We start from the raw sequence: 71,405 nt of genomic DNA on the forward strand, positions 1-71,405 counted from the left end.
TATGGGATGTTTCAGGATCACCTGAGCCATCCCTAACTATAAGCTTTATCAGAAAGGAAAGTTTTAAGCCTGATCTTAAGAGTGGAAAGGGTGTCTGCTTCCTCTGACATTTACTGGCAGCTGGTTCCACAGAGAGGGGCCTGATAACCGAAGGTTCTGCCTCCCAAACTGGCAGCTGGTTCCACAGAGAGGGGCCTGATAACTGAAGGCTCTGCCTCCCAAACTGGCAGCTGGTTCCACAGAGAGGGCCTGATAACTGAAGGCTCTGCCTCCCAAACTGGCAGCTGGTTCCACAGAGAGGGGCCTGATAACTGAAGGCTCTGCCTCCCAAACTGGCAGCTGGTTCCACAGAGAGGGCCTGATAACTGAAGGCTCTGCCTCCCAAACTGGCAGCTGGTTCCACAGAGAGGGGCCTGATAACTGAAGGCTCTGCCTCCCAAACTGGCAGCTGGTTCCACAGAGAGGGGCCTGATAACTGAAGGCTCTGCCTCCCAAACTGGCAGCTGGTTCCTCAGAGAGGGGCCTGATAACTGAAGGCTCTGCCTCCCAAACTGGCAGCTGGTTCCTCAGAGAGGGGCCTGATAACTGAAGGCTCTGCCTCCCAAACTGGCAGCTGGTTCCACAGAGAGGGGCCTGATAACTGAAGGCTCTGCCTCCCAAACTGGCAGCTGGTTCCACAGAGAGGGGCCTGATAACCGAAGGCTCTGCCTTCTTTAAGATATGATGGCGAAGATGAAGTTATTCTCCTATTTTGAGGCATTCTTTCTTAGTTTTTCTTAAAGTTGTCTGGTGTGTGGGAGGCATTATTCGAAGTCGGTTCCCTTTCAGCATAAAGATAATCTCTCCATAAAAGACAGTTTCAAAAGGTTTAAGTGTAAGTTGATCAGAAAACAGTCCTGATGTAACTGTACTCCTGATAAAGTCTGAATCGTGATGATGCCCTGCGACGTTCCTGCAGTGATGGGATCACCTCCTCCTAATCTGGAGGCGAGACATCTTATTTCACCCCACTGACACGGAGCAAAGATTTACTTCTACACTTAATGACAGGGACCAAAGTCCCAACATGAATGCTAACGCTAATGCTAACCCCTGGAGCTACTGTTGTTTCTCATGTTCAGGAAAAGCTCTGTACAGATGTTCAGCCAGATACACAGCTGCGTGCTGCTGACTCAGAGGCTGACGTCATGAGATCAGGAGGCCGATGAACGTACGATAAGCCCAATGACAACTTGTGTCAAGATTTCCACAGAGAAAAAAGACTAAAAACAGAACAAAAATGCTGGGAAACGGCTACGAATAGTGGCCCATTATTCTACCTCTGAGGATGCACTTTAGACTCCTGAATTAAATAAAAAAAATACCTAATTTATTAATTATTTATATAATAATAATAATAATATATAATAAATCATTATTATTATTTATTATTAAATAAGAAAATACCTTATTTGTGCCTATAAAGAAAGAATTATTTAATTTCAATTAGTTTTTGTGTAACACCTGATCCGTGTTATTTAAAAGAAGAGGTGAAGTATGGAAATGAGTCACATAAACAGCAAAAAAATGTATTGTTCCAGGACAAAACTCCAGTTTGGGAAGGCTGAAGATCTCGTAAACCTTTATGGAAAATCCTCAGCTGCTGTGACAACAGCTGGACAAAGAAAAAAGCAGCCATTTCTTTAAAAAATGTCCCATAAAACCGCTGGTGATGCCTCGTGTGTCTGCCCAGGTTTAAGCACGGCTTTGTATAAGACCCAGGTTTGTTTTCAGATGTTAATCTGATATATCTATGTTTGTACACGGAGAAAACAAATCTTTGACATCTTAAGATAACTTTAAAACCCAAAAAGTTGGAAAGGTCACTTCAGAAAAGAGATCTAAAGGAGTTCTAGCTTGACTTATTAAAGTTCATAATTACATATGTGTGCGCCGCCATACTTTTCATGAAAGCTTCATGTGCTTATGTATTCTAAAACTATTCAAGTTTCCACTCATGAACCCCAGAGAATATCCAGGGGTTTTTGTCCAGCAGCCTGTTCACATATAACAAGTTCGCTGGAGATTCTTTGTGGTTTTCATGACTGGAAATACACCAGAGTGATGCCTGGTAATGCACACAAGAAGCAGGATGATGCGAAAAGCTACGAAGGGAATCAAAGTCCAGTCAAATAACCTCTTTTTTTTTTTCCTATTAAAGTTTTTAACGAGGTTAAACGACAGAGTTCAAACTGTACATGGCAGCCATGATGGGAACAGGCTGAATTCTCTAAACATGAATGGGTCATTTTATCCTCTAGCATAGGATATCTTTATGATAAAGGAAATAAAGTCATGCCATAAAGTCTCGCTGCTGCATCATATTCACAGCCAAGCCTTATTATTTCCACACGTATTTACTGAATGGGGTTGGGGTTGATAAGTGTCGCCTTTTTCATCTACTTTTTTTATTCTTTTAGTCATATTTTCACTCAGTTGTGCGTGTTTATGCTGCTTTATACTCCTCCTCAACATGGCAAAGTATGAAAAGGGCTTTTTGTACCTCATTTTTAGAACAGTTAACAGACCAATCCTACACATGAATGTAAGTGCAAACATTCATAAAACATTTTTGTGCCCAGTGTTTTGTTTAAAGTACACCACGGATGGTGGATGAGGCTCCATACTTGCTCCTAATGTTTTCTACGTCAGCAGCTATACTACACGTATACATATTAGGGCTGGGCGAGTTAACTCGTTATTATCGCGTTTACGCATCGGTTATTTAAGGCCGATAAATATTTTATCACACATTAACGCAGTTTTTTTTTTTTTTTGAAAATTTAAAAAAACTAAATTTTTGGAGGGCTTTTGTGCCTTTAATGGATAGGAAAGTTCAGAGAGACAGGAAAAGAAAGTAATCGGCAGATCCACCAAACATGGAGAAGGGTACGGAACTTTTACTCGGCCATTTTCATTTTAAAGTTCTTCCAGACGGCGGAGTCGACAGAACCAAAGTCATCTGTAAACACTGCCAAGTTGAATTGTCTTCTCAGCGTAGTAGTTCCAGTCTAAAATATCACTTAAAGGCAAAACACACAACTGATAGCAGCAAGTCATTCAAGGAAACAGACAGTGGAGCGAGGCTTCTACATAAAAACTACAGAAAGATGCTGATGTTAAAAGTGTGTTTGCACAACAAATGTTATGGCACTTTCATTCATATGGCAGCACATTTAAAATAAAACTAAATGCTAAAAGCTATACACTACTTTTTAATTCAATTTTGGAGTCTGCGTACAAATGCGATTAATCGTGATTAATCAGGGAAATCATGTGATTAATTAGATTAAACATTTTAATCGTTGCCCAGCCCTAAGAAATATCTGTAATATTGATGGAGAATGAGACCAGCTGAGCACACACTCGCTATCTTTTAACTTGTGTATTTATGTACACTGGAAAAAATGCCCCTCCAAAAATAAGTAAGAAAACAACAAATAAAAGACGTTTTTGCTTGAAATAAGCAAAAAAATCTGCCAATGGAACTAGTGAAAATCGGCTTGTCAAGATTTCTTGAAATAAGATGTGATATTTAGGACTTTTGAGTTAAAAGTGATCTTGAAATTAGCTTAAAAACCTCTTCAAATGTCAAAAAAGCTTGTTTCATATGATATGTGACTCAAAACAATTTGTTTTCAAGACTTTTTCATTTAACAAGATATTCCAGATGTATTGTCTTCCAACAAGTCCCTATATCTGGCTGAAATGGCACTTGTTAGGCAGTTGTGTCTTATATTAAGTGTAATGAGATATTTTAACTAGAAATGAAACAAAAATACTTGGTAAGACTTTGATTTTTTCCAGTGTAGTGGTTCATTTTGAGATTTTTTTTTAGCTTGTTATGGCACATGCATCCCCTTCATTGAATGTTTAATGCTGCAGAGTATGTGTGAAAATGGCTTCAAAACAGACCTGATAAATAGCTCAATATACTCTTTAGATAAAGATATAACCTGTTTACAGATTAATTGCATCAATTTAAACACCTGGATCAGACAGTAGCTGCAGATAATGAGTAAAATGTCTCTGTTTTTGGGTCACAGATTGGTGAAATACAGCTGAAAGCCCCATTTACTCTGTCGATATTAAGCAGCGACTCTCAGGGAGGTTGTTTCAGCAGTGACCTAACTGCTGTGAAGTAAAGGAAAAGTGGGGTAAAGCCATGACAAACACTGGGTGTAGTGTTTCCGAAGCAGCCTCGTCCTCCTCACGAAGATCAGATACGTGAAGTAGGTCCCTATAAATAAATTCCCGCGTCCAGGAGGAAGCAGATCTGCGGTCGTCACCGTTTAACCCCTCGTAATTCACAGAGCCTTGTTTTCATTACAAAGAGGCTGCAGGTCATTCCTGACGCCCGGAGGAAAGTGTTCATGACTGGCCGAGGTTCACGTTCGACACATGGGCCTTACATAACTGAGCTCCCACCCACTCACGGCTCCCTCATCACACAAAAGCATCTGAATAAAGAATCTACTTCATCCTGATCCGGGACAGGCAGAAACGTGACTGCTGACTTTCTGAGCGGCTACAATGAGTCATTACACAGACCTCCATTGTTTGAGGCACTTTTCTTTAGGCCAAAGTCATATTTCAAGGCAACAAATAAGCTTGTTGCACATGTGGCCATGATATTTAAGGTCTTTGAAGACCAGTTCAAGCAAAATATTTGAGCCACACTGTGGTTCAGACTACAAGTTTAAGGGCATATGGGTTAAAAACTGGCATCAGACAGGACAACTGGTCATCTATCCGGTGTTGGTTTATTTTAGCCCATTTTCTGGATGTTTCTTCTTTTTACCATCTCAGAAACATCAGCAGAATTAAAGGTTTCCTCTCCCAAACAGACCAGGAGAAACTCATCCATGCATTCATCTCCAGCAGACTCCATCACTGTAATGCTCTTTTAACTGGACTTCCCACAAAGAGCATTAAACATCTGCAGCTCATCCAGAACGCTGCTGCTGGAGTTTTAACCCGGACTAAGAGATCTGAACACATCACAGCAGCTTTAAAATCTTTACTCTGGCTTCCAGTCAGTCACAGAATAGATTTTAAAAGCCTGCTGATGGTTTACAATCTGTGATCTGTTCAGAGAATATAAAGCCAGCAGAGCTCTTAGATCCAAGGACTCAGGTCAGCTGGTCCAGTCCAGAGTCCAGACTAAACATGGAGAAGCAGCATTTAGCTGTTATGCTGCAAACAAGTGGAACAAACTGCCAGTGGAGATTAAACTTTCACCCAATGGAGACATTTTTAAATCCAGGTTAAAAACATTTCTGTTCTCATGTGTCTATGCATGAAATCTGCACGATATCTTTCAACTTATCTGGACTGTTGCTTGTTTTTAAATTCATTTATATTATTTTATTTGTTTCTCTTTATATTCTTTTATGTATTTTTAATGCTTCTTCCACTCCCTGCTGCAATGCTTTTATTTTATGTGAAGCACTTTGAATTGTTTTGTACATGAAATGTGCTACAAATAAATTTGATTTGATTCTGTAGAATCAGGATCGGATTTTTTCCAGTTTCGCCTCACAGTGTGAGATTCTTAGCTGGACATGCATCTGATCAAGAAATACTCCAGAGTGGCAGCAGGGTCATTGACATGTTGCAAAAAGAGAATTTAGCCAGTTGAAAGCAGCTAAAAGGTAAAAAATGACATGAATGCTGTGGAGTATGATCTGCTGTGTCCCCTGTTGGCCCATTCAGTTCAGTTCAGTGATCTCTGCATGAAGTCCAGAGGGAACATCTGCGCTCCACATGCTGCCCCTCCCCAACATGTCCTCAAAACTTTAAGGACCACAACTTTCCCCACATCTGAGATGAGAGCCGAGAAAAGAGACGAAGTAACGATGAACAAAGATGAGCCGTTTTCTGTCGAGTCGGCTCTGGATAATGGAGACCATGAAGGATACAGCATGAGATGGTGTCTCAGGTCTGCTCTCACACTGGGATTACTTCATGGGCCTTTAGTTCCACAGTAAAACCAGAAAGATGTGGCTCCTTGAATGTTGGCTCGATTAATCCAGGCTGGCCTACAGCTGCACGTGTGAATACATTTTTTTAGCATTTGGATGCTGATCCGTGCTAAAATAAGCAACATAAACGGAGATATTTCCATCGGGTTTTAGTTTGGTCCTCTCCGGCAGTCACACGGTGGAGGAAGCGCTTCAGATGATTCAACAGCCAGAGAGGGAAACCGCAGTTTGACAGCAGGAAACAACTTCCTGAGACAGTCTGCAGATCCAGCCAGTCCAGAGAGAGAGACAGAAAACTTTAAGAAGCTGCTCCTCGGCCGGCGTGGAGGCCGGATCTCACATTCCACGCCAAACACTGAGGGCTCTCAGTAGGTAACTAAACAGCCTGAAAGCCCGCTGATGATGCTGGCCAAGCACAACAGACCGAAGAACAGCCGCCTTTTTATCAAGAGCTCATCTGTAGTTTACTCCTGCAGCTCTGAAAGTGAGCAATCCTCTTAGAGCGTTAGACTCTGAGCTGAGCTCTGACTTTGGGAATAAGCGACGCAAAGTTTTCTAAAGTCTTTACAAAGAAATTATTTTCAGAATCTTCACTGACCAACTTTACTGTGTTTAGAAAATCTGAAGAATCTGATGCAGCGACTCGCTCAAAGGAGGAAGATGCTCCGATCAGCAGGTTAGCTGCTGACAGGTGAGGGTGTCAGGACTGGGTGTAACAGGAGCTTCCACCAAAGGTTCAGATTATTTCTCACCACTTTGTTCCAAACTCTGTCAGAGAATCATCTACAAGTTCCAAAAAAACGTTTCAATATGTGAGATTGCAAAGAATTTTTTGATCTTTCAAGATTCAGGGAGTCTGGGCAAACCTCAGTGTGGAAAGGCCGAGGACAGAAAGCCCTGCTGGATGAGCTGGGAGCCGTCAGGCAGCACTGCAGGAGGAACCGTCATCACGCCACCATGATCCATACGGCCACCATGATCCATACGGCCACCATGATCCATACGGCCACCATGATCCTTACAGCCACCATGATCCATAGGGCCACCATGATCCATACGGCCACCATGATCCATGCAGCCACCATGATCCTTACAGCCACCAGGCCACCATGATCCATAGGGCCACCATGATCCATACGGCCACCATGATCCATGCAGCCACCATGATCCTTACAGCCACCAGGCCACCATGATCCATAGGGCCACCATGATCCATACGGCCACCATGATCCATGCAGCCACCATGATCCTTACAGCCACCATGATCCATAGGGCCACCATGATCCATACGGCCACCATGATCCATACGGCCACCATGATCCATACGGCCACCATGATCCATACGGCCACCATGATCCATACGGCCACCATGATCCATGCAGCCACCATGATCCTTACAGCCACCATGATCCATAGGGCCACCATGATCCATGCAGCCACCATGATCCATACAGCCACCATGATCCTTACAGCCACCATGATCCATAGGGCCACCATGATCCATACAGCCACCATGATCCATGCAGCCACCATGATCCATACGGCCACCATGATCCATACGGCCACCATGATCCATGCAGCCACCATGATCCTTACAGCCACCATGATCCATGCAGCCACCATGATCCTTACAGCCACCATGATCCATGCAGCCACCATGATCCATACGGCCACCATGATCCATGCAGCCACCATGATCCTTACAGCCACCATGATCCATAGGGCCACCATGATCCATACAGCCACCATGATCCATGCAGCCACCATGATCCATACGGCCACCATGATCCATACGGCCACCATGATCCATGCAGCCACCATGATCCTTACAGCCACCATGATCCATACGGCCACCATGATCCATACAGCCACCATGATCCTTACAGCCACCATGATCCATAGGGCCACCATGATCCATACAGCCACCATGATCCATGCAGCCACCATGATCCATACGGCCACCATGATCCATACGGCCACCATGATCCATGCAGCCACCATGATCCTTACAGCCACCATGATCCATGCAGCCACCATGATCCTTACAGCCACCATGATCCATGCAGCCACCATGATCCATACGGCCACCATGATCCATGCAGCCACCATGATCCATGCAGCCACCATGATCCATACAGCCACCATGATCCATGCAGCCACCATGATCCTTACAGCCACCATGATCCTTACAGCCACCATGATCCATGCAGCCACCATGATCCATACGGCCACCATGATCCATACAGCCACCATGATCCATAGGGCCACCATGATCCATGCAGCCACCATGATCCATACGGCCACCATGATCCTTACAGCCACCATGATCCTTACAGCCACCATGATCCTTACAGCCACCATGATCCATGCAGCCACCATGATCCATACGGCCACCATGATCCATACAGCCACCATGATCCATAGGGCCACCATGATCCATGCAGCCACCATGATCCATACGGCCACCATGATCCTTACAGCCACCATGATCCTTACAGCCACCATGATCCTTACAGCCACCATGATCCATGCAGCCACCATGATCCATACGGCCACCATGATCCATACAGCCACCATGATCCATAGGGCCACCATGATCCATGCAGCCACCATGATCCATACGGCCACCATGATCCATACGGCCACCATGATCCATGCAGCCACCATGATCCTTACAGCCACCATGATCCATGCAGCCACCATGATCCATACGGCCACCATGATCCATGCAGCCACCATGATCCATGCAGCCACCATGATCCATGCAGCCACCATGATCCATACGGCCACCATGATCCTTACAGCCACCATGATCCATGCAGCCACCATGATCCATACGGCCACCATGATCCATGCAGCCACCATGATCCTTACAGCCACCATGATCCATGCAGCCACCATGATCCATGCAGCCACCATGATCCATACGGCCACCATGATCCATACGGCCACCATGATCCTTACAGCCACCATGATCCATACGGCCACCATGATCCATACGGCCACCATGATCCTTACAGCCACCATGATCCATACGGCCACCATGATCCATACGGCCACCATGATCCTTACAGCCACCATGATCTATACGGCCACCATGATCCATACGGCCACCATGATCCATGCAGCCACCATGATCCATACGGCCACCATGATCCATACGGCCACCATGATCCTTACAGCCACCATGATCCATGCAGCCACCATGATCTATACGGCCACCATGATCCATACGGCCACCATGATCCTTACAGCCACCATGATCCATGCAGCCACCATGATCCATACGGCCACCATGATCCATACGGCCACCATGATCCTTACAGCCACCATGATCCATGCAGCCACCATGATCCATACAGCCACCATGATCCATACAGCCACCATGATCCTTACAGCCACCATGATCCATGCAGCCACCATGATCCATACAGCCACCATGATCCTTACAGCCACCATGATCCATGCAGCCACCATGATCCATACGGCCACCATGATCCATACGGCCACCATGATCCATGCAGCCACCATGATCCATGCAGCCACCATGATCCATACAGCCACCATGATCCTTACAGCCACCATGATCCATGCAGCCACCATGATCCATACGGCCACCATGATCCATACAGCCACCATGATCCATACAGCCACCATGATCCATGCAGCCACCATGATCCATGCAGCCACCATGATCCATACGGCCACCATGATCCATGCAGCCACCATGATCCATACGGCCACCATGATCCATACGGCCACCATGATCCATACAGCCATGATCCATACAGTCACCATGATCCATGCAGCCACCATGATCCATACAGCCACCATGATCCATGCAGCCACCATGATCCATACGGCCACCATGATCCATACGGCCACCATGATCCATACGGCCACCATGATCCATACAGCCATGATCCATACAGCCATGATCCATACGGCCACCATGATCCATGCGGCCACCATGATCCATACAGCCACCATGATCCATACAGCCACATGGGCTCAGGAGGAGCTGGGAGAACCATTTCCACTCAACACGGTCCAATGTGAGCTGAAGCTGCACAACACCAGGAGGAAGCCATATATCAGCTCTGTGCAGGAACACGGCCCAGTTCTCTGGACACCAGCTCAGCTCAGATGGACAGAAAGACAGTGCTTCTGGAGTTTTCTTTGAGTTTTCTTTAAGTTTTCTAGAATTTGCTGAGGAACCCTTTTTTTTATAAAAAATTAGATGTTTGAGGTTCGACTGGAACATTTCAACCAACTCTAAAGTCCTTAGATGGTTTCATATGCAATCTTAAAAAGGTAAAACAGCCAAGTATTGAATTAAAAACAGTTAAAGATGGAGGTATGAGTAAGTTACAAGGAGTGTATCTTCGTTTAAAACAAACTCTTCCTCAAAAACAAACTGAATTTCTCTTTGAAACCATCTCCATTGAAGCAAAGCAGTGTCTCAAACACGTGAATGAGGTGACCATTTTACCGTCCACAAAACAACCGCGGGGTTTGGGTTCAATCGTGCTGGTCACACAGCTTTATTTACAGCTGGTAACAGTAAAACAGCCAGACGAATATATCCCAAAAGCACAGCAGCTAAAACCCTGTGGACGACCAGATGTTCCACATGTGCACATTATGCACATGCTCCTGACAGCACGAACCCTCGGATGCTCCTTACCGGTGAAACATAAACAACATTTCTGTTCAAAGCAGCACTGACGGAGTTCTGCTTCTGCTCACCTTAGATTTCAGTTTGCCGTTAGCGTCAAACTGAAATCTAAAGCAGATAAACATGCATGTGCTGTCTGAGGTTATCTGTCTGGAACATGCCGCTCCGCAGACTTTGGGACTTTGTAGTCTTGGCTTGGCTACACTGGAAAAAAATCAAAGTCTTACCAAGTATATTTGTCTCATTTCTAGTCAAAATATCTCATTACACTTAATATAAGACACAACTGCCTAACAAGTACTATTTCAGCCAGATATAGGGACTTGTTTGAAGACAATACATCTGGAATATCTTATTAAATGAAAAAGTCTTTAAAACAAATTGTTTTGAGTCACATTTCATATGAAACAAGCTTTTTTTGACATTTGAAGAGGTTTTTAAGCTAATTTCAAGATCACTTTTTATCTCAAAAGTCCCAAATATCACATTTTATTTCAAGAAATCTTGACAAGCCGATTTTCACTAGTTCCATTGGCAGAGTTTTTTGCTTATTTCAAGCAAAAACGTCTTTTATTTGTTGTTTTTCTTACTTATTTTTGGAGGGGCATTTTTTCCAGTGTAAAAAGTCGTTTCTGTGTTCGTCCTGTAAGAAAACAATGGAGCATTGTTGCGCCGGATATATACCTCAGATAGTCAAAATAAGGAGAAAAGATCTTTTTGTAGTTTGGTGAGGGAAAATATTTGAGTCTGAGGCCAGATAAGAACCTCGTGTTGCCTTGTTTTTATCTGCGGTTCTTGTCTGGAGCACCGAGACTCGGACACGTTGGTGACTCTAATGAGGGGCCGTGTTTTGTCTTGGGAAAGCAGACTCATGCCCTTTCTGTGAGGATTTGATTAGAGACTTCATTATTCACGGCGGAGGCCCAGCGGTTGGCATTTCCATTAGTGCAAACAAAAGCCTGGCTTCATAGCACCTGTCTGTGGAAGCATGGTGGATGTTTTCAGCTGTCAACACGCCTCTTTAGCAGCGCCTCTGTGATGAACAAACAGTCGTGTTTGCTCAGCTTGACGCAGCAACATGTCGGCCCTCTGCGAGCATCAGGAGGAAGCGAGGAGTCCAGCTGAGTTTATTTTCACAGGAATTCCTCCTCAGATGGATCTTCATCTCGAACCAAAATGCAGAAATACTTTGCAGATTGATTCCAGAGTGTTTGAACTGGGTAAAGTTTCCCTCGTTCAGCGAGGCTCCGGAAAGATTTTCAACAGGATAAAGACTCCGCAGGCCTCAAAGAGTCTTTAAGTTTCAGACTTGTGGTGTTTCTCAAAACATGATCACTGGTTATGAGGTTTGCACTCATAAAAGTTATCCTTAAAAAGGGCTGAGTCATGAAAATCTGCACATTTTCTGTACTTACGATGATATGATAAATGTCTGATAGAATATAAGCAAAGTGAAAATACTCTGACATCATTTTTCATCTTGGGTTTTAATGAGCTGCTATGAGTTTATGTCACCTGATATTTATAGATTCTCTGACCAGTTCTGATGAACCAGAACAATAAAACACATTTCCAGATTAACCACGACAGCATTGGTTGATTTGAACAAAAAGAAACTTTAAATTTATCCAGACTTCAATCCGTTCGATCCATTTTATTAAAATTAATTTAAAAACAAGCAACAGTCCAGATAAGTTCAAAGATATCGTGCAGATTTCATGCATAGACACATGAACCTTTTTAATGACTCGTTACACAGTTAGAATCCCTCGCTGATTAATTGTTTGGATGATACATGACGGGAAAACAGTTGGAAAACAGAACCAAACTGATGTCGTGCAGTGTTTTCTATGATCCAAAAACCTTCAAAAAGTCAATTTACTAGAAAAAAATAGCATAAAAACTCACATTTTTAGAAGCTGCGACCATCATTTAGGATGTTTGTTTGTGGTAAATTGTTTTCTTTCATCTTTATTTAGAGCGAAATCACCAGAAATCTCAGAGACAGTCCAAGAGAACATGGACCGGTCACTGGGTTTCATTTATTCTCTTTTCATCGTGTTATAGGTGTGATGTTTTAAAAAGATCTCTGAAAGCTTTGAATCTTATTTGATGAGAGCTACAGAAAGTCTCTCAGCTTTAAAGTAGGGGAATATTCTGAATAACTTCCACATCCCTGCGTTGTTTTAATCGTTTCTCCAGAATTTATACCCGTGTTCCAGTTTTAAACTCATGGAAATAGATGATATAAAACTTGTTTCCCATGGAAGCAGAGCGCAGCCTTTTCTGCATTTCTTACGCTTTTATCTCCAGATCATGAGTCGATCATTGTTATCTTTGAGATAACGACGCTTGTTTCTGAGTGAGGCTGATTTATCTAGTTTTTCCCTGATTAATCAGCCTTTTGTTTTCTCAGGATCTGACACGTTCGTCATGTTTCTCACCAGGTGAATACGGTGAGTTTAAAACATCTGTGCTTCCTGTGTGAACACCTGATTTCATCATGGATCATCGCTGCCATGACACTTTGAGAGGATCAGTTCTTTTAAAGGGATAGTTCACCTCTTTTGACATGAAGCTGTGTAACATCCCATATTAGCAACCTCATTTCTGAACATCTTCTTACCCCCTGCTGCGTCCTGTGAGCAGAGTTCCAGCCTCGTTTTGGTGTTGATGAAGGTAGTCCGGCTAGTTGGCTGGGGTTTAAAAAATAAAGTGTTTTGCTTCTCAGAACAATATGCGTTCAACAGAGTAATACATTTGCATCACAAAATGGTTCTCCAGGAAAAAGTCAGACCTCACAATCTCTTGGCCCTATTTTCTCTCCCTTCGTATCACTGCCTGCTGCCGACAGCCGCGCCTGTTACGGTGTTTACTGCTCGGTCTGCACTTCGGTCTGCACAGCAGGCAGTGATACGAAGCTGGCTACATGATTTTTGAGTTTGTTCACGGTTCAGCTGGACCGTACGTGAAAGGGGGAGGTGCTATCTGCGTCATGGCAACAGCAGGAATGTCATTTCACTCAAAGATGCAGCTGTGGTTAAAAGCTGCTTATCGGTCGAGAAAGGGTTCCACGCACCAACGGGGAGTCAGGAAACCGTCTTTCTGATCGGATCCAACGTCAAACACAAAGATTAATCCAGTTTAGGGTCGCGGGGGGGGGGCTGGAGCCTACCATGAAGCTAATTAAATGAGATTATTAGCTAAAGTTCACACTGTTGTTTATTTAGTCACAAGTATTTGATGAGGATGTCCCGGCTTTAGATCACAAAGAGTTGAAAAATAAACTCATTTTGTTGTTTCTTCACTCAAATTCGTCCTTTTTTGTTTTTGTTTGTCGGCAACAAGATGAAGCTAAAAGTGCCCAAAGTTTGAGCCCAGCTAAAGGAGAGCCTGCTGTGTTTCTGCTAAACACTGTGAGCTTTACAGAGAGGGCTCCTCTGCTTCAGGGAATAACTGAAAATGTCAGTAAATTATGTTTTTAAAGACTCATTCAAGCATCCCAGTGTCAGCATGTCCCAGCTGAACACGTGACGTGAATAAGAGCACATTTAGTCTTCTGCAGCATCTTTATGTTGCTCTTTCTGGTTATTACGGGAGCTGCTGTAAATGTGGAGCTGTGAGGGGAAACAGTGACTTCATGGTCCTGAACGAATCACAGAGGAAACGGTTGGAGGTGTGGGGGGGGGGTGAAAGTGGAGTTTAAATCTGTCTGGAAGAAAGGTGAAAGGAGCTTCAGATGTGCTGCTGATGCAGTTAGAATCTCTGAGTTGGATTTTTTTCCTGCTGCACAACATCAAACATCTGGAACGAGATGAATAAAAAGTGTTTACCCCTTAGTTTGAACTAAACCATGTTCTTTAAAAGCAGAAAAACAGAAGAAAAACCCCCACTTTAGGCATTTCTCTGCCGGCTGCCCAGTTGGCACAGAAAGCACGAGGGGAGAAAATATTTGGGATTTCCAGGGCGCAGTTTTCCATGAGCACGGCGGCATGTGGGAGCCAGATCTGTTTGTGTGTTTACTGCCGGCCGTTTATCTTTTAGGGAAGAAAACAAAAGCGAATTCTTCTCTCAGAGATGCTCTCTGAAGTTTTCTCTCCTGCTTTCAGGGAGCAGAACAGCATCTGGAGGAAATAAACATCCGCAGCTCAGTTGTTTTGGACGCCTGATTATGGAATATAAAGACTTATAAAGGCTGAGCGGGGCTCCTGAGGACGGGCAGAAAGCATGTCCCCATTACTCCAAACATCCTTTAACCTGAAAGAGTCCAGCAGTTTCCTTTTTTATGTAGCCTAAACTCTGCATCCTGATAGGATCGAGTCAGCCCTCACTGATGCTGCAGCTCACAGTCGGTCGGTCAGCTGCTTTCACGGATGAAACATTTGGTCCGAAAAAAGGAAAAAAATCTTCAGAGTCGGAGAACAGAAGACGTATTGTTCAGAATCTGGTTTGCTAATGACCGTGTAAAGGAAGTTCTGTGGTTGGTATGACTTTGTCTGTCAGGATAACTCAGAAAATAAAGGACGGACTGGCAGAAAGATTCTACTGGAGACAAGAATTAAAGGTGATTAGCTGGATTTGGATCCAGGATCTTCTGTGGAGAGTGATGCATCAGCTTGTAGTTTTCCGTGTTCTTTGAGCAGCTTTTAGTAACTTTAGTTTAACTTAACGTGTCGGATTTAAAGAGGCCGCTGCGCTCTGCGGCTCTTCTGGTGCTGATGTTGATCCGGATACAGATCCGAACCCGACACTTTCTAACGGAGCCTTTTCACGGTTTCTTTCAGGTTCAATCGTTTTTTTTATTTATTTATTTAATTTCTCATCAGCACATGTTGACAAAAAATATTTCCATGTCTCCATTTCAAGTTAGTTTCACCCATTCATGTTCGGGTCTCTAATGACTAATAAAAGTGTGAAGAATGTTCCGTTTTAGAGTTTCAGCATCCATCCTGATGCAGCCCTCATTTCTGTAGATTTACCCACCAGCAGCCAGATGTTCTTGGTGGTCTTAACCAACAGTTCTCCAGCTTCTCTGAAGGTCTTTCAAAGTGTTTCTTTGAGCATTTTCTGCTTTTTCAGTCCAGTTCCTGAACCTATTTTCAGAGAAAAGTGTTTTTTCTTTGTTTGTTCAGCCACTTAACTTATCATTTGAAGCAGGAAAAAGGCTCCTAACTCAAGGGATGAACCAGTGTTGTGTCCAACTCAGCAAAGAAGCCATTTTAAACTGGATCTTTAGGCACTTTGTTCCCAGCAGCCTGTCACAGAGACACATCATTTGTTCCCATTTCTTTAGCTGCATCTGTGAAAAACAGCTTCATAGTTTCAACTTTTTTGTACATTTACGTTAAAAACTGCTTTCAGTTACCAAAAGAGTCAAATTAATATAAGAAATTCAGTTTAAAAAAAATCCTAATCCCAAAATAATGAATGTTATCACGTCTAAAAGTAGAAAAGTAGGAAAAAAACTGACAATAATAAGAATTATATGTTATTCAACATCAAGAAAAAGTAAATAAGATTCAATTTAAAGCTTAAAAAAGGAATATAAGATATAATCTATTGACTAATTATGTAAGAACTAATAAAAATTAAATGATTAAACTGTTTTATGCCACCAGAAATGAATAATCTAGAAGCTCTTTGTGGGTTTTAGACTGGAATTAAGATTTGTTCCCATTTCTTTAGCTGCATGTGTGAAAAACAGCAAAGATAACACAGTGTGACAGACAGAAAACAGGATTTCTGCAGCAACAAGGTGATTCCCAAAGAGCTGTTAGCTGAAAACTTGGCATATCTCAGCATGGTGTGCAGTGTGTCCTTAAAACATTTGAGGAAACTGGACAAGTGGAGGACAGAAGAAGAAGTGTCAGGCCTAAAGAACTATCTCCAGCAGATGAACAGGATCTGAAAGTGATGTCCTTAAGAAAGAGGAAAAAATCCAGCAAAGACCTGACACAGGAGCTGAGAGATGCATCTGGACCTTCAGCTGATCCATCTGCTGTTGGCCCAAGCCTCATCAGAAATGGGCTCCATGGAAGGGTGGCTGTCAGGAAGCCGTTCAAGAAGCTGTTACCATGGAAACATCTGCAGATATTCACTTTAAAGCTGCTCAGAACTGAACTAACTCTGGTTTTACGTTCATGTTTGCATGTTTCAGGTAATTTCTGCACCTGTAATGAAGAAGTCACCAGATAACAGGGTAAAGGCTCGTTTCAGAGACACATTTTTCCACACGAAACAAGCCGAGTTTCTCTTTCTGTTTTTATTTAATAAGCTGGTTCATAAATTATCGCACATAAAAGATTCTTTTCAGTAGTTACAAAGTGGATCGCGACTTCAGTTAGCGCCTGGAAAAAATAAAACAAGAAAGAAGACTTAGAAGATTGCCCGACGAGTGGAAGTCCGGAGGCTGACCTCGACAAATCCAAAGTTCCTGGTGGCGCGGAGAAAAAACGAAGCCGGCGGACGGCGGGGGACGTCCAATCAAATCACGCTATCCGTCATCAGACTTAGCAGCAGACAAAAAACCGTGACATGCGTTCCGTATTTCAAAGCACATGCCGAGTTCTTCATCTCCAGTGTAAAACGAAACGAGGGGGTGGATTTAAAACGGGAGAAAACACGCCACAAGCTACATGTTATGCTCACAAAAACCAACTCAGGTGTGGAAGGGGCGTCTTCTTCTTGGCTCGACTGTCCCTCCTCGCCTCCGGAGCGATGGATCCCAGCGGCGGTCCGGAGGCGGCGGGCGAGCGGCCGCTGCGGGAGCGTTTTCCATGATTCACTCGGCAACAAGTCGATCAATCATTCGTTTACATCTCTTTAACATCGGCTACTCTCCTACGATCCTCCCCCCCGACAGTCCCGCTGCTGACTAACAAGCTTCCGTGGTGGATGTTTTTCAGGATGAGGACAGTCTGAAGGGAGGGGGCGGTGCACTACTTCTCACTCCCAGTCTTTCCTCGCTCTGCTTTCAGGAATGTGTCGGCCGGCCTCCCTCTCGGCACGGCGGGAGCCTACTTGGACGCTTGCTGCTGAACGTGCTGCAGGAACTCCACGTAGGACGAAGCCGACTCGGACCGGTCCTCCACCAGGTACTGGAACAAGGTGGCCTTCGCCGAGGCATCGTCCCTGCGGGAGGAAACAGAGCAAAAGGTAGTCAGGCTAACTATTAACAACATTCCTAACGTGAGTTCATTAGCTTTGAAGAGAAAATAACATCAAATGCCCACAGAAACTCTGCCTGTTGGGGAGTGTTTTACGAAAACAAGACGGAAGGACGGCTCCCTTTAAAGAGTTTCTGAGCTGAATTCTTTAAAGCTGATGTTTGTCTGCAGGAAGAAAAGAGTTCAGTCAGTCTTTGTGTCAAAGCACAGCAGCAGGCGTGGGCCTCCATCAGCTCCAGCTCCACCGTTACCACGACTACCGGGGTAAACACAACACCCCCGCCAAAAGATGGATGGTGAAGGAGATCAATCTCAGGTCCATAAAATGATTTAAAACGACACAAACAGCCGAGTCTGAGATAACACTGAAACAGGTTCTTCTTCATTTTCCAGCTCAAACATTCAAAGATTTCCTCGTCTCACCGGCAGCCATCCTTTTAACTATATATTATAGTATTTCTTCCTGTTTTAACCATAAAGTTTGGTATATTTTCAAATATTTCTCTGCTTTAGCTAAATGAGGAAATGTCTCACTGAACAGATGAACCGTCGTCTTCTTCACTTCCAATCAGAGGCGGACCTGGCTAGATTTATGGCCTGGGCGTTGCAAACACAAACCAGAGCAGGTTGCCTTTGGGTGAAATTAGCTGCATGACATGATGCCTCAATTCTAATTCTAGTTCAGCAAAACTAAAAATCAAACACAGTCATGGCTAATAGCAACATGTTAGCAAGAGGCTAACAGATAGCCTATAGCCTACGTCACTGATAGAAATCTGCATCCCTTTATCTTCTGCCCGTTTCTCCTCTTCTTCTCTTCTTCTCTTTCTAAACTGGGCACCTGATGACTTCTTTGGTCTTTCACCATGATGATGATCCATGATGACTCCACATTATTACCTTTGCTTTTCCCATTAACGCCGTCCGTTCAGCCGTCAATCAGCCGGAGTCACGTGACGTAAACACATTCACGTAGACAGATTTAATTTTTTTTTTACATTTTTCAACATAACCCAGTTAATTACATGAAGGTATATGGGTCTATGTTGATTTTAGGAATGAAATACAGTTTATTTGGATTGGAAGCAGTTTGTGTTGTGTGGCCTGGGATCAGTCTACCCCCCCCCTTGCCTCTTCTGACCCACAACCTGTATGACTCAGCAGCAACTTGACACGCCTCAGCGCCCACTCCGCTAACTTGACATGGAAATGTCTAGAAAACTGGCGAGTTTTGTTTTTTTTTGCGCCCTGGGTGGTCGCCCACATTGCCCATAGCAAAAACCGGCCCTGCTTCCAATCAGAAAGAGCAGATCTGACCCCGTTAACGTGGATCAGCCGTTCATGGCTCCCACAACGCTGCATTTTAAAACATTTAAGAAGCTATTTTTGGCTTTCGGATCGATCCTCTTTCGGCCTCGTCGTCTTCTTACTTCACCACACAAACATCCATTCAGACACCAGCTGACAACTCTGTGGAGTAAACATGTTGTTGAGCAACGATGCCACAGACAGGAGGAGAGGAGGCTCCAACAATGCGTCTCCACCGCTGTCACCTCACTGGGTTTACTCTGGAAATAGCTTTCTGCCAACCTCGGGCTGGGCTCCTCAACGTGAAACCGTCCACACCCGCCTTCTGTTCACAGCACAAACTAACTCAACTGAAAAAAAGATGGCCGATCCTCCGACTCGGTTTCAAGTCCCAACACCTGAAAAACCAAACCTGTTCTCATCAGACAAGTTCCACAAAGCAGATCATGTGGCTGGAAGGTTATGGATGGATCAGAAGTAAATCTAAGACCAAACTAACAAATTAAACTGTGTAATCCTGGTTCTGGCTGCAGGTTTTTCATCTGACTCCTCATGACTAATAAGCTCCAGCTGCTAACACGAATGTAATCATTAGAGGAAGGCGCCGCAACAAACGGCCCCCGAGGACAGAAAAGGAGTGTTTCTCCTAATGATAACCGAGTAAAAGTGAGAAATCCTGCCGTCTCTGGGACAAACCAAGGCCTTCTTTTTAGAAAATAATACAATAAAAACATAAAAAACTTTATACGGATCGAACAGAAAGGAGGGATGACCCCAGATAGAAGTTAATCTTAATTCTTTTGTCAGGAAATGTCGATTTCTTAGTTATTCTTCGGTTTTATAAAGCCTGGATCAGTCCTCCCCTGTGACCTCATCGCTGTGTGCGGTTCATGTTAAATTTACTCTGATTCCACACAGGTACACACACAGCAGCAGCCTCTGAACACTACAGCACAACTCCAGTTCCTCACTCGTCCTCCATCTTGTGCAAACTCTCGAGTGGCTCCTCTGTGTTAGGAAGCAGCTGCAGTTTCTCCCCCTGAGGGGGGTGAGCTTCAGTATATTTCCCTGTATAATAACACTGCTGACAGCAGGGTGCAGCGATGCACTGATGTCACGATACGATACGATACGATACACGATATTCAGCCAACAATTCGATTCGATACACTTACATCATTTTCTGAAAAAAAGGGACAGTGTGATCTGACATGAATCGTCGCTGATTGGACCGGTGGTCCGACCTTTGAACCGGAAGAACAACACCGCCAGACAAACAGAAACAAAGGTGAGAGCTGTGCACTTTATAACATTTTTATGAACTAATTTATCAGTTTTGTAGAATGTGACCCCCTGGCATTGTATTGTGTTCTGTATTGTACTCTGTTTTCACTCATTTTAAAGTCTGACTTTTCGATAAAGTGAGCTTTAAAAATAAATAAATAAAAGAAATAATAATAATAATAAAATAATAATAATAAATAATAATAATAATACATTTTTAAAAAAATGGAGAAAAAAATTTGAAAAAAATAAAATAATAATAAAAATGATAATAATAATAATAAAAAAAATTGAAAAAAATTGAAAATAAATAAATAAAATAAATAAAATAAAAAAATCGATACTTTATCGGGAAACAAAATATCGATATATATCGTAGTATTGATAAAATTAAAATTGCTCAGCCCTACTGGACGGCTGGTTAACGAGCAGCGCCGACTTTGTGCAGGTCGACGTGTACGATGACAGCGGGGGGATTATGCTGACCAACTTTAACAAATACAGAGCGGCTATATTTGGGCTCTTATACACCAAACCGAGGTAACAATTAGTTCAGTTTTCAATCATTCGACGTGGTTCAAGCTCATTATTGGCTCCTTTAATGTGTTGATACTGAAGAGCCTGCATTTCACCTGTGAATTGCTTTGTACCGGCATGCTTTTATCCAGCATTTCTGCTTCATGCAGCAAAAAATTCAGCAAAAAATCATATTTACTTACAACGGTTCATTTACTGCACTGAACAGCCAATCAGAGCGATCCGTCTCTCTACCTGACGGCGAATTAAAATAACGAACGGGCTTGATTCTTCTTGGCTAAGATAAACTGAAGCTGCAGAGAGTCAGAGCTGCTGCTGGGGTCGATGCTTGAAGAAGAGGAGATGGAAGCAGCTTATTTTCTACAGTTTGTACCGCTGCTCAGAGAGGAAGTGAAACAGGTTCTGATGGAAGAAGTGAGGATACATTTCACCCCCGTCTCTGACTTTGAGACTTTGGTACATCTGGCTGTGTGTGAATGGTAATCTCGCATGTTCCCGACTGTTGGCTAAGAGGCAGATGTGAGGCCAGATGTGAGGCCAGATGTGAGGCCAGATGTGAGGCCCAGCTGTGCTTACTTGACGACGTGAACGGTGGAGCTGAACGCTCGGTTGTCCTGCAGCCAGTCGAGGAACGCTCGCACCCTCTCAGACAGAGTGGTCTCCAGCTCAGGAACGTGACTCTGGGGTTCACAGAAGAAGAAGCAAAACATCAGCACCACTGTCCTGACTGCGTGGACGCACACCGTCACCCAGGCTGCGCTGCTACAGGAACACAACACGCAGCAGAAACAAGTGCTGACAGCTGCTGTTTGCTCTGGGTGGAGCTCCTACGCCTACAGTGTGGCAATGACAGAATTTTCTAGGTGAACAGATACACCAGCAGAACGTTTTGCTGCATGAGTCGTTTTTCTATAAGTCAAAGAGAGAAGCCGCTCTGCTGAATTATGAGGCAGAAGTGAGTCATTTGTCAGAGGAATGAAGCACGATGGGTTGCAGCATCTGGGTGACGGTGTGCTTGGTGGATGTGGAGCATCGTGTTTGTCTTTCTGACCATGTTGGGGGGGATCGAGGCGTAGCTCGGGCAGCCCAGAACGTCTCGGATGAACATTTCGTTGCAGCATTTGCCGATCCACAGATAAAACACCTGGAGGGGCGAAAAGAAGAAGCAACACATCAACAAATCCAAAGAGATGAGCAAAAATCAAAGACTCAGAAACTTTATAGTTCAGCCGCTGCTTAACAGGAGGAAGTGAACACAGAAATCAGTTATTTATGCTTTTTCATCCACAGTTTTTGCTTTTTTCTTCTCGTTAAATGCTTTGATTTTTTCAGGCTTCACCTTTAATCTGACAGAACTTTATTTCCTTCATTTAATAATTTTTATTTCACTGCTTTAATGACGGTGTGCATGTTTATTTCAACAAAGCTGCTGAGAGGACCCCACCAGGGGAGCTAAACTAAGCTAAGCTAAGCTAAGCTAAGCTGTGAGGTAGCTATGCTTAGAGGCGGGTTGTAGCTTGGCCTGGATGGTGGTCTGTAGATATCGTTCTTAATACTTAATCTTCTTTATTGTTTATACTTTGTTTTTCCTGGTCGAATAATTCGCTTTCTGCAGCCTTTCCGAGGCAGAATTGGGCACAATCTGTTTTGTTTTCACATATTTAGAGTACCTTCTCTGTATTTTTGGAGGAAAATCCTTTTAAATTTAGTTTAGTTATGAGCTTAATGAAAACGCTGCAGTTGTTGTCGTCCCGGTCATTCTGACACATTATTCGGTTAATCAATACATGTCGTAATTATAGGCCAAAATAACAACATTTGTTATCAGATGTGTGTTAAACTTTCTGAGGAAAAGGTCCACGTGGAGCGAGTGAGAAAGAAATAAGGGTAAATGCTCACGCTGCCGCAGTCCATGAGGAAGGCTCCGTCTCTGCTCAGCCTCTCAGCAGACAGGTGGAGCAGGTGGGGCTGAGGAACTATGTTGTCGTTCAGATGGAGCGCCCCCTGCAGGTCACACACGAGTAGTGAGGTGTTACTTTGACGAACAACGTCAACAGAGACGGCCACAAGACAATCATACTGACAAATCCAGCATGAGAACAACCACATTCACACCAACAGGCTCTGAATCTGAAGCTCAATGCTGAAGACATCAGGGCTGAGCTTTGGCTCAGGTTCTGCGCGTCCCACCTGGTCCGACATGTTGTCCAGCCTGTACAGGTCGGGATGAACCATCCGCATCAGCTGCTGCAGCGGCTGCGTCTTAAACTCACACATGGCGAAGACGCGCTCGTCCAGCCGCGTGCTGGTGCCGGTCCGCAGCGCTTTCTGGAAACAAATGGAAAGGTTTTCAGTAGGGCTGGGCGACTCAACTCGTTATTATCGCGTATACTCGCATTAACACAGGTTTTCTTTTCCATTTTATTGTATCGTAAAAGTCTGTTGCTCACAGGCTTTTACTTTATTTAATGTCGTGACTGTGGCTCAGGATTTTGTGGTAGTTTTTTTTATTTTTCATAGCGAACAGGATAACATTAATGCCCTTAAATTAAAGCTCATAATGCAGTGGCAATGAGCTTTAATTTTGTATTTGATAACATTGTTTAAGTTGAGATTTACACAAAATATTTGATTTAACTGTTGACTACAAGGTCAAGGTCACGTTTATTTATATAGCACCTTATAACAACCTGGGTTGACCAAAGTGCTTTACATAAATAAATAACAATAAAAATAAAAAATACAAATATATATAATTATATGTATATAATATATATATATAATATATAAAACTAGATAAAAATGCTGATGTTAAAAGTGTGTTTGCACAACAAATGTTATGGCACTTTCATTCATATGGCAGCACATTTAAAATCAAACTAAATGCTAAAAGCTATACACTACTTTTGGATTCATTTTTGGATTTTTTAATTAATTAATCTAATTAATTGTGTGATTAATTAGATTAAACATTTTAATCGTTGCCCAGCCCTAGTTTTCGTTCATCTGACAGTCTGAGTCACAAACCACATGAAAAACTTTAGCGCACAGCTGCTTAAAACCAACGTCCTCTTTCACAAACACACACACCCTCTGAGACGAATACCTCTGCTGGGATTGGTCAGGCGGCCATTGTGTTCATCCTGAGTTCAGAAGTTTAAATGCTGTTTTTACTCCTGCTGACTAATGCTTCAAACGTTGCAGAACTTCATTACCTTCTAAGATGTAAGCTCAGTTTGTTTTTCCACTTGTGTTATTCGGATGAGTAAATGTGGGCACACCCTCCGTGTGTGTGTGTGTGTGTGTGTGCAAATCCTGGGTGGATAAATATTCACATGACTGAACACAGCCTTTACAACTGAATGTACAAGTATTTGTTATTTTTGTTATACAGCAGAGAGTCACAGCTTCCTCTCTCACTCGATGCTTCAGCTGTGGGAGAAAAATTCACATTTCCAGACTGTAATGCGTCTGTTTTGCATTACATGGCATACGTGTGCGAAATATGGGCTGTGTTCCAAACCGCATACTTCTCCTACTACTCCTACTAACTTTTTGAGTGAGTATGCCAGTTTGAGTAAGCGAGAAGTTCCCGGATGCATACTAGATTCACAGAAATGTTGGGTATGCATCATGAGGTTACTACTCATACTCAAACTACCCAAGATGCAACGTAACGTGACGTCGCCGATCGTCATTTCCTGTCAAAACGGCAGTTTCAAGCTAGCTACAACGAGGGTAGGTTCACTTCCTGTTTTCAAAACAAAAGCACCAATTGTATGGTAATGGCTTTCCCTATGATAAAAGGCAACGGGTAATTTATTTTGTGAAAATAACCGGAAGTGCGTTGCTCACTGCGGCTAGCTTTAGTAGCGCCAAATTCGTGGGAACAAAATTGTAAACAGCCGGTATTTTGTCAGGTTTTCAACACGTTGGGGATCTAAACGACTACTTTCTCTCCTGAAAATGTTTCAAATGTTGCTAAAGTTTACAGAGTTTATAGCTTAAGCGAAATCAGCTTCAGGCCGGCTGATTTCGGCTAGGGCAGGAGCGAGATGCATTGTGGGTAAACGCTCTGCATACTGTCTGATCGATGAGTATGTAGTATGTAGTATGCAGTCTCGAACACAGCCCTGGATTTGTGTGGCTTCCTTTAAGGCGAGCAGCCACACCTGTTTGAGCAGAGCGAGGATGTAGAGGGGGAAGAGGCGCATGGCTGCAGGGACGACGAGTCCGGACTGCTGCAGGTTGGACACGTTGCTCTTGTACGCGCTGACAAAGTCCACCACGGCGTTGACCAGGGCGTCCCGGGCATCCGACAGGCTGGATGAAATCGACCGGTCGATGGCTGGAATACAAAAAGAACACAATGAAGCAGAAAAGCAGAGAAGTAAAACCATAAAACAATTCAAAGTGCTTCACATAAAATAAAAGCATTGCAGCAGGGAGTGGAAGAAGCATTAAAAATACATAAAAGAATATAAAGAGAAGCAAATAAAATCATTTAAATGAATTGAAAAACAAGCAACAGTCCAGATAAGTTGAAAGATATCGTGCAGATTTCATGCATAGACACATGAGAACAGAAATGTTTTTAACCTGGATTTAAAAATGTCTCCATTTGGTGAAAGTTTAATCTCCACTGGCAGTTTGTTCCACTTGTTTGCAGCATAACAGCTAAATGCTGCTTCTCCATGTTTAGTCTGGACTCTGGACTGGACCAGCTGACCTGAGTCCTTGGATCTCAGAGCTCTGCTGGCTTTATATTCTCTGAACACATCACAGATGTATTCTGGGCCTAATTTAACCAAAGTTTAAATGTAGGGAATGTAAAGCAAAAAGAAGCTCGGCTTCCTAAGCGAACCACAGCCGGCGTGTTTTTAAATGAGCAGATGTTGGATGGTTTCTACAGCCAACTCACCCATGTTGGCCAGCAGACATGTGATAGCTTGGACGTCGGCTCCGGCGTACAGATCGCTCAGCTGACTGACGACCGGCAGACACAGCGTGTGGACTCTGATACGCCTCTTTCCTACGGGTTGGGAAACAAACATGATTTGCTGATAATTCATTCCCAAAGAGGCGAAATGAACACAGTGTTTGGCTCATGCACTCCGGAAGAATCGACCCAAACAACCCATCTCCTGCAGCTGGTTGGAGGAGCTGTGCGTAAAATGCCCCTCCAAAAATAAGTAAAAAAAACAACAAATACGAGACGTTTTTGCTTGAAATAAGCAATAAAATCTGCCAATGGAACTAGTGAAAATCGGCTTGTCAAGATTTCTTGAAATAAAATGTGATATTTAGGACTTTTGAGTTAAAAGTGATCTTGAAATTAGCTTAAAAACCTCTTCAAATGTAAAAAAAAAGCTTGTTTCATATGATATCTGACTCAAAACAATTTGTTTTCAAGACTTTTTCATTTAACAAGATATTCCAGATGTATTGTCTTCAAACAACTCCCTATATCTGGCTGAAATGGTGCTTGTTAGGCAGTTGTGTCTTATATTAAGTGTAATGAGATATTTTGACTAGAAATGAGACAAATATACTTGGTAAGACTTAGATTTTTTTCAGTGCTTCCATACTTTGCTGGCACACTGCAAAAAAGCCAGCTTTCAAAAGCAAAAAAAAAAAGGAACAAAAATTAGGTGTATTTTGCTTAAAAATAGCAAAATTATCTGCCAATGGAACAAGAAGATGTGGCTTGTCAAGACATTTCAAAACAAGTAAAAATATCTAAGTTCAATTAACCCACAAATACCTTAGAATTAGTGTATTTTAACCAATAACAAGTGCATTTTTTCTTGATTCAAACTAAACACACGTGGCCTATTTTCTCAATATATTGAAAAATATTCTTGAATTAAGTACTTTTTCAAGATATTCCAGATGTATTGTCTTCAAACAAGTCCCTATATCTGCCTGAAATAGAACTTGTTAGGCAGTTGTGTCTGATATTAAGTGTAATGAGATATTTTGACTAGAAATGAGACAAATATACTTGGTAAGACTTTGATTTTTTTCCAGTGTATATACCTAGAAACTACCAACCAGGCCAGAAATCTGGTTGTAGTGATGGACTCAGACCTAAATTTGGAAAAACACATTAAAGCAGTAACAAAGTCAGCCTACTATCACCTTAAAATATATCGAGGTTAAAAGATCTGATGTATCAGCAGGACCTGGAAAAACTAGTCCATGCACTCAGAGCTCTGCTTTGAAGCCGAGGAGATGGTTTCGCCTGCGTTTACCTTTACTGGACGTGTAGAGCAGAGCAGCCTGGAAACAGGCCAGAGACGAGTCCGCCAGAGAGTCTTCGATCGACATCTGGACCGCGAAGGCGGAGTCCGGGTTCACATTGGCGAGGGACAGCAGGTCGGTGGAGCGCACGAAGAAGTTCCCGTGGAACGTGTGGATGGATAAACCTGAAAGCAGGAACACGGTTAGTGTTGGCACACCGCAGGCGTCCGAACGGACCGAGGGACGTCTGACCCGCTCACCTTTGGTGCATCGTATTCTCATGACGGCCTCGAAGCCGATCTTTCTGGTGAGGTAGCGCTCGAGATCCTTCTGGAACTTCTCCAGCTGGGCCGGGTTGTGGGTGCAATGAAAGGAGGGGTAGTAAAAGACGCTGCCCGCTGAATACTTGGACATGCAAGCTGAGGAAGAGGCAGAAGAGGCAGAAGAGGATGCTGCTGTTATCCTTAGTAAGTCAAAGATGGGAGGAAAGGGTCCAACACGCCAAAGCAAGACCAAACTGAGCATTTTTTCTGATTCCTGACACACTTTCAAGCAAAAACAGCAAATAAAAGACACACAAAACAGAAAAATACCACCTTATAACAAAGAAGGAAGCAACCAAACATATTCAAACAGGATCAGTCATGTACCGCTTTCTGTTGTTCTGACGGCACCTGAACATGTCACATAACTCACTCTGAGATAGGAGCTGTCTTTAAAATAGATAAAAAACCAGCACTGCGATCAGAACGCTGGCTGGGTGTGTCCGAATGAAGCCGCCAGGAGCGTAAAAGCAGCTAAATGCTGCTACTTAACACAGTTAAAGCCATTAATGTCACGTATCCGGTCTCTGAAAAGGGTTCGAGACATTGGGCCTCATGCAACAACCGTTCGTACGCACAGATTTGTTCTTAAATCGTCCGTACGAGTGATTTAAGAGAATTTGCGCATTCACCAATCTTTTCGTATTTTACGTTTTCTTTCAGGTACGAACAGAATTTACGAGCGATCCAGACCTGTCATTGGAGTTTCCTAAAATAGTCCGCTGTTGTTCGAATCAAGTTTGCTTGACTAAGGGATTGTATATTTAATTACTTTGAAGCAAAAATAAATAAATATACATTATACCCCATAATGATGCTGAAATTATTCTGTTTGACTTAAATTATGCACTAATTGAAGGTTAATTTGACTCTGTATATAACAAGGTTAATGGGAAGTGTAACCAGCGGCTGACTACTTTTGGATGCCTTAGTGCGACAGGCTCTTGGGAGAGAGCGTGTGTTCCGAGACAGTGTAGACAGACGAATCGCTGAGATCGTTATTAAGATTCCCAAGGACTGTGCTGCTGCACATATGCAGCTTGCTGGAGCCACAACTCCAGAGAGAAACACGCCGATCAAACCTAATTCCACCATACGCCCAGGTCCTCACCACCCTTGGATTTTTGGCCACTGGAACCTTTCAGAGGGAGATTGGAGACAGATCGGGGGTGTCCCAGTCCTCTGTGAGTCGTGCGCTCCCCTTGGTCATCAAAGCTCTCATTAGTTTATCACCCATCATGGTACATCAGATTTCCATACATCGCTGTCCAACAAATACAAATTAAGAGGGACTTTCATGCCGTGGCTGGGCTGCCAAACATAATCAGAGCAATGCATACGCTGCTGTGGAGCTGTGGATGTCTGGATACAGCGTTTATTTTCATATCAAACCATTTCTTCTACAGGTGACATGGAATTAACAGCACTCGTAATAACTTCCCATTTCTTGGCTTTAGCAGGTCCCGTAATTCCACTGCTGACACTGCTAAAAATGACAGATTTTCCTGAAAGCAGAACTTCATTCTCAGAGCCCCTAAAGTTGTTCTTTTTGTTCCTTGATGCCATTCTCATGACTCAACACAACACTTCCTGGCACAGCAGAGAGAAAGCACAGCTCCTAAAATAGTATCATTTTGGGCGTGGAGTATGCAAATTTACTATCCTCATGCCCTTAAATACGCACGAGTGTGATTCATCATTTACGCAGGTCGTTTACGATCTTTATCCGAAGTTAAGAGCGTTTGTTGAATCTGACGTGGCGTGTTTGTACGAAAAAAATGAGAGAAATTTAGAATAAAAATAGGAAAATGTTCTTGCTTGAGGCCCATTGAGAGGACAGGAGAAAGGAATGGAAAACGTGCCAAAATCCCAAATATTTCTCCAGAATTTACGATGCAGGTGGTCTGATATCTGAGCCGCTTCATGTGGGACAGAATAATAAAGCGAATTCATCACATGAGATTTGTGTTAGAGACACCGTGTGAAATATGGTTCGATGGATGAAATGAGGACAAAATGATGTTTTATTCTGGGGAAGAAAAAGCAGCCCGAAACCTTTTCTCACGCTGATCACAGACGAGATAAAGCAGCAGCGAAACAGAGAGGGTCAGAAGAGCTGGAAGGACAGCAGCAGGTTGTGTTCTTACCCAGCGAGGAGAGGTCGGTGTACTGGGAGCTGAGCAGGAAAAGATCCACTCCAATCTGCTGCCCCGAGCAGTCCAGAGCGAGCTTCTTATAGAAGTCTGTGGCAGGACCGAGGTGCTGCACTCCCTGTGAACACAACACATTCTCAGGATGACATTTTCTTTTAATTTGAATGCTTCTAAGCCTCTGAACTCTCCTGAAAGCACAATCTTTTTTTTAAAAAGAAGCCACATCTGTTCTCACTTTGCTTTATTGGCGATTTCCGGAAACCGTGACTTCTTGGCAGTTTATTCGGATTAGAAAATGAGACGATGGATATCAATAAATCAGAGTTCTGGGATGAGACGAGCACAGATCTTAAACCGTCGAGGTGTTCGGTCTCTGAGCTGAAATCTGAGATACATGTGTGGTGTCGGGGGGGGGTAATAAAAGCATCTGTGGCAGGGATGTAAATATATAACAGCAGTGAAAATGCCAGCGAGTATAAATCCACACATTAGTGGTTCTCTGGCTGTAATTCCTCCGTCCTGTGGCTTGGTTTAACCCTCATAAATGACAGGAAGAGATGACAAAGCCATCATTTAGAAGCCCTATTCCGTCTGATAAATGTGGGCATTAAAATCATGGAGGATGACGGCTTAATCCTTAGTGCCGCCAACAAAGAATAACAGACTCAAACTGTACAACGGGTGAACCTTAGAGCTGGAGCGCTGGTTGGGGTCTTCTCTGGACTGCAGCTTCCCGGCGCCCAGCGTCGGCAGCTGGGTCTGGAACACCGTGATGCGGCCCCCGGTGGGGGACATGAGCTTGAAGGCGGCCTGTAAGGCAGGGCCGAGGGCGCTGTGGGTCTCCGTGCTCTGGCTGAACATGGCCGGCAGCGACGTCAGCAGGTCCTTCACCAGCTGAGGGAGCGGAGCAGAAAGATGCAGTTTTAAAAAAGAAAACTGGAAGCTCTGATGTGCTGAAAAGAGACGAAGGAAGACCGACCTCTTTGCTCTCCTTCAGGTTAACCATCAGACTGTCGTGAGACGGGATGAACACATCTGCAGAGAACCAAAACGTGACATTAAAACAAACTATTTCGCCCGTAATGACGCCTGAAAATGTCCTCATTCTTCCTTTTCACCTTCTTTACTGTGCGGAAAACATTGTTGTTATTATTGAGGACATGAAAATAACCAAAGTCGCACTGAGAGGACCTGTGGGACGGAATCGTAAAGGTTCAGTGGGGTCACATGGCACTGAAAGGATCGGATTATTGGCTAAATTACAATCAGAATGAGCTGAGCAAGGGTAATTCTCCTTGGATATCTGGCGGTGAATGAATGGGATCAGAGGCACAAAGCGTGTCATACCCCGGTATGATAGGTGGCACTGTACCCATTCCAGCTGTTGCTAATAGAGCCACTTCCTGTTGACCTCTTCACCACCAACAACAACAACAAACTCAGGCATTGGAGAAAGATGGAGAACGCAGAGCCAGATGAAGCTACGTCCCTCTACATTTGCTCTGTGATGAGCTGCTTGTTGCACAAACTCGATGCCCAACGGAGCATTCTCCATCGCGTTGTTTCTTTCTTTCTGACGGCGACAACAACAGGAATATCGTCTCCTTTGACTTCCGGGTCACGACCCCGGGAAAACATCTGGAGCATGCGCAGAACGCAAAGTCTGATTCACCACGTGCTTCAGCGTCTACAAGCAGGTTTAGAGTGACTTTCAACCCAGTTATCTCGGGGTCTGAATCCCATCCGATCCAGTTCTTAGTCAGATTAAGGTGTCTACATGCACTTAATAACTCAGTCTGATTGTAAATTAGCCAATAATCCGATCCTTTCAGCGCCATGTGACCCCAGTGATTGAGGCTCTTCTCCTTAGCATCTAGAGAACTCCACAGGCTCTGATCATTGCTGCAACTCAAGTTCACTTCTGGATAATTTCTCTCAGATCGGAGGCCCAGAACCCCACAGGAAAGGGAGTCCTCTCCTTTTCCCGGTCGTGCTACAGACAGACGTACCGTCGATGTCCGACACCACCAGCATCTGCGGCTGGGACAGCCCCTCCTGCAGGTTGTAGAAGTGGACGGTGCTGTCAAAGGTGAGGAAACCCACTCTTATCCGGGTATCCCCGGGTATCCTGGCACACAAAACACAAGAGAATTAATGACATCTGCCTAATTTTCTTCCTCATGGAGCCGATATATTCAGCACTCACTTGTCCAGGTTCTCGAGAAGTGATTCGCAGAAGTGCTTCAGGTATCCCGCTTCCACGGCGTTGTGAGACACATCCAGCACGAACAGATAGACCGCCGGCTGTGGAGGTCGCAGCTGGGCCCGGAGGAGACAGACGCATGGTCAGACGCGACTAAAACTTCTACACTGGGATCCGAGGAGTAACACAAGACCTCCCTCTAGTGGAGAAATAATGACACTGCAGGTAAAACGGATGTTTTTACCATGTAGTCTGAGGAGGCGATGAACTCCACCGTGGAGTTCTGGACCTCTGGCCTCTTGTGGGGTTCGCCGTACGACCTCGTCACGGGGTTGTACATAAACTCATCTGGAACTGAACGAGACAAAAAAATGAAGGAGCAACGAAATCTGCATCAAAACACGCAATTAAACATCCGGGAAAAAAGAAAAAGGCAACAACGGAGCGGCCTCGTACCATCGTTGACCCGGTAACAGAGGTTGCACTTCCACCGGCGTTGGTCCAGGAAGGTGACGAACGGGTTGATGTAGGTTCGGCAGGAGCGACAGCGCACGATGGTGTTGGACGTGATCACTGGCAACTGCTGCAGAGAGATGGAGAAACTTTAACTTCTATGCTTCTTCTCCCTGTTTTCTCCCTATGATGACCTTTACCAAACATTCTTCTGCTCGTGCTTCAGCGGCCGACTGAAGAGGACTTTGTTTCCCGTTCTCTGGGAATGTGGGTGAGGGAATACTTGCAGTCCTTGACCCAATTTTCTGCTTTTCTTTCCCCTTTTTTGGACTTTGTTCTGAAGAGCCTCGGCTGGTTCAACAGGGTCAAGTAGGAGTGTTTCTCTGTGTTTCTTTTCTCCCTTTCTTTCCTTTTCTCCGTGGAGCACAAATGGTTTCCATTTGAGCTCCTAAGAACCATCAGCGAGAAGAAAGGAGCATTTTCAGCATCTAAGTCTGCTCGATCTCATAACTCGGCTTGGACGTCTGGTATTTGCTCCCCTCTTTTTGACCAGCTTAAAGGGACAGTTCGCCTCTTTTGACATGAAGCTGTGTAACATCCCATATCAGCAACATCATTTCTGAACATTTTCTTACCCCCTGCTGCGTCCTGTGAGCAGAGTTCCAGCCTCGTTTTGGTGTTGATGAAGGTAGTCCGGCTAGTTGTCTGGGGTTTAAAAAATAAAGCGTCTTGCTTCTCAAAACAATATGCGTTCAACAGAGTAATACATTTGCATCACAGAATGGTTCTCCAGGAAAAAGTCAGACCTCACAATCGCTTGGCCCTATTTTCTCTCCCTTCGTATCACTGCCTGCTGTGCAAATGTATTACTCTTTTGAACGCATATTGTTTTGAGAAGCAAAACGCTTTATGTTTTAAACCCCAGCCAACTAGCCGGACTACCTTCATCAACACCAAAACGAGGCTGGAACTCTGCTCACAGGACGCAGCAGGGGGTAAGAAGATGTTCATAAATGATGTTGCTAACATGGGATGTCATACAGCTTCATGTTAAAAGAGGCGAACTATCCCTTTAAGTGTCACATAAATATTAGCCTGCCGGTAACTGAGAATTATGCATTTCTGTCAAAATGTCAGAGACTCTGTTAGAGTCAAGCGGTGATGAGATATTCTGTCTTTTTCACTTAAAGACGTCTATAAAAAGGGAAATGAAGCTAAAAAGAAGCATGTATTTCAGGATCTGTGAGGGTCTGGTTCATCTCTATAAGCCCACCCTCCATGATGCGGGCGGCTCTTCACTCTGCAGCAGCAGCAGATTTCCTGGCCGGGAGTTGTTACTTTGGTGGCCAAAACAGACAGAACGGGTCCTGCGTGGCCAAAAAAGGGGCACCAGAAGCTAAAATGTGCTCCCAGATTGAGGTTGGAGTCACATGATGTTGTTTGTTCTGTGGCGGCTGAATGCAGAATGTGGACAGTGAAGATGCACTGGAAAAAATGCCCCTCCAAAAATAAGTAAGAAAAACAACAAATAAAAGACGTTTTTGCTTGAAATAAGCAAAAAATCTGCCAATGGAACTAGTGAAAATCGGCTTGTCAAGATTTCTTGAAATAAGATGTGATATTTAGGACTTTTAAGTGATCTTGAAATTAGCTTAAAAACCTCTTCAAATGTAAAAAAAAAAGCTTGTTTAATATGATGTGTGACTCAAAACAATTTGTTTTCAAGACCTTTTCATTTAACAAGATATTCCAGATGTATTGTCTTCAAAACAAGTCCCTATATCTGGCTGAAATAGTACTTGTTAGGCAGTTGTGTCTTATATTAAGTGTAATGAGATATTTTGACTAGAAATGAGACAAATATACTTGGTAAGACTTTGATTTTTTTCCAGTGAACATCTTCTCTTAAGAAGATTTTTTAAAGGTACAGTTGGATATCTAATCCCAAACAGCACAATGTTCATGTTTCTGAAAGCTTTTCAATTTAAATCACTCTGGTGCTAATGGATCATCCAGGCCGAACAAACGCTGCAGGAAACACCGTCCTTTTCCTTTCTGTAATGAGTTGTTAAGGGTACACTGAGGCACCGTATGAGGCTTTTAGGAAGCACACTGAATTACAACACATCCTGAATGAAACATCATGTTTATGACTCATATCTGATCACGAGCTGCAGACCTAACGTGAGTCGTTGGAAACAAAAAAACAGAGATGAAACTGGCAGAAAGGGAAACGTTAAAACGACACGTAGCCTACACTGGAAAAAAAATGCCCCTCCAAAAATAAGTAAAAAAACAACAAATACGAGACGTTTTTGCTTGAAATAAGCAAAAAAAATCTGCCAATGGAACTAGTGAAAATCGACTTTTCAAGATTTCTTGAAATAAAATGTGATATTTAGGACTTTTGAGTTAAAAGTGATCTTGAAATTAGCTTAAAAACCTCTTCAAATGTACAAAAAAAAGCTTGTTTCATATGAAATCCGACTCAAAACAATTTGTTTTCAAGATATTCCAGATGTATTGTCTTCCAACAAGTCCCTATATCTGGCTGAAATAGTACTTGTTAGGCAGTTGTGTCTTATATTAAGTGTAATGAGATATTTTGACTAGAAATGAGACAAATATACTTGGTAAGACTTTGATTTTTTCCAGTGTAGCCGTTCTTTTTAAATAAGCAGGTGGGTATCCAGAGATCACAAAGTGAGACTGCAGAGGAGAATGAAAGGTTGTTAGAAGCTCCGAACAAATCGTTACACCTGCAGAGTTGTGCAGTGTGCTGTGAAGCCTGCCTCCACTGCAGTGCACAACAGCACAAAAAAAACAAAAAAGGAAGCTGCAGACGCTGTCTGAAAGTGGTTGAAAGATTTGTTTCCTTACAGAAACACCCAACGTTTCTGGAGTCAAACGATTTTCTGTCAGGCCACCTTCTGAGTTTTATACCCGTTTGGCCGGTGATGACTCCCAGCTTTGGTTTTTATGCGTCATCACTGCCGGCCTGCTCTCCGTCAGCTCATACCTTCTGACACCGCCTCACCCATCGCCTCTAAAAATACGCCCATCTATCTTTCCTGCACCTCATCATCAACATTCTGCTCCTCCAGCTGTCACCGCGGCGACGATCCGTCTGCATCACCTGCTCCGAGGTGTCACCAGAGGACAAAGACAGACAAGCCTTCGGTGGAATCACTGATTCTATTGATTCTACTCCGCTGGGTGATGTAAAATAAGAACTCTATGATTAATCTCATTTGTACGCAGAATCCAAAAATGAATCCAAAAGTAGCGTATAACTTTTAGCATTTAGTTTTATTTTAAATGTGCTGCCATATGAATGAAAGTGCCATAACATTTGTTGTGCAAACACACTTTTAACATCAGCATCTTTCTGTAGTTTTTATGTAGAAGCCTCGCTCCACTGTCTGTTTCCTTGAATGACTTGCTGCTATCAGTTGTGTGTTTTGCCTTTAAGTGATATTTTAGACTGGAACTACTACGCTGAGAAGACAATTCAACTTGGCAGTGTTTACAGATGACTTTGGTTCTGTCGACTCCGCCGTCTGGAAGAAGTTGTTTTAATACAATACATCTGGAATATCTTGTTAAATGAAAAAGTCTTGAAAACAAATTGTTTTGAGTCACATTTCATATGAAACAAGCTTTTTTTTCATTTGAAGAGGTTTTTAAGCTAATTTCAAGATCACTTTTAACTCAAAAGTCCTAAATATCACATTTTATTTCAAGAAATCTTGACAAGCCGATTTTCACTAGTTCCATTGGCAGATTTTTTTGCTTAATTCAAGCAAAAACGTCTTGTATTTGTTGTTTTTCTTACTTATTTTTGGAGGGGCATTTTTTCCAGTGCAGACGGCCCTGTGCTGCGTATTGTTCCCCCTCTCTCTGCCCCCTGCTTCCTGTCTCTCTGAACTTTCCTATCCATTAAAGGCCCAAAAAAGTTTAAAAAATAGTTTTTTTAAAATTAATTAATTAATTTTTCAAAAAAAAAATAGATAAATAAAACCTGCGTTAATGTGCAATAAAATATTTATTGGCCTTAAATAATTAATGAGTTTACGCGATAATAACAAGTTAACTCGCCCAGCACTGAATAAATCATTTGTACATTTCTTTACTGAATCTTTTGTATTTTAGATCACAGCCAAGCTCAAACTGCACACTTACACACTTTATTGATCACTAAGTAGTGACAGCTTCCACTCAAAAAGACTCGATTTCAGTCAATAATGCCGAATATGGGAAACCCAGACAGTAAAATCTGAGAGACAAGGTTTGTGTGTGCATGTTTCACTGTGCCGAGTCCCCAGATCATACCTGAAGGTCTCTGAAGGGGTGCAGGAGGAGGCCCAGAGGGAGGCGGGCCTTGTTGAGTAAAGCCTGGGTCTGTGGTATGCTGGTCAGGGTGCACCTGAACGTCCTGAGAGGCAGAAAAAACAGAGGACAGACACCAAGTTAGAAAACACACACTGGAAAAAATGCCCCTCCAAAAATAAGTAAAAAAAACAACAAATAAAAGACGTTTTTGCTTGAAATAAGCAAAAAAAAATCTGCCAATGGAACTAGTGAAAATCGGCTTGTCAAGATTTCTTGAAATAAGATGTGATATTTGGGACTTTTGAGATAAAAGTGATCTTGAAATTAGCTTAAAAACCTCTTCAAATGAAAAAAAAAGTTTGTTTCATATGATATGTGACAATTTGTTTTCAAGACTTTTTCATTTAACAAGATATTCCAGATGTATTGTATTAAAACAAGTCCCTATATCTGGCTGAAATGGTACTTGTTAGGCAGTTGTGTCTTATATCAAGTGTAATGAGATACTCAATGAGACAAATATACTTGGTAAGATTTAGATTTTTTCCACAGTGCAGGATTAAAGCTCAGCTCATCCACTCATCCAGATTGATTAAACTCCCCGTGCGTGACTCACTGTGGGCTGCAGTTGACCTTCCTCAGGTCACTGCTGAGGTTGGGCTCAGGGGCCTCCAAAGGCCTCGGGGGCAGCAGGTTCCTCTCCTGCAGCAGGTTGAGCGGCCTGAGGGCCTCCACCTCCAGCTCAGGCACCCCGCTCAGCCCCCCCAGGGCTGCAGACAGCTGGGAGAGGTCAGGGAAAGGCTGCAGGGAGGGACGGGACAAAGGGAAACAGTGAGATTCAAACCATAACTCAGTTTACGGCCACAATGCTTCAGTTTCTGACCGTTACAACTCTTTTTCTGAGCGATTATGAGCCGAAACAAATACAAACAAACGACAAAGCACACAGCGTGTTTACTCATGCAGATCGATCAATGTGACAAAAGGAGAAGTGGGAGACAATTTGGCCTTTTTAACAAAGTTTTAGCAGCGTAACACACTGAGCGAATGTTCACCTGAGAGTACTGCTGGTAGCCGGCCTGGCCGTACGGGTTGTGGGAGGGGGAGGCGTCCGTGTGGGAGGCCGGCCCCTGCTGATAGGATGTCTGCATGCCGTGGTAACCATAGCTACTGTAGGGCTGAACCTGGTTGGTCAGATCGTCGGAAGGTGGCATGGAATCTGGGAAAAGAGGCATTTCTGCATTAAAATACTGCGATGTAACTTGACGATTTAGTGTTTAAAGGTTATAGAAAATCATTTAATTTCATAATTTCTGCTCGCTTAAAGTCAGAGTAAAGAAAAAGTCCCTTAAAACAGCTCCACTACGCAGTGGAGTACAAGCAGAACCTCTCTCCCATCACTGGAATACGGTATTTAATCAAATCACATTTATTTATATAGCACATTTCATGTACCAAACAATTCAAAGTGCTTTACATAAAATAAAAGCATTGCAGCAGGGAGTGTAAGAAGCATTAAAAATACATAAAAGAATATAAAGAGAAACAAATAAAATAATTTAAATGAATTTAAAAACAAGCAACAGTCCAGATAAGTTCAAAGATATCCTGCAGATTTCATGCGTAGATTAATCTTCAGGTTTCTGCTCAGTGGACTGAGGAGCCAGGTTCCCAATCTCATCCCGTGGTTGTTACATGAGTGCACGTGCACCACCTGCAGTGTCACACCGAGGAATTCATTTGGAAGACACTGTGCGGCGCACCTACTCTCAGGAGTAACTTTTTGTTTTCGGCCACTTTAACGTCTGCAGTCTCATCCCGACGGTCACCCAAACGCAGCGGGTTCCTCCTCTCTGCACGCGCCAACTCACCACCAAGGCTGCTCGCTTTTACACGACCCTGCCAACAATCAGCAGCGATCACGTGCCTCCACCCGGCTCTTGTTTGTTTGTTTGTTTTATTCAGTCACACAGTATAGAACTAATGTGTTCAGCAAAGCATTTTTTAAGTGACTGAAAAGGCCTACAGGCTGAAGCGTAATGCTTATATTTAAGCCTGTCCTGTTGAACAAAATGAAGCTACCCATCAACCTATATTTTTACAAATACTAAAGTAAGAAGAAAAGTAATAGTAAAAAGAGAAAAGACAAAAAACAGAATTGCATCCAATAAAGTAAAAAAATAGCAGAATAATTAAACAAAAACATAAATAATTCACAAATTATAAATACCCTCAAAAATTGCTTTAGAAACCATCCTTTTGAACTACAATTTCTTACATTTATATAAGCATCATTCCATAATGAAACCCCTTTTCATTTCTTTTTTGGCCTTCGGTGCAGTAAATTTGCATATGTCTCTTAAATGATAGTTTAAATCTCGTCTAATTGGAGGAACAAACAACCTGTGGACCCATCTGTCGGGCTGTCAAGCGGTTGCAACACCATGAAATAAAAGATTCTGACATGCTGATCAACATCCGGTGCCAACCGTGACTCAAACAACATCTGTTGCACATCTGTGCTGTCATCATTTGGTTTGTGGTTTTCTGTGAAAGCTGTGAACTAAACGCACTCAGAGCAGCAGAGAGTGATGGACATTTCACCTGGATAGCTGCCTCCTTCCAGGGAATCATAGCTGTTGGGAACCGGAGAGGCGCTGCCAGTTGTGGAAGAGGAGGTGTCTCCGCCTGAGAGGGAAACAGAGGAAGAGTGGACACAGGAAGGATAAAAATATAAATTCAATTAAGAGCAAATGGCTGCCTGAGATGCAAAGAAAGAATGGGGCATGAGATCAATGTGGTGAATCAAAGGCCAAAGAGAAGAGTTAAAGTAATAAAAAGAGGAAAAGTGTGAGAGAATGCAGGACTGGTGCTGCAGATTCAACTATATGAAGGAGGGAGGGAAGAGATGAAATGAAAGAACAGGAAGGATACACAAAAAAAAAAGGACATGACCATTAAATGTGCCGTTTTTCAATCCCCCGAGCATCTCAGGAGAAGAGCGAGAGGAGGCAGAGCGGCTGAAAGAAAACAGGAGGCACTTAAATCTGATGGAGCACGGAGGAGAAGGAAGGAGCACGGAGGAGAAGGATGGAGCACGGAGGAGAAGGATGGAGCACGGAGGAGAAGGATGGAGCCCGGAGGAGAAGGATGGAGCAGGGAGGAGAAGGAAGGAGCACGGAGGAGAAGGATGGAGCCCGGAGGAGAAGGATGGAGCACAGAGGAGAAGGATGGAGCCCGGAGGAGAAGGATGGAGCCCGGAGGAGAAGGATGGAGCACGGAGGAGAAGGATGGAGCACGGAGGAAAAGGATGGAGCAGGGAGGAGAAGGAAGGAGCACGGAGGAGAAGGATGGAGCCCGGAGGAGAAGGATGGAGCACAGAGGAGAAGGATGGAGCACAGAGGAGAAGGATGGAGCACGGAGGAGAAGGATGGAGCCCGGAGGAAAAGGATGGAGCACGGAGGAGAAGGATGGAGCACGGAGGAAAAGGATGGAGCAGGGAGGAGAAGGATGGAGCACGGAGGAGAAGGATGGAGCCCGGAGGAGAAGGATGGAGCACGGAGGAGAAGGATGGAGCCCGGAGGAGAAGGATGGAGCACGGAGGAGAAGGATGGAGCACAGAGGAGAAGGATGGAGCCCGGAGGAGAAGGATGGAGCACGGAGGAGAAGGATGGAGCACGGAGGAGAAGGATGGAGCACAGAGGAGAAGGATGGAGCCCGGAGGAGAAGGATGGAGCAGGGAGGAGAAGGATGGAGCACGGAGGAGAAGGATGGAGCCCGGAGGAGAAGGATGGAGCACAGAGGAGAAGGATGGAGCCCGGAGGAGAAGGATGGAGCACGGAGGAGAAGGATGGAGCACGGAGGAGAAGGATGGAGCACAGAGGAGAAGGATGGAGCCCGGAGGAGAAGGATGGAGCAGGGAGGAGAAGGATGGAGCACAGAGGAGAAGGATGGAGCCCGGAGGAGAAGGATGGAGCACGGAGGAGAAGGATGGAGCACGGAGGAGAAGGATGGAGCACAGAGGAGAAGGATGGAGCCCGGAGGAGAAGGATGGAGCAGGGAGGAGAAGGATGGAGCACAGAGGAGAAGGATGGAGCCCGGAGGAGAAGGATGGAGCACAGAGGAGAAGGATGGAGCACAGAGGAGAAGGATGGAGCCCGGAGGAGAAGGATGGAGCACGGAGGAGAAGGATGGAGCACGGAGGAAAAGGATGGAGCAGGGAGGAGAAGGAAGGAGCACGGAGGAGAAGGATGGAGCCCGGAGGAGAAGGATGGAGCACAGAGGAGAAGGATGGAGCACGGAGGAGAAGGATGGAGCCCGGAGGAAAAGGATGGAGCACGGAGGAGAAGGATGGAGCACGGAGGAAAAGGATGGAGCCCGGAGGAGAAGGATGGAGCACGGAGGAGAAGGATGGAGCCCGGAGGAGAAGGATGGAGCACGGAGGAGAAGGATGGAGCCCGGAGGAGAAGGATGGAGCAGGGAGGAGAAGGATGGAGCACAGAGGAGAAGGATGGAGCCCGGAGGAGAAGGATGGAGCACAGAGGAGAAGGATGGAGCACAGAGGAGAAGGATGGAGCCCGGAGGAGAAGGATGGAGCCCGGAGGAGAAGGATGGAGCACGGAGGAGAAGGATGGAGCACGGAGGAAAAGGATGGAGCAGGGAGGAGAAGGAAGGAGCACGGAGGAGAAGGATGGAGCCCGGAGGAGAAGGATGGAGCACAGAGGAGAAGGATGGAGCACGGAGGAGAAGGATGGAGCCCGGAGGAAAAGGATGGAGCACGGAGGAGAAGGATGGAGCACGGAGGAAAAGGATGGAGCCCGGAGGAGAAGGATGAGCACGGAGGAGAAGGATGGAGCCCGGAGGAGAAGGATGGAGCACGGAGGAGAAGGATGGAGCCCGGAGGAGAAGGATGGAGCACAGAGGAGAAGGATGGAGAACGGAGGAAAAGGATGGAGAACGGAGGAAAAGGATGGAGCCCGGAGGAAAAGGATGGAGCACGGAGGAGAAGGATGGAGCACGGAGGAAAAGGATGGAGCAGGGAGGAGAAGGAAGGAGCACGGAGGAGAAGGATGGAGCCCGGAGGAGAAGGATGGAGCACGGAGGAAAAGGATGGAGCAGGGAGGAGAAGGATGGAGCCCGGAGGAGAAGGATGGAGCCCGGAGGAGAAGGATGGAGCACAGAGGAGAATGATGGAGCACAGAGGAGAAGGATGGAGCACGGAGGAAAAGGATGGAGCACGGAGGAGAAGGATGGAGCACGGAGGAAAAGGATGGAGCAGGGAGGAGAAGGATGGAGCACGGAGGAAAAGGATGGAGCACTAAGGAAAAAGGATGGAGCCCGGAGGAGAAGGATGGAGCACGGAGGAAAAGGATGGAGCACGGAGGAGAAGGATGGAGCACGGAGGAAAAGGATGGAGCACAGAGGAGAAGGATGGAGCACGGAGGAGAAGGATGGAGCACGGAGGAGAAGGATGGAGCACGGAGGAGAAGGATGGAGAACGGAGGAGAAGGATGGAGCCCGGAGGAGAAGGAAGGAGCACGGAGGAGAAGGATGGAGCCCGGAGGAGAAGGATGGAGCCCGGAGGAGAAGGATGGAGCACGGAGGAAAAGGATGGAGCCCGGAGGAGAAGGATGGAGCCCGGAGGAGAAGGATGGAGCCCGGAGGAGAAGGATGGAGCACAGAGGAGAAGGATGGAGCACAGAGGAGAAGGATGGAGCACGGAGGAGAAGGATGGAGCACGGAGGAGAAGGATGGAGCAGGGAGGAGAAGGATGGAGCACGGAGGAAAAGGATGGAGCACGGAGGAGAAGGAAGGAGCACGGAGGAGAAGGATGGAGCACGGAGGAGAAGGATGGAGCACGGAGGAGAAGGATGGAGCACGGAGGAGAAGGATGGAGCACAGAGGAGAAGGATGGAGCACGGAGGAGAAGGATGGAGCACGGAGGAGAAGGATGGAGCAGGGAGGAGAAGGATGGAGCACGGAGGAGAAGGATGGAGAACGGAGGAGAAGGATGGAGCCCGGAGGAGAAGGATGGAGCCCGGAGGAGAAGGAAGGAGCACGGAGGAGAAGGATGGAGCCCGGAGGAGAAGGATGGAGCACAGAGGAGAAGGATGGAGCACGGAGGAAAAGGATGGAGCACGGAGGAGAAGGATGGAGCCCGGAGGAGAAGGATGGAGCACGGAGGAGAAGGATGGAGCACGGAGGAAAAGGATGGAGCACGGAGGAGAAGGATGGAGCCCGGAGGAGAAGGATGGAGCCCGGAGGAGAAGGATGGAGCCCGGAGGAGAAGGATGGAGCACAGAGGAGAAGGATGGAGCACAGAGGAGAAGGATGGAGCACGGAGGAGAAGGATGGAGCACGGAGGAAAAGGATGGAGCACGGAGGAGAAGGAAGGAGCACGGAGGAGAAGGATGGAGCCCGGAGGAGAAGGATGGAGCACGGAGGAAAAGGATGGAGCCCGGAGGAGAAGGATGGAGCCCGGAGGAGAAGGATGGAGCCCGGAGGAGAAGGATGGAGCCCGGAGGAGAAGGATGGAGCACGGAGGAGAAGGATGGAGCCCGGAGGAGAAGGATGGAGCACGGAGGAGAAGGATGGAGCACAGAGGAGAAGGATGGAGCACGGAGGAGAAGGATGGAGCACGGAGGAGAAGGATGGAGCAGGGAGGAGAAGGATGGAGCACGGAGGAAAAGGATGGAGCACGGAGGAGAAGGAAGGAGCACGGAGGAGAAGGATGGAGCACGGAGGAGAAGGATGGAGCACGGAGGAGAAGGATGGAGCACGGAGGAGAAGGATGGAGCACGGAGGAGAAGGATGGAGCACAGAGGAGAAGGATGGAGCACGGAGGAGAAGGATGGAGCACGGAGGAGAAGGATGGAGCAGGGAGGAGAAGGATGGAGCACGGAGGAGAAGGATGGAGAACGGAGGAGAAGGATGGAGCCCGGAGGAGAAGGATGGAGCCCGGAGGAGAAGGAAGGAGCACGGAGGAGAAGGATGGAGCCCGGAGGAGAAGGATGGAGCCCGGAGGAGAAGGATGGAGCACGGAGGAAAAGGATGGAGCACGGAGGAGAAGGATGGAGCCCGGAGGAGAAGGATGGAGCCCGGAGGAGAAGGATGGAGCACGGAGGAGAAGGATGGAGCACGGAGGAGAAGGATGGAGCACGGAGGAGAAGGATGGAGCAGGGAGGAGAAGGATGGAGCACGGAGGAAAAGGATGGAGCACGGAGGAGAAGGAAGGAGCACGGAGGAGAAGGATGGAGCACGGAGGAGAAGGATGGAGCACGGAGGAGAAGGATGGAGCACGGAGGAGAAGGATGGAGCACAGAGGAGAAGGATGGAGCACGGAGGAGAAGGATGGAGCCCGGAGGAGAAGGATGGAGCACAGAGGAGAAGGATGGAGCACGGAGGAGAAGGATGGAGCACACAGTTTCTCTAATCTTCAGCCTCTTGTCATTTAAACTTACTTCATTTTAAACATCAGCAGAGCTAAAAGTTACATTTACATCAGAAATATGCTGTAAAAACGTATTATTAAGCACTAAATGATACAATGTTGGGTGAATTAAAGTTTAACTGAAGGCAGTTTGGTCATGTGACCTGCCTGAAACTAAAACACAGCCGGGGAAAACAAGGAGCTGCTGTTGTTTAACTTCCAGCATCGGTGGGTCACACTGCAGGACGGGCAACGTGAAGCAGGACAAACCGCTTCAAACTGGTCTCACTACAACTTACTTTGGTGTGCGACATAAATGTGGCACCATAAAGCTGTTTGTTATTGCAGTTTAGCAGCATTTGTGGTCAAATATATGCATAAATATCATGTATTCAATCGGTTTTTAGACGGCTTTGTGAACCCCTCATCCAAATGCCCCAGAGCTGCGTCTCATGATGCATTCAATGACGCTCCGTTAAAGTCCAACCTTACATCGCCCGTTTAAGTAATAAAGGAAAAATGCACAGAGAGGATCTAAAAGCACACGTTTTCTCATCACACGTGAAATCCTGAGGAGGTTTTCCAGAAGGATTATGTGGCCAGAATATTTGAATGAAGCCATTAATCCATGTGGGTCAAAGGGAGGGATCGACAGCAGCGAACCAAACAGGCGACGGGCCTCAGGCAGCGAGCTCATTGGACAGGACGGGATCCAATTATCTGGCTCTAAATCTGACCAGCAGACGACGGGATTATGCCCTCTGGAAGAGGATGACAGCTAAGCCTTCCTCCTCTTACGTCTCACAAACTCTGGAGGTACCTCTTCCTCCTCTTCCACTTTTCTTAGCGACTTGATCAACAGACGTGATATTAATTTTGTTTAGTGAGCATCTTTCTGTCAAACTGGAGCCATCAGAGGTTTAAATATAACAGTACGCATTGGTGGGACTGCTGTAAAACTAGGGCTGGGCAACGATTTAAGTTTTCAATCTAATTAATCACATGATGTCCCTGATTAATCACGATTAATCGCATTTGTACGCAGAATCTAAAAATGAATCCAAAAGTAGTGTATAGCTTTTAGCATTTAGCTTTATTTTAAATGTGCTGCCATATGAATGAAAGTGCCATAACATTTGTTGTGCAAACACACTTTTAACATCAGCATCTTTCTGTAGTTTTTATGTAGAAGCCTCGCTCCACTGTCTGTTTCCTTGAATGACTTGCTGCTATCAGTTGTGTGTTTTGCCTTTAAGTGATATTTTAGACTGGAACTACTACGCTGAGAAGACAATTCAACTTGGCTGGAAATGGAGGAGTTTGTTTTAAAAATTTATTTTGAAATACGTGCTTTTATGTTGAAACGAGTAAAACAGGAAGTAGCGCCGGTTAGCTCCGTGAGCTCCACACAGGCCGTGTTCGAAACCGCATACTACATACTTCATACTTCCATACTACATACTCATCGATCAGACAGTATGCAGAGCGTTTACCCACAATGCATTTCTCCGCTAAACTCTGTAAACTTTAGCAACATTTGAAACATTTTCAGGAGAGAAAGTAGTCGTTTAGATCCCCAACGTGTTGAAAACCTGACAAAATACCGGCTGTTTACAATTTTGTTCCGACGAATTCGGCGCTACTAAAGCTAGCCGCAGTGAGAAACGCACTTCCGGTTATTTTCACAAAATAAAATACCCGTTGCTTTTTATCATAGGGAAAGCCATTACCATACAATTGGTGCTTTTGTTTTGAAAACAGGAAGTGAACCTACCCTCGTTGTAGCTAGCTTGAAACTGCCGTTTTGACAGGAAATGACGATCGGCGACGTCACGTTACGTTGCATCTTGGGTAGTTTGAGTATGAGTAGTAACCTCATGATGCATACCCAACATTTAGGAGAATCTAGTATGCATTTGGTAAAAAAGTCAGTATGAGTAGTCGGAGAAGTATGCGGCTTCGAACACAGCCACAGAGACCGAGGAGCACCTGTAGCGGTGATGTTAGCTGCTAGTTTATCTTTATTTTATTCCTCCATGCTTCGTGGCGTTTGCTGTAACTGTGTGAATGTGATGCATTCAACAGACTTTTACAAAAATAAAACCTGCGTTAATGCGCGATAATAATAATAATAATTAACAAGTTAACGCGATAATAACGAGTTAACTCGCCCAGCACTATCTAAAACACAAACTTTGGCATCCAGCTAGCTCACGCTGTTCATAGAGTATAAAGGACGTTCAACAGTGGCAGAGAAAATGTTCTCTGTAACTCCAGAGGAATCATTTTTCATCTCATGGCTGGTGTTTCCTAACCCTGGCCCTCAAAGCACGCCGCCCTGCATGTTTTCCATGAGTCCAACACGCCTGATTCAAATACACAGGTCAGCTCTTCAGCTGTGTAAGCTGGGCAGAAGGCTGATGGAGACCCATTCATTTGAATGAGGTGTGCAGGAGCAGGGAAACATGGAAACAGATCCGTCTCCACCACCTCCGACAGCAAAAAGCCTTTTTAACTCGTCCATACGTGCACGTTTTGTTCAGCTGAAACACAAACGTGCACGTCATACAGCTTTGTCTACGGGAGTAACAGCTTCTCCTCAGATAGCAAAAGTTCAGCACAACGTTTTCTAATTTTCCATCTTCCGCTCAGAGCTCACAGCTGATGGACATTTAATGGAAACTCTTTCACACATTCAGCTTCAACTTTTCAGCAATAAGAGAGAGAAATGAACCCGATGAAAAGGATTTTCCACATCAACCACCCTGGCGAAGCGTTAGTTTGATGCCTCTCCACATCTCAGAAGCAAACTGACCCAAGACCTGGCAACACAAAGAGCTCTAAGCACAGAAAAACTAAACTGAAAACACGACTTCATGCACATGGATTTGGTGCCTAATAAAAGACACATCACTACATTCACAGCACCACTCTGATTAGGATACCAGTTGTCTGCACTGCTTCATAATGTTGCAGCATCGTGTTACTATAGTTTTTATATTAGTTCAAATTAGTTCCTGCATGTATTTTCACCATTTTTCATTGTTATCAATGACAAACATGCATGTTTGGTCAAAAGAAGTGAAGTAAATCATATTTTTATGGTTTAAAGAAAGAAAAATCAGCATCTGTTAACGTGCTCCAACAGAAAATCTGCAAGTCTGTGCAACACCAGGGGAAACGAGGAGACATTGAGGGATAAACACAAAGCTAAAACAAGCTTCTCCTTTTATTAAGAGGGGTGCTAATGGCTTGCAGAGGTGCTAAGAACTGTGGTGAGGAGCAGGAGAGTCGGCAAACACATGCACAGAGAGCCCGGACCCGTCGGCTGGGGAGCGGCTATATTTAAACACCTGTTAACCTCTGGCTGATGACACAGCTCCAGAGGGATCGTCACAGGCAGAGCGTGAGTGCACGGGTGGAGGGGATGGTGTGAGCCAGGATCATCTCCCTGAGATATATATATATATATATATATATATATATATATACACATACATATGTAGTAAAATAAGTTATTTTTTAACTTTATCTGGTAATGATTAATCAGATTATGTCATTTTAAAGAAAGGCAAACATAAAGGTGTTACATATACAAGTACACAACAAAAATTAGTTTTAAAAGAAAATATTATATATATATATTCTTTTAATTAATTAATTTAGTCATTTATTATTATTATTATTAGTGAGTAGTAGTATTTTTATTAGAATTGGTATTATTATTATTGTTAATATATAATCATTGTAAATATTAATAATTTTTTGAGCTACTTGACTAATTTAAAGTATTTTCTATTATATTCTATATATATATATATATATGTATATGTATATACATATGTAATATTTCCAAGCTCATTAGGAGACTTGTAGCTGTCTGAAGGCTAATTCAGGCCCCCAAACATAGGCTAAATCTTTCTTGTTTTAATGGTACATGAAAACTTTTCCGTAAATTCGAATAAATCTGTCTTACATAACGATGTAAATACAAGGCTTACGTAAATCCTGGGAAACATGGCTGTGCCTCGTCTAATAATAGTCTCTAATTTGCATTTCAAATAAAAGTAAGTGGCAGTCGAGTACTAACGAACCCTTTTTCTTAAACAATCAGTTTCCCATTGCAACATTATTTAAAGCAGCATTTTCTGTCAAACGTAAACGAAGACAGAGAAATAAGCCTCTAGATGAATTACATTTGCATTTTAATGTAAACAATGTGTATTACTGTGCGAAAGCCTCGGGCCATCTGTCCTTTCTTCAGAGTTTCCCTCCAAGCAGCCAGAGTTTCTTTAATCTTTTAAAGTGGTCTTGAAGAATAGTTCTCCAGGCTTTCTGAAGGTCTTTCAAAGTTTTTCTTTGACAGTCTTTGAACCTAAACACTTTGAGAGGAATGTTTTTTTTCTTTGTAAAGCCACTTAACTCTGACCTACGACTCATTCAGTCAGAAAAAAAGGCTCCTAACTCAAGGGATGAAGCTCTCAGCATGGTGTGCAGTGTGTCCTTAAAACATTTGAGGAAACTGGACAAGTGGAGGACAAAAGAAGAAGTGTCAGGCCTAAAGAACTATCTCCAGCAGATGAACAGGATCTGAAAGTGATGTCCTTAAGAAAGAGGAAAAAAATCCAGCAAAGACCTGACACAGGAGCTGAGAGAACTATTCCTGAAGACTCCTTAAAGAAAGGACAGAAAGCTCGTCTGAGAGGGTTCAGGCTGTGCTGGAGGAGAAAGGAGCTCAGAGCAGATATTCACTTTAAAGCTGCTCAGAACTGAACTAACTCTGGTTTATATTTCTGTTTGTATGTTGTAACAAACCGCTGCAGCTGTTTCCTGTTTCCATGTGACATATGAAGGAATGGGTGGCGTCTCATGACCTTTGTAATGTATGAACAAAACTGAAGCTTGTGCTTCAAACTGCTTTGTTTCACCAAACAGTATAAAACTATTATCATCCACACTAATATGAAAACCAAGAAAATCAGCAAATATTCACAATTTGGAAGCTGTGACCTGATTTTTACGTTTGATGATAATACCTGCTGATTAATTTCCTCTAAACATTCCTCTAGACATTTTTAAATCCAGGTTAGAAACGTTTCTTTTCTCATGTGTCTATGCATGAAAATCTGCACGATATCTTTGAACTTATCTGGACTGTTGCTTGTTTTTAAATTCATTTAAATGATTTTATTTGTTTCTCTTTATATTATTTTATATATTTTTAATGCTTCTCACACTCCCTGCTGAAATGCTTTTATTTTATGTAAAGCACTTTGAATTGTTCTGTACATGAAATGTGCTACAAATAAATTTGATTTGATTAAAACGGGACCCTTGAGTACGAGTTTAAGATAAGACAATCCAGCCTGATTCCAACTCAGGAGGCCTTTTAATCCACTGGTACAATCTGGAGCTGGAAACCCAGTGGAAATAAAAGCCCAGTTTATTGATTTCTTTTTCTTTTTTCCATTAGCATGGATGGCTGCTGGTGAGCAGAGAGAAGCACCACAGATGGATGATCATTATCTAAACATTGCAGAGTGCGAGGAGCGAAGCAGCAGGCGTGCGGTGACGTCCTCCCCTGCTTTACAATTACAACCAGCAGAAGCCTTTAAGCCAAACCAAATGCTAATCCACTTACCCGTCACCTCTCTGAGGAAGAATATTCATACAGAACAAGATGCACACAAGATGAACTCGACATACAGTTGAAGCATTGATGATTGTGTTGGGGGGGGAGACAACAGAAGAATATTTAGAAGGGTGAGAAATCTGATTAGCCTATTTAAAAGGAGGTGGTACGGATGATGAGTGATTAAGGGTGTTTGCATGGAGAGCAGGACCGACGATCAGACACAACAGAGAAGCAGAAATGATCAAAAGTGACATTGCGTTGGAAGGTGAATGCAGAAACTTCAGGGGCATGGCGAGGTCTAGGAGAGCCAGACGAGTTTATGGAGGGTGGGGAAGAAAAAAAAAGTGGTAACAATGGGGTTAAGGGGAGGTAAAAGCAGACCTGCTTCCTCATCCTCATCCTCCTCCTCATCATCATCAGAGCTGGATGACAAGGGGGCTGCTGCTGGGCCTGAGGTGGCGGCAGGGGCTGAGTTAGCTCCACTATTAGCAACATATCCGTACTGCAAGCCTGTTGGAATGGAAGGGGGAGTGGGAAAGGTTCAGAAGAAAACGGTCAGGACTGGGTGACTGTCAGCAGACATCAGGCAGCATGTGTGTGTGTGTTTAAGCAAAGAGCTCGCTTATTCAAATGTTCCTTTATGAGGGGAATGTTTGATGCCTCCCAAAGAGGTTTCAGACAGCACCCAACAGGAAAATCACCAGCAAAAAAAACAGAGATGGGACCAAGTCACACATGTGCAAGTCTCAAATAAGTCCCAAGTCATTTTTTCTTAGGCAAATCACCTTATTATTGCAATTTTACAAGTGAAAATTCAAGATATAAGTTACTGTCAGTAAACATCATTGGCCAATGTGTCCAACCTGTCCACCCCGTGTCATATCAAGCTAACGTTAGCTAACTCCCGACTAGGCTAACAGGATAATATTAGCTAATTTGACAAGCACTTAGATTCAATAAAAGATAAGATAAAATAAGCATGCAACAACAATATTATAACAGAATTCTTAAATAAAATAGAAATATAGAAATATAGTCTGTGTACATAAATGTGCAGTAGCGCGCTACATTAGCTGTCTTTGTGCAGTAGTCAGCAGTAAGGTGATTGTGATTGTGCAAAATTGCAAGTACATTCAAGTAGTCACGGTGAGTAAAAGACAGTTGCAGTAGTTGGAAGTTGTCGTCTGGCTGTCTGAGATGTTGATGCCGCATGTCTTGCACTGTGCTGTTCGTCTTTTGACCTCAAAATGGTGATTACGAAAACCGAAGACAACGACTCTCGGTCCCGCTGACATGTTGATGCATATCTGATATGAGTTTATTCTCTCCAATAAACACTAAGGTATGTAGAGAGGGCATGGCTGACTGACAGGGTAGGGATCCAATCATGACGCCATTCTCAGCCTGCGCTCCTACAGGGTAATCCATGTTATTTTTTAGATTAATTTATTAATTTTATATTCAAACTGAAAAGATGAACTGAATAACACTCAAGTCATTCAAGTCATCGTGTCTAAAGTCAAGTCAAGTGCCGAGTCTTCAACTTACAAGACCGAGTCGAGTCCCAAGTCTTTTATTTTTTTGTCAAGTCAAGTCACAAGTCATCAAAACAGCGACTCGAGTCCCCATCTCTGCAATAAACCACTCAGAATGCAACGTCTTACTTATTTTAGACCAGTTTTGTTACTTGGATTAGATCATTTTGCTTAGATTTGGTCAGAAACAAGAAATGCATTGCTTTCTGAAAAATAAAATAACAGGTTCAAACTATATAACTTAATAAAAACCACAATTAATTTCCCCACAATTAGTTTTCCATGGTGAGCAGGAAAACCCCCGTCTGCTGACTCATTGCAGAAGCCATTGAGTGCAACAGATGACACTTTTCTTTGTAGAACACTTTAAAAAAAAAACAACCCTCCAGCGAAACATTAACAGGGTGAAAGGCACAGCTCGACTTGGAATGTTGCTTGGACGGGTTTTAACGTCAGCTCCACAACAATATTTTAAATAAATCGAGCAGCATGGAAGGTACAGATGTGTGACAGGTGAGGTCACAAAGTTTCCAAAAAAATGTATCTAATCATAAAAAAAAACCTCAACAATTACTGCTTACACTGGAAAAAATGCCCCTCCAAAAATAAGTAAGAAAAACAACAAATAAAAGACGTTTTTGCTTGAAATAAGATGTGATATTTAGGACTTTTGAGATAAAAGTGATCTTGAAATTAGCTTAAAAACCTCTTCAAATGTCAAAAAAAGTTTGTTTCATATGATATGTGACTCAAAGCAATTTGTTTTCAAGACTTTTTCATTTAACAAGATATTCCAGATGTATTGTCTTTAAACAAGTCCCTATATCTGGCTGAAATGGTACTTGTTAGGCAGTTGTGTCTTATATTAAGTGTAATGAGATATTTTGACTAGAAAAGAGACAAATATACTTGGTAAGACTTTGATTTTTTCCAGTGTACAGACAAATTACGCACCTGGACAAGTATGAGCCTGTTACAAAAGTGCACTGGGTGCTATTATCTAACATGTTTCTACTGCTTAAGGCTACTAATAACAATAATGAGACAGAGGACTGGTACAGGGAGTGAGGATTCTGCATATTTACACTTCTTTCTATGCATTGAAGCTGTGCAGATTGGTTTTTGGAAGCTAAATAATGATCAAATGCATCTGCAACCCGTGCAGGAGCTTTATGGTATCAACCTACAACAGAGGGTAACACGGGAGAAGTTCATGGATCACAGCTAAATTAAAAGTAAACTGGCTTCTGGCCCTTAAACCCGAACATTTGCATGAAGACTCACACCTGCGCATCTGAAAGTGTGTGTTTGCACACGGCAGATTACGTGTGCAAAGTTCCCCAAAGTGCAGCTGTGAACGTGTAAACCGTCCACGTGGACTTCTACGAATAACTAACTTTAAGATTACTGGCAGAGCTGAACCAGAAGAAACAAAAAACTCAGACATCAGAGCACAGAAAATCAACTATCTGCATTTTCTTTGACTGAAAAAAACCCAAAAAAACGCTGTTACCTTGGTGGTGGCCCGGGGAGGAATGCACAGAAGTGGAGGGGGTTCCTGAGGGTGGTCGATCTGCGTCTGCACCACCACTGCTTGGCGTGACCCCACCGTAGGAGTCATAGCTGCGAGAGGCCTGGAGGGTTTGGTTATAGTGTTGGTGGACACTGTTTTGGGCTAAAAACAAACAAAAAAGGAAAGAACCACAAGTTAGAAGATCTAACCGACTAAATACAGATTTGTTTAGAGATTTAACTTCCTTCAAACGCTGCATAAAGTGGAAAAGCAAGTCGGTAGCTTCGGTTTCAGACACACCAGCGTGTCAAAAATCAACAAAAGCAGGACTGTTGACAGCAATGCAGGTTGTTTTATAGATGTTTTACCTAAATAAACAACAGAAAATCACCAATTCTGGTTGAGTTTTGTGACAATTACAGCACTCCAAAAGGATGACAATGAATCTACAAAGCTGGAACTGAATCACCAGACAATACACCATGCAGAACATCAAGGTAGAAGCTCAAGAGTTCAACAGATCAACAAAAATGTCAAACCTGTGCTTCCTTGACCATTGACCGTTGGTCTGTGGGAACCCCCTCCGTACCCAGGCGGCACTGCTGCCGTGGAGGGTGGCGCTGCGGTGCTGTACTGATGCAGGGGTGCACCCATCTGGGTGGGCATCGCTCCGGGCGTGGAGGCGCTTTGGGAAGAACTGAGGGTGCCATACTGGCTACTTCCTGGAGCAGAGGGGTACGAAACGATTGGGTAGAGGGGAGCTCCGGGGCCGCCAGCCGGCGCTGGAACCAAACTGGGATGCTGCTGATGGTGCTGTGCAGGGGGAGCTTGGAACGACTGATGCCCGTAGTAGGACCCCGGTGTGGCATAGGGCGGCTGCTGCTGCTGCTGCTGCTGCTGGAATGGCTGTTGGTTGTATTGGGCATTTGAAGGTGGAGGTCCTGTAGCATATGGCTGAGAAGGAGGGGCAGGTCCTGGGGGGGCATTGTAAGGAGATGGAGCTACATGATGCTGAGGGAGGTGCTGCTGCTGCTGCTGATGGTTGCTCTGGTAGTAGTGAGCACTGTGGCCACTGTTTGTGATCGGTGCTTTGCTGGGAGCAGAGGAGGCTTGGCCAATGATGGTGGGGTAGCTCTGCTGTTGAGGTGGGGCTCCACAGTACCCTGCAGGTGGATACATGGGTGGGTAGGTCTGCAGTGGACCTGAGGAAACAAGGAGGAGGGGGGCGAGTTAACTGAACTTGTCATATAAATATACGATTCAACCTTAACTGCCGAACAGAAAAATGTAATTAATAAAAGGGCAAAGAGAATACAGAGTCAACCATAAACTGCCAACGAAAAGCTTATTTAGCAGCCAAACGTACACCTGACAGCACACGATTAAAAATTCAACTTACACAGTTCTCTTCTACTTAACTTTTGGTTTTTGAATACGTTTTACCCTCCGCTCAGATATAACATGATGGTGCGCAATCTGTCACAGCACTTAGCTAACTTATTAGCTTGCGTTAGCCGTTATCCTCATTGGGTTACATTAGCTCCACCGTTAGCTTGGGTTAGCATTCGGCTAGCTGTAGCATCCACTGAAATCCCTTCTTTTCTCTAATTTACACATAAGTCTTCTTTTACATGCAACGTATGTGTGCTAACTAATATTAAAAAAACAAGTAAAAGGTATATGTACCCAATAACAATAAGTACAAATATAAGCAAATCACAAATTGCCTTTATAGGGTTAGCATGCTAATGCTAATGTCAGTGAGCTGGCTCATCCGGCCTCCGTTACCGTTCTGATACGGGGGCGCAGCTCCGCCGTTCGGCGTTGAGTTCTGGCTGTAGCCGCCGGAGCTGTGCAGGTTTGTGAAGCCCGGCGCGGACATCCTCCCGGTCTTACGTCCACAGATACACGAACGAGCACATGCGCATGAGTGTCCGAACCCTGGATCCCCCCGCCACAAAGGCGTTAAAGAGGCTGCTGGTGGTCGGTGAAGACCCGGGCAGCCTGGCCAGGTCCGCTCGGCTGAGAGCTGAAGCCTCCAGTGGGGATGTTGGAGGAGCTTAGCCGACGCTCGGTTGTGTTCACATCGCACCCTCTTGTGGAGTTGCTATGCAACTGTGTGTAATATATTATCGTTCGTGGTTTTACAACCTCTGGCCAACACAAGTATGCAGGTATTTATTGTAGAAATACAAATTACAAAGAGGATTACACCATTTTCCCTCTCAATGACTTCTAAAGAATGAAAAGTTCAGCTAATAAATGACATTTATATTTACATACATAATAATTAGATACTGAGCAGCATTGTAAATACTGTTTATTGTATATACTGAGATTTTCCTTATCTTATTCTTATATCTTATTTTTACACTGTTTATATGGGAAGGGTGTAATTTTATTCTACTGTATGGGGTTGTAATTTTGCTTTATCTTTACTTTATCTTATTTTGTCTTATTGTACTGTATTATATTTATTTTGCTCTATTGTATTTCCTGACTTAATCTTTTTTCTGTAAACGAGTGCACTGCAGAAAAGGAATTTCCCGCAAGGCATTAATAAAGTCATTCTGATTCTGATACTGAAAACTGAACTGACATCCTCCAAATATGGTGATTCCGTCATATAGTAGTGATGAGGGAAATGTTCAAATCTTTTACTTCAGTAAAAGTACTAATAGAACAATCTAAAAATACTCCAACTCGAGCAAAAATGCATGAAAAATCCTGTTAAATATAAGTAATGATAGCAAAAAAGTATTTCAGTAAAAGCCTGGATGGCTAAGACGTTATTAGATCGTGAATATTAAAGCACCAGTTGGTTACCAGCATCTTACTGATGCGGCTGGTGAAGCTGATGCTGGTTTTATCTACTGTTTCTACAGTTTTCTTATTTATATATAAAATAAAAACATGGATTAAGAATATATCTCTATTATTTTTTTCCAGGGACACCAGATAAATATAAAGGGGTTGAGACAGACTACTTTCTGCCTTTTCTATGATGACAAACCTCACAAAAGGTTGGAAATTACTGGTTAAGTCTTAAAAGTTTTGCATTTTAAAGGACGGGATGACAGTTTGGAACGAATAACTGTCATCCCGAGGAAGCCGTGCAGATGCATTTGTTGCTTGTGGTTTGTTTAAACAGCACCTGCAGTTTCACTAACCCACATTTTAGGCATTTGCAAAGCTGTGAAAGCTTCGGTAGCGCAGGTTAGATGTTCTGTATGTTTGGGGTTGTGTAAAGAGTCGTATAAAGTACTGTTATTATGTTTAAATATCTGTGTTCATCACACCTCAGGGGTGGGATTTAAAAAAAAAAAAAGGTTAAAAATACTAATAAGATGGAACACAGCTTTTATTACTGATTAAATGTTCACAAAAGTCAAGTAACAAAATGAATCAATGCTGCAGATATATTCATATATATATATGAAATATAATAAAAAATGATTAAAATGTTTCATTAGTTAATAAGAACTTTATGGATTTCCTTTTTTCAGGACCAAGTGTGCTTTAAACTTTAAAACTGACCGCACTTTTTTCATGAATTAATAGTTCAGAAGTCCAGTTGCTCAGTTGCTAAACATCCTGAGGGATTCTGGGACGGCCGTCGGTGCACTCGCACTCCTCTTTGTGATGCGGGGTGTAGGAGGTCGCCTCGTGTTCAGCCCGTCCTTTGGTGCGGCAGGTGGGGCAGCAGGCGGTGTGTCCGTCCTGCCTGCAGCCGGGGCAGGACAGCACCAGCTGGCAGCACAACCGGGTGGTGCAGAGCTCGTACTGGTCCCACGGACGGCCGCAGTACCTGCAGTCTGGACACGAACACGAAATGATCAAACCTGGTGCTTGAATATTAAAGGGATAGTTCGCCTCTTTTGACATGAAGCTGTATGACATCCCATATCAGCAACATCATTTCTGAACATCTTCTTCCCCCTGCTGCGTCCTGTGAGCAGAGTTCCAGCCTCGTTTTGGTGTTGATGAAGGTAGTCCGGCTAGTTGGCTGGGGTTTAAAAAATAAAGCGTTTTGCTTCTCAAAACAATATGCGTTCAAAAGAGTAATACATTTGCATCACAAAATGGTTCTCCAGGAAAAAGTCAGACCTTTCCTTTTGTTTTGTTTCCTTTCCTTTCCTTTCCCTTCCCTTCCTTTTGTTTCCTTTTTGTTTTGTTTTCTTTCCTTTCCTTTCCTTTCCATCTCTTTCCTTTCTTTCCCTTTCCTTTCCTTTCTTTCCCTTTCCTTTCCTTTCCTTTCCTTTCTTTCCCTTTCCTTTCCTTTCCATCTCTTTCCTTTCTTTCCCTCTCCTTTCCTTTCCTTTCCCTTTCCATCTCTTTCCTTTCTTTCCCTTTCCTTTCCTTTCCTTTCCTTCTCTTTCCTTTCCTTTCATGTGCTGTGCAGACCGAGCAGTCCCCTGTTTCCGAGCAGCAAACACCGTAACAGGTGTGGCTGTCGGCAGCAGGCAGTGATACGAAAAGAGAGAAAATAGCGCCAAGCGATTGTGAGGTCTGACTTTTTCCTGGAGAACCATTTTGTGATGCAAATGTATTACTCTGTTGAACGCATATTGTTTTGGGAAGCAAAGCGCTTTATTTTTAAACCCCAGCCAACTAGCCGGACTACCTTCATCAACACCAAAACGAGGCTGGAACTCTGCTCACAGGACGCAGCAGGGGGTAAGAAGATGTTCATAAATGATGTTGCTGATATGGGATGTCACACAGCTTCATGTCAAAAGAGGCGAACTATCCCTTTAATGATCGGTAATATTAGCACTTTCTTTCAGATCAAGCAGTCATCTCATGAACTAACCTGAGATGATGTCGCCGTTTGAGGAGATGGCATAGCGTTCGTCAAACACGAAAAGTTTCCCCCGATAGAAACCTTCTGGGAAACGCTCCAGGTACTTATGAATTCCACCTTTCAGCTGGTAAATCTCTTTGCACACATCCTGCAGGTAAAGAAGGACAAGCGTAGGATAAACGTGAATAAGAATTTACACCAAAAGGGAGAAAATGTTGCAACTTGTGACATCCAAAATAAATGATAGCTAAACAGCTCCTCTTGTGGAGAACTATGGGAATGCAACAAGGGTTAATCGGGTCAGTTAAAGCCAGAAACATCCCACAGGAATCAGCTTACTTTGGAGCGAAGGTAAGCGGAGCCGCGCTCACAGCGTATTCCTCCTGTGCAGTACATCAGAACCTTCTTGTCTCTGAACAGTTCCAGGTTCTGGTCGACGTAGTCCGGGAAGTAGCTGAACTTGCGAATGTTCGGAGCCAAACATTGACTAAACTGTCCCTGTGGAATAGAAAAATTCAGTTTATTTCCTCAGTTTCTGCACCGGAAAAACGCCACCACTTCTTATCTGACAAGAAAGGGTCATCAAACTGCGACAGCCTTCAGTTATCAGGCCCCTCTCTGTGGAACCAGCTGCCAGTTTGGGAGGCAGAGCCTTCAGTTATCAGGCCCCGCTCTGTGGAACCAGCTGCCAGTTTGGGAGGCAGAGCCTTCAGTTATCAGGCCCCTCTCTGTGGAACCAGCTGCCAGTTTGGGAGGCAGAGCCTTCAGTTATCAGGCCCCTCTCTGTGGAACCAGCTGCCAGTTTGGGAGGCAGAGCCTTCAGTTATCAGGCCCCTCTCTGTGGAACCAGCTGCCAGTTTGGGAGGCAGAGCCTTCAGTTATCAGGCCCCTCTCTGTGGAACCAGCTGCCAGTTTGGGAGGCAGAGCCTTCAGTTATCAGGCCCCGCTCTGTGGAACCAGCTGCCAGTTTGGGAGGCAGAGCCTTCAGTTATCAGGCCCCTCTCTGTGGAACCAGCTGCCAGTTTGGGAGGCAGAGCCTTCAGTTATCAGGCCCCTCTCTGTGGAACCAGCTGCCAGTTTGGGAGGCAGAGCCTTCAGTTATCAGGCCCCTCTCTGTGGAACCAGCTGCCAGTTTGGGAGGCAGAGCCTTCAGTTATCAGGCCCTCTCTGTGGAACCAGCTGCCAGTTTGGGAGGCAGAGCCTTCAGTTATCAGGCCCCTCTCTGAGGAACCAGCTGCCAGTTTGGGAGGCAGAGCCTTCAGTTATCAGGCCCCTCTCTGAGGAACCAGCTGCCAGTTTGGGAGGCAGAGCCTTCAGTTATCAGGCCCCTCTCTGAGGAACCAGCTGCCAGTTTGGGAGGCAGAGCCTTCAGTTATCAGGCCCCTCTCTGTGGAACCAGCTGCCAGTTTGGCTTCAGGAAGCAGACACCCTCTCTACCTTTAAGATCAGGCTTAAAACTTTCCTTTTTACGATTAGGGATTATGTTTGTTTGTTAGTTTTTAATAAGATTACAACCAGACTGAATTGGATTTTAAATGGACAGTGTTCAATTGGTCTTAAATGTTATTTGCTCACTTTGCCTGTAAAGATGAAAAATAAATAAAAATTCTACTTACAATTTTACTCTCATAAAAGTTGCGGCAGTCCAGGAGGACGGTGTCTTTACATACATCTCCTTCAGCCAAAAGAGTCTCCACTTCTTTATGGAACTCTTCAGGCTCCAGATGAACTCCTGGAGGGCACAGCAGACATGGAAGTGACACCATACCATGAAAGCTCACAAAGCAAATGATTCACAGCATCATCAACAGATGGAAAACAGCACTTTAATACGCTTACACCTGAGGAGGAGCAAACCAGTGCGGCCATATGGCTCGTCCACAATTTACTAACAGAGGTGCTATAGATATGAATGACATCACTAATATATTATCTGTGGTAGAAGAAGAATTGGTTATACACAAGCAATACCTGCCAGCTGGTAGGAAATCACATCAGGATCCACTCCCATTGGGACAATCTCCCTATAGACCCCGACCTTCAAGTCAGTAAAACACTCAGCACCGCCATCACTGCTCTGAAAACACACACACACACACACACACACACACACACACACACACACACACACACACACACACACACACACACAGATAAGTCATTCCACTAACATGCAAGGCTAAATATCAGACATGCTGATTATTCCAAGGTATATTTTAATCAAACAAATGCTAAACATTGAAGCTGTGCCCGATGACATACTAAGCATGGTCACACACAACCATCATTTCTGACCTTAAAATCCTCTTTATCCATCTCAAAGACAGGATGTGAGAGCATTGCATCGATGTAGATATCAGTGGCCACGTTGGTGCCACCAACTGTCCCATTGATGCCTTCTGCTGCCACCCTCACCTGAAGAAACAGTTAATAAATTAGCTATTTCTGATATGTCATGCTTGCAGTCTTGTCGTTGGAGAGTTATTTCACCTTGCCGGTTAAGTGGAGCTTCTCACACAAAGCTTTCTGCCATGCACAGATGACACGTGGATCCTCCACTGGACAGTAGTGATAGTAGAGGAGAACCTTTCCGGGACCGCTATGTGAAAACAAGAGGGAAAACATCCAGAGCTATCAGAATATCTTTAGAAATCAGAAATATTTCACAAATTCGCCTGAATCTGAAATGACAAAGATAAGGGAAGCACCATAGCTGTAACTACTTTTTAAGTTGCTCCTCAGAGATGTGGCTGATGTCGGGCATCCATGCAGAAATGTCCGCTGCTTCTGCTTGGAGCCCATTTGACTGGTGTGCTTCACTTCCTGCTTCCAGCTGGGTTAACAAATGCTTGTATGTGGCCTGTGTGAGCTGCTGTATTTCAGCGTTATGAGTCCTGGCCACATGTTTGTGAACTGCAGAGTGTCCGTTGAAGGTCTGGCCGCAGCAGCACCAAAGCGCGCCTCCTTCCTGGTGACGCTCGTCCCTCTTAGACGCCACAAAGGCGGCAAAGGACTGTGAAGGTTAGAAAAAAATCATCAAGTATGTTCAGCGTGTTTAAGTAAAGGTTTTCTACTTCAAATGCTTGAATGCTAAATGTGGTTAAACTACTTTTAGTGCGCAGATTATATGTAGTCAAAGAGGCAGCTGACAGACTTTCTTTAGCTTGTGATACCGTGTTAGAAGTCGCTCCCCTCGTCTCTAACACTGGACCCTATTCCCAAGTAGATGTGGGTGCCCCTTTTCATTCGAGGTTTAACTTGTAGTTGTCATCTCATCGCTCAAATGACCCCGAAACCATATAAAAAGGCGAGATGAAGACAGCAACTTGATCCCCATATAAACAATGGCACTTACCCAAGGGGGTAACTGGGATTGGGCCTATGTTTGAAGTGTGAGCGGTTTATAAATTGATGCAGAATTTCAATTTTACTGGTTATATACTATATATTATATATGATATGTTAAATTTAGATTTTAAAAAATGATAAAAATAAAGAAACATAATAAAAACAAACTAATTTTCTTGTTGCTTGTTCACTTAATAGCCACAGGATTCACCTCATGAATCTTAAGAGTATTAAACCTACAGAGCTTTCATTCTTTTAACAGCTCTCCAGGGATTTGTAATAAAGCTTTATCAATACTGGATTATTCCAGACTGATGCAAGTATTATTGGTTTTTGGGATTTTTTAAGACAAGACTGGAAATGTAACACCGAGGCCGTCTACAAGAAGAAACGGAGCAGGCTGTGCTTCTTAACGACACTTCAGCGGTCTTTCATTGTCTGCACCAACACGTCGCATATCTTTTATGTGTCTCTGGTGGAGAGAACAATCCGCTTTGCATCCATCTGGTGGGGCAGCAGCATCAGAGCGAGGGACTCAAAGAAACTGAACCAACTCAAACGTCTGTCCCCGTGCTGCTGGGGACTGCTCTGGAGCCCCGGAGCTGATCATGCAAATAAGATGAACATCATGGACAACAGAGGAGTGTGTTCAGTACGGGAGGTCATTCCTGCCACCAATCACCATTTTATTTGATGCTGTTACCATGCAAACCTCACACTTTCCAGCAACAATACCAACTTTTTTGTACTTTTGATGAAAAAGGTAAAGATTTTTTTAATTTGAAGCTTTTCTGCAGCAGCTTTCTTCAAATGTTGCAGTTAAAATACGTTTTGCAAGAGACTAGTTTCTCAAATCAGTTGGACAGTTGGATACGTGACGTTTTGCTGACGCTATAATCAACTCTTACATGTGAAATTTCACATCCATCCACAAACCTGTTAGTCTGGTTAAAATAGAGCTACAGTAAATCACCTCAGTCAGTGTTTTCTCACCTTCCTCCTGCATAAATGGTAGAATCTTCTTTGAGGGGCAGAGAGTTGCTTCTCCTGTTTTAATCCATTACAGGATGAAGTATCGACCTCCCAGTTCATGAACTCTGAGCAGGGTGTTTCAGCAGCAGCCATCATTTTTCATTTCTATCGGTTTTAACCGCTACTGTAATTATTAGCTAAGACACAACGAGACCTCACTAACTTTCTCGCTTTTGCTATTTGGACATCTTGGATAGTCGTGTTTTTAAATGTTGTAAAAAATCTTGACTTACATTAAATATAAAGTCTCAAACGTGATAAACAACACGTTACATGGCCAAATGTAACCAAACAGTGAGCCTTCTTCTTCTTCTTCTTGTTGTAATTTATTGGCGGTTACCGCCACCAACGGTACAATTATGTAACTGCGGGTGTGGAGCGTCGACAAAGGAGTGATAAAATCAAATCAAATGAAATAAAAATAAATAAATAAATAGACAAATAAATAAACAATTCACTAAATAAAAAATAAACTAAATCCTTTCAAAAATTCCTGTAGTCTTTAAGAAATTAAACACAAATCTCCAAGCTGAGGGCCAAACGGTGAGCCGTTCACATCGGAAGAAGAATGCCGCGTACCTTCCGGTTCACCCCTGAATATCCCGGATGTGTCACATTTAAATTGGACCACTGTTATTCTTTTTGCTGGAAATACGGCGGCGGTTTTGCTGAATGATTTGAAACTAGCAGCCGGTTTAAACGAGTTGTTTTTGTGTGTTTCATAATTATTTCATCGTCGCTATCTTGTGTGTACAACAAAGTGGGATAAAATGTCGAGGAGACGACACAGCGATGAGAATGACGGTATGTCGGCGAACCTTCACTGCATGTGTAATTCAGACGTTGGGCTAGCTAGCGGTGGCTGGCTAACCCTAGCGTGTTTTTTGGTGCATTCACGCACGCTGGTTGATCATTTGTTTTACGAGGCCAAGGTTGGGTTTCGTCGTCGTCACACAAAATTAAAACGCAATCAATATAAGAAATTATTATTATATTTTTAAAGACAAAGGAAGCACGAAGATTGAGTCGGGACAGAATTAACGGCTGCGTTGACCGTTAGCTGCCTGGTTGCTAACATTATCCAAATGTTGTGGAGAACTAACATGGGGGCGGTTACGAAGTATGTGGAACATGCACATCATTTGTTGTGGATCTGTGACTTGGATCTGATTAAAAGTGTTAAAATTTAGTTAAAAAATAACAAATTTAAGACAGGAAAACCATATTTGCGCATAAAGTTGTTAATGCTCACTGTCCTATAACCCCAAATTCATTGCTGACTCCATGTTTTGTTAAGCTGTTAGAACTTTATTTTTTCCTGAAAGTACATTGTTACAGTGGTTTCACAGATTGCCAGTAGTTTAGACTGCATTGTACGAATGTATATTGCGAGGCCATGTGCAGAACCACATACTCGGATGGTAGGAAAATTCCCTAAATTTCCACTCCCATTTCTTTAGTTTCATCAATGAAAAATGTCAAAGATAACACAGTTTGACAGAAAATAGTTGCACCCAGAGCTGCATCTGGTCCTTCAGCTGATCCATCTGCTGTTGGCCCAAGCCTCATCAGAAATGGGCTCCATGGAAGGGTGGCTGTCAGGAAGCCGTTCTTAAGGAAGGGAAACGGGGAGAAAAGGCTGAGCTGTGCCAAAGGACACAAGAAGTGGGCTGAAAATCAGTGGCAGCAGGTCTGATGGAGGGATGAATCCTCCCCAGAGCCCGGAGCTCAACATCACACACATTTCAATAAATCGCTGCACCGACTTCTCATTTTCTCTGCAGTATATAAACAAACAAAGGGTGGTCGAAGGCGTGCACGATACTGTAACACAGTGTCTTACAGTAACTACAATGTTATTATTATTGTCCTAAATGTTTATCTAAATCCTATCCTCTAAAAAAAGGTATTAAAACAACGTTTTGATGCATACACAATTTAAAATATATTCAGTCATAGTCAAAATGGAAAACTTATTTGGTTCTTTTTCAGTTTGCGTAGGAAAAAAAGATGTTTCAAAACTAAAGACTCTTTTCTAACGGTATTCAATATAAAAGGATGATACCTTGACTGAATTAAAAACTATTTAAACCACAGTTATCAGTGAAAGGAATACAATTCTCAACTATATGAATGTGGCAGTCCTGAAAATCCTTGAGGGGAAAATAAATAGTAACACATTTTAAAATTGGACGGTCAGAATGTTTTCATTTTCTTCAGCCTTCTACAACAACACAACCATTATCAAACCATTAGCTTTTCTTCTACACGCGTGTTTCCTCTGACATGCATGAAGTCATTTTAAGGAGGAAAAGCAGATCGATCAGCACTACAACCTTTGGCTCTCCTTCAGGTTAACGGGTTGGGCACCGCTCTGCACCATTGGTGGTAAATTATTTTAATCATCACACTGTTATGGAAATTGTAGATGGCGGTAAATACTGGACAGACTCAGGAGATTTTTAACAGCTTTTTAATGAAGTGAAAACACATATTTGATAAGCATACGAAGGCTGAAGCACTATTATAAAACAACCTCCTGATGGTTATGGAATAAAACTGAAGAATTGTCACTTTGACAAGAATAGAAACAGGAAATAAAAGCTTTTATAGTTGATTTTTAAGAAAGCATCAAACCTACCGTGAATAGTTGGGATGCAAATATGGTCCCGATATGCAAAGTAGAGGAGTATCTGCATCCATTCACGGCTCAAGATGTGGGTGGAAAACAGGTTTGTACGTGAAAATGTGGTTTCGCAATGATTGAGATTCATGAAACGGAACCTCAAATGGATGTTGCAGATCGATTTAGTTGTTAATCCAGGCTTATGTACAGTGTAAAACAAGGGTGGCAGGAGAGGATTCTGTCCTGTGTGACACACGCAGCTCCCCAGGCTCTGAAGATGCTGCTGTTTTACACATTTACATTAGAGATGAGTTACGCTGTGACCCCGACAGCGTCTGCCTCTGACACTATTTAAGGACTGTGGTGCTTCTCCAAAGTTCTGAATCAGGCTTCAGAACAGGGCTCAAACCCTTAACCAGTGGAGGGAAATGATTACCAGTGATTAACGGGGTCTGTTTCATGTTGTTTTAGCTGAATACTTCCTGCTCAGCCTGTTACCCTGAGCTGAGATGTAGCTGCTCAGCACAGATCAGCGGCTCGTGTTTCCTACAGGAAAGCTGTGACGCACTGCCTGATATTAATCTTTAACTTTTACACATTGATTTGATTTAAAAAATCATCCATTTTTATTTCAGATGACATCACTGATGTCTGCTTTTTCTCTGTCCAGGCTGCATTGTTCCTATTTGAATAAACTGTATTTATTAGGGGTGTGCAAAATAATCGTCATGACGATGCATCGCAATTCTAATTTTCGCGATCTACTGCATCGATTCTTGACGCCAAGTATCGATATTTTTTTTAAATTTATTTTGGGGGGGGTTATGCCTTTAATGATAGGACACATGCAATTGATGCATTTCGCTGCAAGGGGTGTTTGCAATATTTTTTTTTTTATTTTTTTATAGTTTTATGAAGGCTATGCACTTTTTTTTGTCTGTACTGATCATCCCTATTTTGTTATTTTAAGTTTTATAAATCCTATGCACTTTTTGTGATGAGTGTGTCCAGTAATATTTGTTTTAATGGCAATACCTCCAAAGCTTGTTTCAATAAATACAGTTATGAATTGATTTGCTTTGAGTTATGTATCAATTGAAGACACTATCCAGATCATACACAGCCATACAGCCACTGGTAATGGCTGTATTTTTTATTAAGTATGTTCAGTGAAAATATCGCAATAATTCAAGTATCGTGATAGTATCGCATCGTTGCATGTGATTCGAATCGAATCGTGACTTCTTTTGTATTTTTATGGATTTTAAAAATGATCTGAACCGTTTTGTTGTTACGTTTTTACTCTTCCAGAAGGTCAAGCCCATAAAAGGAGGAGAACCTCTGAGCCCATTGAGATCGAAGACCGCCTCGAGTCGCTGATCTGTCGCGTGGGGGAAAAGGTAAGGACGGACACGTTTTTAGCATAAGGAGCGCCTCTTCATTCTTCTTCCCTGTTTTCTGTGAAAATTCTTTCTTTTATCTTTTTACAGAGTACATCTTCCCTCGAGAGCAACTTGGAGGGCCTCGCCGGCGTCTTAGAGGCGGACCTTCCGAACTACAAAAACAAAATCCTGCGTATTTTATGTTCCGTGTAAGTTCCTACCTGTTCTCCCCCTCTGATGGATTAAAAGACGCGCGGGTCGGGGTTCTCACTCGCGTTTTATTTGCCGACAGAGCCCGCATCCTGCCTGAGAAGCTGACCGTCTACACAACGTTAGTCGGGCTCCTGAACGCCAGGAACTACAACTTTGGAGGCGAGTTTGTGGAGGCCATGATCAGGCAGCTGAAGGAGACCTTGAAAAACAACTTGTATAATGAAGCGGTTTACCTGGTAAGTTGACTCCTGACATTACAAATCCCCACAGCGTGTATTAAGTCAACTTATTATCCTCATTTCTTTTTATTTACGCCCTCTTCAGGTGCGTTTTCTGTCCGATTTGGTCAACTGCCACGTGATTGCTGCCCCCTCGATGGTGGCCATGTTTGAGAATTTTGTCAGTGTTACTCAGGAGGAAGATGTGCCACAGGTAGGTGAATTTTTTATTAAACTCATTTAATTTAATGTATTTCTTAGGGCTGGGTAACGATTAAAATGTTTAATCTAATTAATCACATGATGTCCCTGATTAATCGCATTTGTACGCAGAATCCAAAGATTAATCCAAAAGTAGTGTATAGCTTTTAGCATTTAGCTTTATTTTAAATGTGCTGCCATATGAATGAAAGTGCCATAACATTTGTTGTGCAAACACACTTTTAACATCAGCATCTTTCTGTAGTTTTTATGTAGAAGCCTCGCTCCACTGTCTGTTTCCTTGAATGACTTGCTGCTATCAGTTGTGTGTTTTGCCTTTAAGTGATATTTTAGACTGGAACTACTACGCTGAGAAGACAATTCAACTTGGCTGTAAATGCAGGAGTTTTTGTTTTTCTTATTTATTTTGAAATACGTGCTTTTATGTTGAAACAAGTAAAACAGGAAGTAGCGCCGGTTAGCTCCGTTAGCTTCACACCTGTAGCGGTGATGTTACCTGCTAGTTTATCTTTATTTTATTCCTCCATGCTTCGTGGTGTTTGCTGTAACTGTGTGAATGTGATAGCCTGATAAACCAGCCTAAATGGATTGGATGTCTAATTTAGTCTGGCACCGATCAATGGATACAACGGAACATTGTTGATGAGCACAACCCGTTGTCTTTCAAACCGCGTCTGTGCCTATAGGCCAACGCTCTGACCAATCAGCGCAACTGACTGTGACGTAGTAAGCGCGACAGAAAGCTTTGGTGGGAGGGGACTCTTCCAAAACTGATGCCAAGCACAGATTCTATAATAGGACAGATACGCCACTCACGGTGCATTTCCGGTTTCCAACGAGGCGATTTTGGTTGCAGTTCCACCCTCTTTCCACGTGGGGCGCCCAATTTTGGAGACCAGAATGAATGGAGTCCTATGGAGCTATACGCCCTTTCGTGCCCTTATCTCAAGATATAATTTTTTCTCTAGTAATTCGAATGTTGTTTTCGAAAGAGGGTGTTTAGAAAATACCCATGGCTGAGTTTTAGATTTTTAGAGCCACTCATTTGCTTAAAAAAAGGATTTGAAGTGTATATGACGTCATACATAGCTGGTCGACCAGCTGTCATTAGCACAATGCTAGCGCGTTGTGGACAACAAGAAGCCAACCAGTAAGAAATCAAAGGGATATATGTACTCGTTCAGTTGATTTTTTACTTGAAACCCATGTTGAGCTCTCAGAAACTACATTCAAATCTGAGCGCTCTTGAGGAGACTTAGGTGAAACTGACCATTTGTAGCATCTAGCTCCATAGGGCCCCATTCATTCTGGTCTCCACCGACGCTCCCAGTGGAATTCTGGTGGAACTGCAGCCAAAAAGCCGGTACAATGGGGCTTAATAGAGAGTGGCAAGGCTGTTCGTTATAATGGCTGTGTGCCAAGGCTGAATCAAACGAGCACTGTTCCATTGCCGCCGCCATCTTTCTTGTTGTGCTTTCGCTTGTCTATGTTCGCTTCCACTGCCCAACGTCGCACTGCTCTGTCGTCACTCCCTCAGAACCCTCTGGCCCGCCCGCGTTGATTCAAAACACATCTCTGCGTTGTGATTGGTTTAGTTGCCATCTGCCAGATTCAGGGCAGTATTTTCAAAATGACAAGTGGATCGAGGCCAGACCCAACCGCAGGCAAAACATTTTGCCGTCCAGCAGTTGGCGCTGGTTTTCCAGGCTATGAATGTGATGCATTCAACAGACTTTTACAATAATAAAACCTGCGTTAATGCGCGATAAAATATTTATCAGCGTTAAATAATTAACAAGTTAACGCGATAATAACGAGTTGACTCGCCCAGCCCTAATATTTCTCTATTCTTTGGTGTGAAATATTTAGTTATTCTTCTTCTTCCTTGTTTGGTTTCACAGATTGTGGTAATTAAGGCGCTTATTGAATGTGTTTCACAGTTAATAAATGAGCAAAACTTTGATTTTACCCTCAGCTTTAACACAAACCGAGTTTAGAAAAGTTAAAATGTGGGACTCGGCGTAGGTGAGGTATCTGTGAGGAGCTGTAAGCGCCGTCATTTCCATCCGCAGGTCCGCTCGGACTGGTTTGTGTACGTGGTTCTGTGCTGTCTGCCCTGGGTCGGGAAGGAACTTTATGAGAAGAAGGATGTTGAGATGGACCGACTCCTCAGCCAGGTCGAAGGCTACCTCAAGTAAGATGACTGACCTGTGTTGACGCCAGTTCTTTATTGCTATCGATTGGTTTTCACCTCTCTCGGTTTTCTCCTTGTTCTCCAGGAGGAGGGTAAAGACTCATGTCCCCATGCTGCAGGTGTGGACTGCAGAGAAGCCCCACCCACAGGAGGAGGTGAGCGTCCCGCACTCAGCTGCCTGTCAGAAGTGACTCGGGCCAAATCTTTAGTTGCAGTTGTATATATGGCAGAGAAGGTAGAAAAAGCCTTTTTTGTTTGTTTGTTTTTTATCTTTTATTTATAAAGTCTTTCAGGTATAAAACACAAAAAAATATACAACAAAACAAACTCTCAGCCCACAGCAGGGATACTCCCTATTGTTTCCACATTGGCCACATTGGCAGAGTAAATTCAAAGGAAGAGCCACTTTTACCACAACATACTAAAGTCCCCTTTTTGCAAATCTGCATTTCGACATATAAAACATCCCACAGAAAAAGAAACAACACAGCCAATACATTTTCAATTCAGACCATATTTATCTTAATACTGGGATGAGCGGAAGCTGGCGTGCATGTGCTCGACTTTCTTCATGTTGTATTTGTAGTTTGTTGTTGTAATCATAGTGAGACATTCAGGATGAGCATGGTGTTTGTGCTGGTTTTTGCCCTTTTTTAATTAAAAACCGATCCATTGGGCCTGCATCTCGCGCTGGCTAAAGGAGCTAGCGTGCTCTGCGGTCAAGTGTGACGGTGGTTTAAGCGGGCTGCGTTGCCAGGTTTAACAGAGCCCCCTTTAGGAAACACCATTAAGCCTTAATTAATACTTATTAAAAATACGTAATACTACAAAAACGCAAACTTACTGTGCAGTATTCGCTGTATGTCATTTGAAAAAATGTTTTGTTATTGTTAGCATATTGTTATAAGCTACTATGCGAGTGCGAGCCGCCAATTAAAGCTTGAGGAGCCGTGCAATGAATATCTCTGGCCCACAGGAATATAGACATGCAAAGGTTACAGTTTTGCATATCGGTGCATACAAATCAAAGGAACAGGGATGGATTTTAAAGTCCGAGAAAGAGTCCAAAGAGCCAGGACCAAGTAAAGTCATGGGTAGAGGAGATTAGTAGCTACACAATGCAGACAGAGTAATAGAGTCCAGTGTAGCTAGCATGATGCCTGTCGTTTCTAATATACTCATTAAAGGGTTCCCAGACTTCAAGGAACCTGTGATGAGTGTCTTGCAGAGTATATCGAATTTCTTCTAGATAAATACAAGAAACCATATCATTCAACCTTTTTTTTAATAACAGCGAGGAGAAACTGATTTCCATTCTCTAAGAACGACTCGTTTTGCTACGACCGTGCCGAACATGAGGGCTCGTTTTAATGATGAGGGAAGAGTCAGAGAGAAGTTGGAACAGCCCGGTATTATCAGACTGTCAGGGATCAACTGTTTACTGTATATAACACTGTACGAGTGGAAAACGTCATCCCAAAAACTCCGAAGCTTAGGGCAACACCAGAAAAGGTGACCCAAGGGTAGCAGAAACAGAGGGAAACATCCCGTTCAGTTTGGTTTCAGAGAGATGTAACCGGTGAATGACTTTAAACTGAATAAGTTGAAGTCTGGCATTGATGGAGCACGATTTGATCCTATTCCATCCCTGGGCCCAGAGCGCGTCAGAGCTCTCAACACTGATACCCAGGCTTCTTTGATATGGAGGGAAGGGGCTGCCAAACTAAAAAGGTTAACAAACTTTCAAAGTGAGGGATCGACTGCCTAACAGAATTCTTTCGTTTTTTTAAAAATCATTTTTTAAATAATGTCAATATAATTTGGTAATTTATGCAAATCCAATGTTCTCTGGAAACACATCTGTTGAAATGTATATCCCAGCCTGCAAACAGGCTATAATCTATATCAGACACCCCCATTATCAGTGCGCATTGGTTTAGTCCGCCTTCTGGTGGACTCTTGATTGTACATGCGCAATAAATTTCACTCACTTCATTATTAGGCATTAAACGCGGCAGTCGGCACATGAAAGATGTCATCCAAAAAAAACAATCAGGCTTTCAGAAAAGAAAAGAAAGGCAAGAGAGACAAAATGAAGGAAAGCAACTGCTTACTGATTTCTTTCCCAAGAAAGGTGAGCCCAAATGTCCAAATTACAGCCTACAGTAACTGATATTCCCATTCCGTTGCATACCACTGTGATAGCAGCCGAAGTCAACAAATTAAAAAATAATCTCTCATTTTGTTGGCTACCACATAATTGTGATATAGAAGCCATATTTGTCTTAAATGTATTTATTTTCATAATACCTATTAGCCTATACAAGTGTCCCAAAAGCCTAACATAGGGTCGATGTTGGTTCAAATATGCATGGTAGTGGTTGTTCCTGGGGCCCCAAATTTGGTGCTACGCCCCTGCTTGCAAGTATCAGAAAAAATGGCTGGAAGGGAGACCGAATTTTGCCTTTTTAAACCCTCTGATGCCCCCGTGTTCTCGGGCAAAGAGGATCCCTGTACGCTGTTAAAGACTCTCCGTCTTCCTCTTAGTACC

At 43.7% G+C, this 71,405-nt stretch overlaps 3 protein-coding genes across 5 annotated transcripts in view; 1 reads left to right on the top strand and 2 right to left on the bottom strand.

Annotated features, from left to right (window-relative positions):
* Positions 1-16,944: 16,944 nt before the first annotated feature.
* Positions 16,945-54,877, bottom strand: sec24b (SEC24 homolog B, COPII coat complex component). The gene is made up of 24 exons (XM_075481989.1): positions 54,604-54,877; positions 53,355-54,017; positions 52,816-52,977; positions 50,149-50,277; positions 39,308-39,391; positions 37,759-37,922; positions 37,320-37,504; positions 36,704-36,806; positions 32,375-32,501; positions 32,163-32,272; positions 31,922-32,034; positions 31,725-31,843; positions 30,695-30,750; positions 30,403-30,609; positions 29,710-29,833; positions 27,500-27,658; positions 27,251-27,424; positions 25,918-26,028; positions 25,169-25,344; positions 23,187-23,324; positions 22,896-23,000; positions 22,048-22,140; positions 21,573-21,676; positions 16,945-17,832 (listed from the first exon to the last, which is right to left on the bottom strand). Exons 1-24 carry the CDS (start codon positions 54,695-54,697, stop codon positions 17,718-17,720), a joined length of 3,615 nt encoding a protein of 1,204 aa, XP_075338104.1. The 5' UTR covers positions 54,698-54,877; the 3' UTR covers positions 16,945-17,717.
* A 1,281-nt stretch (positions 54,878-56,158) lies between these two features.
* tstd2 (thiosulfate sulfurtransferase like domain containing 2) lies at positions 56,159-62,292 on the bottom strand. Its single transcript, XM_075480770.1, has 9 exons — positions 61,961-62,292; positions 60,343-60,632; positions 60,110-60,218; positions 59,915-60,034; positions 59,591-59,696; positions 59,236-59,351; positions 57,959-58,117; positions 57,629-57,767; positions 56,159-56,630 (listed from the first exon to the last, which is right to left on the bottom strand). Exons 1-9 carry the CDS (start codon positions 62,093-62,095, stop codon positions 56,401-56,403), a joined length of 1,404 nt encoding a protein of 467 aa, XP_075336885.1. The 5' UTR covers positions 62,096-62,292; the 3' UTR covers positions 56,159-56,400.
* Positions 62,293-62,608: 316 nt separating this feature from the next.
* Positions 62,609-71,405, top strand: part of ncbp1 (nuclear cap binding protein subunit 1) — a 20,110-nt gene continuing 11,313 nt past the window's right edge. For all 3 annotated transcript variants that reach the window (XM_075481985.1, XM_075481986.1, XM_075481987.1), the window contains exons 1-8: positions 62,609-62,803; positions 65,937-66,025; positions 66,116-66,216; positions 66,300-66,456; positions 66,545-66,652; positions 68,733-68,854; positions 68,940-69,009; positions 71,402-71,405. The exon at positions 71,402-71,405 is cut by the window's right edge and continues 212 nt beyond it. In XM_075481985.1, coding sequence (XP_075338100.1) covers positions 62,770-62,803; positions 65,937-66,025; positions 66,116-66,216; positions 66,300-66,456; positions 66,545-66,652; positions 68,733-68,854; positions 68,940-69,009; positions 71,402-71,405 — 685 coding nt within the window. In that variant the 5' untranslated portion in view covers positions 62,609-62,769. The remainder of the gene's footprint in view (positions 62,804-65,936; positions 66,026-66,115; positions 66,217-66,299; positions 66,457-66,544; positions 66,653-68,732; positions 68,855-68,939; positions 69,010-71,401) is intronic.

The sequence above is a fragment of the Odontesthes bonariensis genome, chromosome 13 (assembly GCF_027942865.1).
Source record: "Odontesthes bonariensis isolate fOdoBon6 chromosome 13, fOdoBon6.hap1, whole genome shotgun sequence".
In the NCBI taxonomy this organism is placed as follows: domain Eukaryota; kingdom Metazoa; phylum Chordata; class Actinopteri; order Atheriniformes; family Atherinopsidae; genus Odontesthes; species Odontesthes bonariensis.

Bases quoted from the DNA above. Each gene is read 5' to 3' on its own strand.
- sec24b (XM_075481989.1), bottom strand. From the start codon at position 54,697: ATGTCCGCGCCGGGCTTCACAAACCTGCACAGCTCCGGCGGCTACAGC. The intron at 54,018-54,603 runs GTAACGGAGGCC...TTGTTTCCTCAG, and splicing joins TGCGCCCCCGTATCAGAACG to GTCCACTGCAGACCTACCCA. The intron at 23,325-25,168 runs GTGTGGCTGCTC...ATTTGTTTCCAG, and splicing joins TCCTCGCTCTGCTCAAACAG to AAAGCGCTGCGGACCGGCAC.
- tstd2 (XM_075480770.1), bottom strand. From the start codon at position 62,095: ATGATGGCTGCTGCTGAAACACCCTGCTCAGAGTTCATGAACTGGGAG. The intron at 60,633-61,960 runs GTGAGAAAACAC...TAACCTTCACAG, and splicing joins ACCATTTATGCAGGAGGAAG to TCCTTTGCCGCCTTTGTGGC. The intron at 59,697-59,914 runs GTCAGAAATGAT...GTGTGTTTTCAG, and splicing joins TGGATAAAGAGGATTTTAAG to AGCAGTGATGGCGGTGCTGA.